Raw genomic sequence first — 72,089 nt, 5'->3', positions numbered from 1 at the left:
CCCTTTGTTTAAAAATTTCAGTAGGTTAGGATTTCTCTTCCTTCATTGCTCAAGGCAGTAATGTAGCTGGAAGGTTGTGGGATAACTCAAAACAAGCTGCTCTCCTTTTAAATCATTAGACAAAGGGCATCTTTTTTAAGTGTCTTCACCCTTGGTTGAGCAGCAGCATGTGCAAACAATAATTTGGAGAATATCTCTTTCTATCAGAAGGCTCAACTCAGCTGAACTTTTCTGAGGGACTAGAAAAAGTTAGAGCCAGAATGGACTTTTCAAAACATCACCCTTCGAGTACAGAAACATTCTAAACCAGCAAAGCAGAGGACACAGTGAGTTAGTTCATGATGATATTTGTTGAGCTTTAGTTGAGCTTTACCAGCTTAGGACAAAGTGAAAAGATGCTTAGCGGAGCAATGGGTCTTGTTTAAGAATCCTCCATTCTCCTCCATCAGGTCAGGACATTGGTCCCCTACCAGGAGCTAGGAGACCTTGAGTGATATAAAGTGACCAAGGGCATAGTGTTCAGAGGCAGCTTCCACTCTGGCAGGATTGTGAAGCCATATTCTTGGGCTCTGTGTGAAAGAACTTAAGAAAACCTTCAAAGATAACAGACATTTAACCACACAACCATAAGCCCACAGTGTGCTCTGGTCCTAGGTGAGTTGTGGATGATAATATTTAAAAGAACAGAGGGAAATCTAATTAAATGCTAATAAACTGTGCTGGGAAAAAATCATAAATCTACTTTTTCCATTTTCCAAAAGCTTTTTCTATGACGCCTCCATTTGCATACTTAGCAGATTGAGCAAAGCCGTGGTTATCCACAGTAGTTATGGAGAACAGTCCAAGAGTTCCATTTTTCCATAGTGTCTCAAAACCTCTAGGCTAAGTCATCCTGTCTTTGACGCATCTTTAAACATTACACCTAGTATCAGATTATTCCATCACACAGCCTTTTATTAAAAAGTATTGAAAATAAGTGTGCAATTGAAACTCCTGCAGAACAAATGCCTCGAAAAATAGCCCTGCTGGGGCAACTCACAGTCCCAATCTGCTTGGAGGATGTTTGGACGAAGTTTGCATGCTGGATCTTGCCATCCTTCCCTCTAGTCAGCACTTTGCAGGGTCTAATTAATAGTTACATTTAACCAGACTTTCCTTAAATGCTAAGCAAAGTGGGATGGGAATTAGAGAAACTGTTGAGTCAGCAGCACCGCTGGCCATTCTGCCTGGGATTGACCTGGGATTTTGGTGAAGACACAATTGAGTGTGATAGAAACCATTCTTTGGGCCTTTGCCTTCCTTCGCTAAGCTGAAAGGGCGGTCTGGTTAACACAGGCCTCAAGAATGCGTGTAGGCTCTAAAACCGCAGATTCTGAAGCTCTGCACCCTCACCATGACCTCCCAACCTTCCAATTCTCAGGGAATCAACTTTCTTCTGGCCTTTCAGTGCAGAGGCATGCTTGATCGCTCCCCATCCTTGGGCAGTGCACAGGTCACTGCAGAAGCCTCTTGACCCGCCCTGACCTCTGGAATTATCTGTCTCCCACCAGAGCCTCTATTGACTCCTGTCCCACCCTCCTACCCTGCTCATTCTGGATGTTGCCTGACCTCTGCATGAAAGAAAAAGTGATGCACTTTTGTCTCTACTACCCCAGGACAAAGCCCTGCTATTGTATTGACATACACGACCTTGAGAAAGTGGAACCCAAACCTAGGAGTACTCACTTTGCAAAGCCACTCATCTTCCCAATGTTGCTTTTATGTGTGAGCGGTAAGAGCTTCCTTCCTGCCATGGAGGCACTCTCTGCATCGGAACGCTAACTTCCCTTACAGTAAATTTGCAGCCCAAACCCAGCCTGTGCCATCTACACCCTCTTCAACCCCACCCTCTGCTTGGATTATATTTAAGGCACTTAGATTGTTGTGAGATACTTTTTCGATTCTGAACTTTTCACCACCCAAAAGGTTCCCATGAAGGCACGTTTAACCTCCCTTTTTCTAAACGTGATGCTCACTGCCCTTCTCCTGCCATGCACCATCTCTCGAATGCCTCAAGTGTCCACATCTGCACTTCCTTTTCCTGTCAAGACAAGTAAGCTCAGAGGCCTTAATTTGAAATGCATTCTTCAAGAGCTATCTTTAAATCCCTGCAATTCAAGTTATTGAGGATCTCCCTGTGGAGCTGGGTTGGACGCAAGCTTGTTCGTCCCCTGCCAAGCCTTGCCAGGGCTGGAGTTAAAAGCGCACACCACTGCTGAGCATCACCTACTGCTTACAACAGAGGAGACTCTATGCTCAACATTCTTTATGTAGAATCTCAGTCTAATGGCAGCAGGGCTAGTTTTTAAGACAGTAAACATCTGTAAGGCTATTTCTTTCTGAGAGAATCTGTTTTTGAAATACAACACTAATTTGCAACACTTTCGTCCCCACACAGGGCCTGAGTTTGCTGTCCTAAGAAATTATCTTGATTTGGGTCCTGGACAATGTATATAAGCTGTATGTGGTAGAAGCTGCTTAGCATCCTCAAGGCCATACACACATCTATAAAACAGGTGCTCCTGCGCCTCTCTGCAACAGTTATATGATGTAGTTGCATAAGATTCATGATAATACCTCAAAAAAAAAAAAAAAACATTTCCTCTCTTTATGCAAGAAATAGGTTTTTCCTTTGTATATACCTCATATTCGTTTCTTACAGGAATGCACATTAATTTACAAGCAATGGCCACTCTAGTTTAATTAGGGATACAGATTTGGTGACTTGGTGTATATAAGAGTTGCTGAGGCTGGGGAGAAACTCAGACTTTTGGACCAGAAACTCAAGATATCCAATGAGTATCCATACCAGGACCAATGTGTGAATTCTAGGGAGGGGCTGCAAACGCGCTTCACATTGTTTATAAGCTGAGCTGCGCCAGTGTTTGCAAACTCCCCTCATTATGAAGCCCCTTTGCGGATTTTTCAAAAGTTGGTAGGTGCTCAGAAGCCCTCTCCTGCAGGGATGGGCCCATGAGCCAGGGCAGGAGTCTGAACTTCTCCCGTTGCCACGGGTGGTTCTCGGGACCAGGCGAGTATAGGAAAGAGGGCATCAGATGAACTGTCTGTTTTGCTGACTTGGGGAAAGTGTATATATGCAAGCAAACCACAAAAATTACATTTGCTCTAAGTTATAACATGACCAAATTCAATCACTGCTTTCTCAGAGTTAGCAGTGGGAAGAGCTCTGCGGGGCTAGAAAGTTAATTACAACGAAGGTCGTTTGGCCACACAGCCTTCTGCGGCTGGCTTGTGTTTCTTGCTTAATCTGTGTAGCAATTCTTTCCCTCACTGTTTCTCACTGGTACATCAGGAATCTCTCCATTCCTCCCACCCATCCCCCAACTAACACTGAAACAGAGACCAAGAGCAAAGAGCTTTTGTCAGAAGATCAGCTTGTCTTACAAGGAAGAAAGATTTGTGCCCACTATCACTCTCCTTTCGAGATGCTGTCTGGTTTGAACTTGTAGAAGTCTTGAGTACGCTGGCATAGCCTCTGTGGTTCATATCTACGTCAGCCCCTTGTGTGTAGATGAACACAGCAACAAAACCATCCCTAGTGACATTGCTACACTGCCAGTTCTATGCATCGTGGAACCCTCAAGAGAAGCTTCTTTTTGACGTGACTAGTAATTAAGGCAGAGACCCACAGAGTGAGAGACTTTGGAGTACTCATCCCTGAGTGGGATCCTGGTATGGCACCCCTCCCCTGACGGCTCGGGGGACTATGAGGAAGCTGAGGTGGAAGGACTATAAGAGGCAGAGTGGTGACAACTCCAGGCATCCACATTTTCTGGAAAGGAGTGTTTTTTAAAGTGTAAGCTTGAAGCTGGAAACAATGGTTTACTAACCAACCAGTGATTGAGAACTACCCCCACTCCCCCTCCTAGTGTGTGGGTGCCTTCTAGAAGCAGTAGTGCACCTTGTGTGGTATTTTAAAAGTGACTTCACACATGAAAAGTATAACAAACTCATGGTGAAAAGAGATGACACTTTAAACCTTGAAACAGTTTTTCTCTTTCAATATAGAAAGTACTTTGACAGAGACAAGGTTTTATTTGGTCTGGACCAAGACTCTAAAACTAAGCATTTTTATAAAATAAACAGGATAGATTTTTAATTTTCAAACACGAATAAGCTTCCCCGACAACAACATTTGGCCTGTTGCCCAAGCCCAACCCTTCCCTCACATTCTACTTTGTTTTCTATGAGGAAATTATGTCTCTCCTTGATTCAGTGACATATTCTATGCAATAATCCTGTCTTACTGCCCTGTGTCAATTATATCAGTGAATAAATGTTATATGTCTTTTGCCAAAATACTAGTCTGCTGGGCATGGCAGCTGCTCAGCAGTGGACTGGACAGGAGGATCGGTGGTGTTTTTGCTGACTTGAAAGGCACACACAGAGTGATCCCCACTACTAAATGTGATGTCAAGACACCCTGACTGGCTGAGTCTATCTGGTTCCCTGTTGCTGCAGTCTTCTCTCTCCAGTCCACCACAGTGATGCAGTGGAGAAAGCTGCCCTTCTACAGCAGTTTCTTATTGCTGTTGTTAAGAGTGCACTTTGGCAGTAAGTAATCACTGCCATTGGTTTCAACTTTTGCCTTTGTTCTGATAGCTAGACCACACCCACCTGTGTGTGTAAGGGTGTGTGGGGGGGGGAGGGAGGGAAGGAGAGAGGGGGGGGAGGGAGAGGGAGAGAGAGTTAGTTCTAGAACATTTATGTAGCCTGTTGCTACACTGGTATAAATGCCTAGTATAATTGGATAACCATAGACAACCACTCACAACCACAACGAGCACCAAAAACAAAAACCCCAAACAACAATAAACCACTTACCTTTAATACTCTGTTCAAAAGCAATTCTAAATGCATTACAGACTTAAATGTAAATAGAAAACTTTAAGACTTTTGGTGGGAAAAAGTCACAGGAGAAGATCTTTAGGATGTTCTTAGATTTGGCCAAAACATAAAGGACACACTCAAAAGGAGGGCACTTCAACTGAGAAACTGCCTGCATGGCACTGGTTCATGGACATTTAAAAAAAACTTTTACAAAAATATTTAGTTCTTTTATATTGTGCGTATGGATTTTTTGCCAGGATATGAGTATGCATGTATGACTGTGCACCAGGCCTGGTGCCCTCAGAGCTCAGAAGAAGGCACAGCGTATCTTGGAGCTGGGGTAACAGATAGTCTTGAATTCCTATGTGGGGAATTGGAACTGAACCCAGGTCCTCTGAAAGAGCAGAAAGTGCTCTTAACCAGTGAGCCATTTCTTTAGCCTCTGTGGGCATTTTTTTTCAATTGCTAGTAGATATAGGAGGGTCCTGCCCACTGTGGGTAGTATTATATAGGCCTGGGCTATATAAGAATGAGAGCTGGGAGAAGCAAGGGAGAATGGGGAAATAGAAGGATCCAGAGGGTCCTAGACATTATGATGGGTGGATCTGGGCCCAGGGGTTCTGTTCAAACTACGGCACCAGCCAAGGGCAGTAAACTTTGAACCCCTACCCAGATCTAGCCAATGGATAGGACATTCTCCACAGTTGAGTGGAGAGTGGGGACTGACTTTCACACGAACTCTGGTGCCCCATATTTGACCACGTTCTCTGGATGGGGAGGCCTGGTGGCACTCAGAGGAAGGACAGCAGGCTACCAAGAAGAGACTTGATACCCTATGAGCATATACAGGGGGAGGAGTCACAGTCATAGGGGAGGGAAGTAGGGGGAAAATGGGAGGGAGGGAGGAATGGGAGGATACAAGGGATGGGATAACAATTGAGATGTAACATGAATAAATTAATAACATATATTATTTTTTAAAAGAATGAGAGCTGATGGGGCTAGAGAGATAGCCCAGAGGTTAAGAGCACTGACTGCTCTTCCAAAGGTTATGAGTTCAATTCCCAGCAGCCACATGGAGGCTCACAACCATCTAAAATGAGATCTGATGCCCTCTTCTGGCTTGCAGGCAGAATACTGTATGCATAATAAATAAATCTTTTAAAAAATAAAATAAAGTGAGAGCTGAAGCTGGATGGGGTGGCACAAGTCTTTAATCCCAGAAGTTGGGAAACAGAGGCATGTGAATCTCTGTGTGTCTGAAGCCAGCTTGGTCTATATAACAAGTTCCAAGCCAGGGCTACACAATGAAAATATATATATTTCAATCAAGCTAGAGGAGTGTCCTGTATGGCTTCTGTTTTACTTCCTGTCTCTATGTGCCTGCCTTGGCAATCTAACTTGGCAATCTGCCTTGACTATCTAGGACAGACTGTAACCTTTAACCTGAAATGAACCTTTCTTCTTCAGGTTTATTTTAGTTATGGCATTTAACACAGTAACCAAACCAGGATAGGAAACACTGTGAAACTAGACTTCATTATCATTAAATGGTGGATTCTAGTCATGTGAAGGAGGCAAAACTACAGCTACAAACTAGAAAAGAATCTTTTAAACTGAAGATATTACAAATGACTAGAATTTTAGAACAATATAAAGTTCTTGCAATAGAATAAAATAAATAGTTCAATCACAAAACCAGAAGATGACACATTGCAAAAAAAGAATATAAAGTGGCAAATAACTACATGAAAAATAAAAGATGTTCATGCCATTATTCATTGGGAAGAGAAGTTAAAGCAGAGTGAAGTATCCCTACAAGCTTGTTAGAATGTATACAACAAAAACCATGGCATCGAACACACAGTGAGCCTGGGTCACTCACATCCTGGTGAGGATGTTGAGAAACTGGATTACTCATCCTTTGTTGGTGAGAATGAAAATGTAGTCTGTTCAGACAACAGTTTGTTTAAAAATTAACCATGCAGCTACCCTTTAACCAAGCAACTGGATTTCAGAGCATTCATCCCAGAGAAAGGAAGGCTTAAGTGCACAGAAAATCTTTATGCCATTCCTTAGAGTAGTTTTATCGGTAACAGCACTTGGATCCAAACCAGATACCCATCCATGGAAAATAGTGAAATAAATCAGAAGACAATCCTATAATGTCAAACGGTTAAAGAATATACAGAAATAAGCTATAGTGCAATGACTTGGATGAACCCCAAGAACAGGAGAGTCAATTATGACAATAGTCTTATTAAACTATATATTCTAGGACAATTCTAAGCACAGACCAAGTGAGCTTTCCTTTAGAGAAACTGATTATGTGTGCATATGGAATTAAGGAAATGCCAAGAGAACAGAAAAAAAATGCTAAAAAAGGAAGGCATATTTAGAATACGCTATTCCAACTATAGTGTCTGACTTCAAAGTTATTATATAAAGCCACAGTTATTTATAAAAACTTATGTATAACTGTGTAATTTATACATAACTTTATATAGAAAATTTATATATACATATATACATATAACTATATATATAATTATTATAACTATATGTATGTATGTATATATAGTTATACATGTATAAATACATAGTTATATATATAATTTTATAGATACCTTATATAGTTATATATAACTATATATTATATAATATACATAATATATATAATGTGTTATATATAAACTGTGTAACTTATAAAAAGTTCCACAGTTATTTATTTTAAAAAAGTGACACATGATGAAAGGAGTAGAGGACATATTCCCAGACTAGACCACACAGAGGATAGCCAATTGATTTTTAATGAAGATAGCTTCACAATTAAATATGGGGAAAAAGTTTTTCAATAAACAATGGCTGACATTTAAATTTGTAAATAAAAAATACCTTAATCTATAAGATTTCCTGGGAAAATAAGAGTAAATATTCATGACCTAAGGTTAGGTAAAGATTTCTTAATAGGAACACAAAATATATAAACAGTAACAGAAATAGATAATATAGATTATTTGCAAAGTCTGAACTTAGAGCAGAATTTCTGCTGAGAGTATGCACAGAATGGTTGTAACTCAGTGGTGAGAGCACACTTCTTACTGTGGAACAAGCAGCTTAATGCCATAACTATGTTCATTCTGACACAATGACCTACAAGTCCACCATAAGTCTATACAAAACCAAAGGGCTTGCTGTAGAATGCAGCTTGGTGCGCTGACTGAGACTGCTATGGAAAGGCAGGTGGACAGCAAACACATCGCTCATGAAGAAGGAAGCCAGAGACTTTTCCAGGTCATGAGAAAAGTTGTCATTTCAAGACAGTAAGCATCGGAAAGACCAATAGAACAGCTTAGACAGTATAAAGCAGACACGCATATCTGAGGAAACTCCTTGATGGCAAAGATGCCATTGCTCGTCAGGAGAGCAAAGCTGACTGGTCTACAGGAAAATAAGTCTCTGTCTTGTGCCTTAATTCTGAGTTGGTCCAAACCTGAGTTTAACTAAAACAAATGTAAAAGACCTATAAAACCTTTGAGGAACAGAAGAAAAAGGAGTAAGGAAGAATTTTATTCAACAACAAACAAAAGTATAGACATAACAGAAAGAATGAATGTATTTACTACATTGAAATGAATCACAGTTAAAAAGTGACCACCGTAAGACAATTAAAGAGGACCAACAAATTTGAAGAAAGTCACAAACAACAACGGCAGAAGTTTGCCCAATGACAGGTATATCATCCACAAATGAACAAAGATAAGTACAGTGCAGAAAATCCTGTTCAATAGAAAAAGTTGTCAAGAAATATGAATACATATTTCATAAAAGAGGAAGAGAAATAGGTGCTCATTAATTATCAGTGGGATGCAAACCTAAAAATAAGAAACTACTGTTGGGTCTGCGGACATGGCTCTGAGAGTGGTGGTGTCTGCTACTCTTCAGAGAGCCTGAGTTCCAAGCACTCGCATTGGGGGGCTCACAACCTCCTGGAAGTCTAGCCACACTTTAGCTGCTACAGGGAATGTGATGCCCTCTCAACCTCCTCAGGCACCCCCACACAGGCAAACACGCACGCACACACACACACGCACACACATACACGAGAAACAAAAGAAACAAAACTGCTGTCATCCACAGGAGGGCAAAATATGTAAAATTTCTCCACAAAATGTGAGGGAAACTGAGTCCTTATCCATAAAATGGTTATTGCAATATATTGGTGTGTATTATAATAATCATTAGGGAAAGTAAGCTTGCCTAAATATGTCCCTTTAATCTGTCATTTTATGCTTTTTTGGAAGCTTCTACGCATTTTCACTATGCCTAAATATATAAAAGACATTCTTCAGTCTTTCTAGGACCTATACTTATAATAATAATGAATCCTGATTGTTCACTGAAAATGTAAAGTTGTGTAGTTCAGCCATACAGTGGAAAACTATGCAAGACTGAAAAAAATCAATGGAGCAAGGCTCACTTTCCTCAGGAAAAATGAATGTTAAACACTGTGTTCAGTAAAAGAAGCAAATCATGGGGGGGGGCGCGAAATTTAGATTACACTACACTCAAAACCATGTAACACTAAAACTGTGTTAATGGATACCAATGAAAGCAAAAATCAAACAGCAGGGAAAGAAAGAGTGAGACTAAAGTACTGTACACTGACCACCTTACAGAGGTGGAGGAGGGCATACCTGGAGGGAGGAGGCTTCCAGTGGATTCAGGGATGCAGTAATACTGTTTGCCTTGGTCTTGGTGTTGGTAAAGATTTTGGAGACCTTATAATTTTATTCTAAAAACAGAATACTTTCTCATAACCCACCCCCCTGCACACATGCTATATTTCTTCATATCTAAAGAACTAGAGACAGCAACAAAAACTATGGACAGAAAGTCAATAGGTTTGAAGTTAGGACAGGGAGGAAAATATAATTTTATCAGTCCCATGCAGAAGTGATTTAGCTTGGTAACAGGACAATCGCTTTCTGAAACAGAGATTGGAAGAAATGCAAAGAGGTCCAAGGGCCTAAACCCGCAGGCCTGGTGGCCCTGGACCAGAATCCAGATTCAAGTCACTGAGATCAAAAGACCGGAAAACACAAGGTATCTCACACTCAGGCTCAGGACTTCATGCCAGGAAATTGCACTGACCACAAAGAAGCCAATAAGTGTGTATGGGGATGGTGTGAAGGGAAATGCTCAACTAACTGTGACTGACCAAAGCGGCGAGTGGCTAGAGTGTCGAGGCAGCTGAGGGCAGAAGGAAATGGGGTGCTACACAGACACCCCCACAAGCAGGAATGGAAAGCAGCTGCTGACTGTATCAGCTTTGGGTATTACATAAATCTAGTCTACATTGAAATGCCATGAGGTCCCAAAGAAGGCAACCTGACATCTGAGACTGGGAGATGAGAGAATGAGTGGTTGATAGAGAGACAGGCAGACAGACAGACAGAAAGACAGACAGACAGACAGACAAACAGACGAGCCTAAAAAGTTAAGTTCCAAAACATATGAGTAACTAACAACAGCCAACAAAATGAATAGCTGGGAAGTTTTTGACATAAGTTCTTGAATTTTAAAAGCACATGGAAAACTTATCATCTTTAGAATCGAAGAAAAATCATAAAACATGAAGAATCCTGTGAAACTGTAAAACTGATAAGTTTTAAAAACCAAAATAAAAGCCAGGCATGGTGGCGCACGCCTTTAATCCCAGCACTCTGGAGGCAGAGGCAAGTGGATTGCTGTGCGTTTGAGGCCAGCCTGGTCTACAAAGTGAGTCTAGGACAGCCAAGGCTACACAGAGAAACCCTGTCTCAAAAAAACAAAATAAAAAAATCAAACTAAAAATTCCAGAAATGCAAAATAATGTCAATAATGAAGGTAATGGGGATAGTGTAATTAAACAAAATGGAAAACAGCCCTAAGGAATTCCCACAAGGCAGAGCAGGAATAGTTAATAAAGTCAAATGTAATGGAAGTGTGAACAGAGACAGGAACACCAAAGTGATTAGGACATAGAGACAGGCGTAACAAAAGGTTGAAGCAGTGACAGTCGCTGTACCAGGAGAAAACTACAGTCGTAAAGAGACAACATCTGACAGCAGAAGCAGATGAAGGGTGATGTTTTCCTGCTCCCGCCTCTGTCAGGTGGCTAGTCTGCCAAGGGCTGGTATTCCATATATCTGCCCTACGTGGTAAAACTTTTTATGCAAAATTTTTATTTCAGTTACCTGGTAAGCCCTTTTTAAAGACCCTGGTAAATTCCTGCAACTAGAGCATCCCAGCAGCTGACCCTTCCTGCTTTCCTTCCATGCTTTTGTACTGCTTTTCCAGTTAGCCAATGAGCACTCGAGGAACTGCCAAGATCCTGCCTTGAGTTAAGAGCAGAAGACAGAGACCGCCTTGGCCCTGTGTGTTACTTGCTAGTCCAGTCTGGGCCTTGGTGCATCCTTTTTACAAGAAGGAATGTTCTTGCTCGTTACTTTTATTTTGTTCAAGGGTTTATTTGTGCAACAGAAGAATATTGTTTTTCTTACAAGTAAGTAACAGCACAGTTCTAGCAGGGAGTTCAATAATCTGCTTCTAGCAATGACTAGGACAGTGAGATAGCAACAGGCAACGATACCTTGAGCAACACTTACATATCAACTGCACGTAGACATACACAGGAAGTACAACCCAACTCTATGGCATATTGAATAGCCTCCAGCCTAAGCCCTATCCCAGGCCATAAAACAGGCTCAAGCAAATTAAAAGATTTGAGTCATATTATCAATTCCAACTCTGTGCTGGCTAGTTTTATGTCAACTTGACATAAGCTAGTCATTTGGCAAGAAGGAAGGAACATCAATGGAGAAAAATGACCATACCAATTTGGCCTGTGGGCAAGCCTTGCTTCATTTTTATTAATTAGTGATTGATGTGGGATGGGCAGCCCAGTGTGGGTGGTGTCACTCCTGTGCAGGCAGTGGGATGGGCAGCCCATTGTGGGTGGTGTCACTCCTGAGCAGGCAGTGGGATGTGCAGCCCAGTGTGGGTGGTGTCACTCCTGTCTAGGCAGTGGGATGGGCAGCCCAGTGTGGGTGGTGTCACTCCTGTGCAGGCAGTGGGATGGGCAGCCCAGTGTGGGTGGTATCACCCCTGAGCAGGCAATGGGATGAGCAGCCCATTGTGAGTGGTGTCACCCCTGAGCAGGCAGTGGGATGGGCAGCTCAGTGTGGGTGCTGTCACCCCTGAGCAGGCAGTGCTAGGGTATATTAGGAAGCAGGCTGAGCAAGCCAGTGACCATCATTCCTCGGTGGCCTCCGCTTCACTTCCTATACTCAGGTTCCTGCCTCAGGTTCTTGCCCTGACTTTCACTGAGGATGAATCATAATCTACAAACTGAAAGAAATCCTTTTCTCCCAGGATGCTTTTGGTCACGGTGTTTTAGTACAGCAACGGACAAACCTTAAGACAAACCACAATGGTATGAGGTTATAAAACAGTAACAGGAGACCTGGGTGCTTCACAAAAACGTAGAATTTAAACGAGTCTTACCAAAGCCAGGTCAAAGAAGGAATGCAAGGGATCTTAGAAAATCACTACAGAAAATGAAAATACAATGCACCAAAATGTACTGGGTGCAATAAAAGCAGTACTAAGGGAGGTGTAAAGGCGTAAATACTGTCATTAAAAAGCACATCTCAAGCCAAGAAATTTTAAATCTTAGTAAACCAGAAAACAAAAATAACTGAAGCCAAACTTTGCAGAGGAAGAAGGCAATAAACATTAGAGAATAAATTCATTAACTTTTGTAATAGAAAATCGTATAGAAGCCAACAAAAGTAAGATTTTTTAAAAGATTAACTAGCTATAGCAGCTTTTGGCTAAGATGGGATGAAAGACGAGGTCTTATATGTGATGTAAGATAAATGGCTCAGCAGTTCAAAGTATTGTTTGTTGTTTGATTTGTTTTGTTTTCTTGCAGTGGGCCAGGTTCTGCTGCCAGCATCCGCATGGTGGTTCATAACCATCTGTAACTCAAGATGCTGATGACCCATACCCTCTTCTGGCTTTTATTCCTCAGGCACAGAAAACATGTGATGCACAAAAATAAATGAATGCAACCCTCCATACACATTAAATTAAAAACATTCTAAGAGAACAAATAACTATACAACAAATTGCATAATCTAGAATTTGGATAAATTTCTAAAACCTTACAACCTAAAAAGACTAAAAAGCTCTTAAGACTGAAAGCTCTTAAACTATATAACCAAAGCCTGGCACTCCCAGCACTCAGGAAGCAGAGGCAAACGGATCGCTGTGAGTTGGAGGCCAGCCTGGTCTACAAAGCAAGTCCAGGCCAGCCAAGGCTACACAGAGAAACCCTGTCTCACAACATTAAACAAACAAATAAACAATCTGTAACTGGAAATCAAAAATATCTCCCCACAAGTCTATAACAGATGGATTTCCCACAGAATCTTATAGTGCTTTTGAAACAGAGTTAGCACTAATACTCCTAAAGACTTCCAACAGACAGACATGCCGACGGAGAGGACTTCCAAAGTCAGGCCAGGAGAGCAGAAATGACCCCGATGCCAAAGCCAAATATGAAGTCAGCACACAAAATCCGTTGCCTTTTTGTGTACTCGCAAGGGAAATTTTCTTTTTAAAATGTTAAAATAATCACTATATAATGCATTTAACTATAGCTTACTGAAGATAGCTTAAGAAGTAAAGGCCCTGAATTCTAAGGCTCAGAATCTGACTTTAGTTCCTGAGATCCGCATGATGGAATGAGAAAATCAACTCCAGTAAATCATCCCCTGATCTCCACACTCAGACACACACACACACACACACACACACGTTTAACTAAAATTAAAAATTAGGAATACAATTAATGAAATAAAAGAAAGCCTTGTAAACGTCAAACTACAAGATACTACTAGAAATTTTAAGGACAAGTAAATGAAAGAACATGTCAGAAACATGAGTCGAAGAAAACTGTTATTTCAGGGCCAACACTAATTAATGAAATCCTCAGATGCAACACAATCCTTATACAATGCAAATGACATTAAAAAAAAAAAAAAAGAACTAGCTAAAGGATTCTTAAAATTCACATGAAGTATCAAGAGACCACAAACAACTAAGACAAAGTTAGAAGAAGAGGAGGAGGAGGAGGAGGAGGAGGAGGAGGAGGAGGAGGAAAATTAAAGGACCTGCCTGAAACATCACAAAGCTAGAGTAGTCAAACCTGATACTGCAGAAAGAGAGGTATTTGGACCAAAAGAACAGTAAAGATCTGAGAAAAAAACTATTAGGTTTGTGTTCCAATGATCATGGACAAAAGCAACAAACTACACTGGGAAATGGTTACGTGGATTAAGGCATAGTGGGAAAATCAGATGCCAGCATGCAAAACAGTAGGTGTTCAGATTACAGTGCATATTAAAACTATAGTTTTGTTTTGGTTTGGTTTGGGGTTTTGGGGGGATTTGTTTTGTTTTGTTTTGGTAACCTGAAAATCTACTGCTTTGCATGTTGGCATCTGATTTTCCCACTATGCCTTAATCCATGTCGGGAGTGGTGGCACACACCTTCAATCCCAGCACTCCATTCAGGAGGCAGAGGCAGGTGAATCGCTGTGAGTTTGAGGCCAACCTCGTTTACAAAGCAAGTCCAGGACAGCCAAGGCTAACACAGAGAGACCCTGTCTTGAAACAAACAATAACAACAAAAAACAAAAAAGTCAAAAGAAACAAACAAAACAAAAATAACAACAACAACAAAACCTAACAATAGATTAAAAACATGGAAATATTAGGCCGAATCTGACAGAGGTACAACTTTTACGATACTGGATTTTGTAATTTTTATTTTATTCAATAACAAAACCATAGGAAACAAAAGCAAAAAAGGAGGGGACTATTTAAAAATTACTCATAAAGCACTCAGAGGAGGGATAGCAGGCTACCAAGAAGAGACTTGATACCCTATAAGCATATACAGGAGGAGGAGGCCCCCTTAGTCACAGTCATAGGGGAGGAGAGTAGGGGGAAAGCGGGAGGGAGGGAAGAATGGGAGGATACAGGGAATGGAATAACAATTTAGACATAATATGAATAAATTAATGAAAATATTTTTTAAAAATTGCTCATAAAGGAAAAGATAAGCAGGGTGAATAGATATTCTACAAAGGAGAAAATATTATCAGGATCTAGTGCCAAAATGCTCACACACATACACAAAATCAAAAACAAAAAAAACAAAAACACTTAGCAATGAACAAAAGCACCTCACTGTGGTTGAAACTATTGGACTCCAACACTGACAATAGCTGTGATCCAGATATAATAGAAACTGTGCTTTCTCCGTTACCTTTTTTTTTTTTCTTCTATGACAAGTGGGGAGGAGGCAGAGGAAGAGAGGGAGGCATATAACTCTAATCTCCTGTCCCCTAAGCTTCTTTTACTCTTTTGTTAATTAGCCTTCTTCTTGTTTTTATTTTGTTTTGTCTTAATTGCAGGGGTTTCCATGAGTGACCAAGACGAAGGCAAAGAGGAAGGCAACCAGGTGTCATGGGTTCGGGGGTGGGGCGGTCATTTACACACAGAACTAAATGGACAAGCACAGAGTCACTATTGTGGTTAGAAGTTGGCAGCCTGTGATAGAGAGGGATGAGGAGTAAGGGTATTGTTTGAAAAAAAAAACAAAAACAAAAACAAAAAAGATCACAGGCTCTCCCCAAACCCATGCTTCCACCCAAGAGGAATCAGAAGATTGATAGCAGTCTGGGAAGGCCAGAACTGGCAGGAAAGGGGTGGCCTGGAACCCACAGGAAGGTCTGGGACCGCTAGTGGCTGCAGGCGGAAGGCAGGCGGCAGTTCACAAATGCTTGCCCTCCAGGGAGAGAGCACTGCCATCTAGTTTTCCACCCAGGCTGCAGCAGTCCTTGACCTCCTGGTAGCAGTTGCAGTTTGTTTGTAATTAGTGCGTGATTACTGTAACTTTTCCTTGATGGCATCCTTGAGGCTGGATAGTTCATTTTGCTCTTATGGGGTGTACTCTCAGGGCCCCAGCAGATAAACACCAGGTTGTCCTTCTTGCTCTCTTTGATGCTCATAGGTTGCATCTCAGATGGCACAGTGGCAGTCCTAGTCTGGCAGCATCGTGACAAAAGGGCAGTCCACAGTCTGCCCCACATCGCCTACCAGGATCTGCCTGCTCACCTCCAGGATGATGTTCTTCTCGTTCTCACTCACACAGAAGAACACTCACCGCCTTCTTGAATTTCTTCACTTCTGGTGTTGAGGACGTGCGCACTTTCACATCACTGAACACCTTGACGACACCATCAAAGACAGCCACACAGAGGCCATGTTTTCAAAAGTGAAAGGGAGACAGGAGAGCTACAGAAGAACTGAGCTGCTGCAGCTTCTGCCAGGATCCAACTCTTGCTGAACCTTCCAAGCAGATCACACACACACACACACACACACACACACACACACACAGTAATTCTGTCAGCTCCTGCTTATGAAAAAACAGGTTCAGCAATAAGTCTTGCATATTCACCATTGCCTGTGTGTACACGATTTATCTGCTTTCCAAGGACCATTACGGGAAGCATAATTTTATAAAGAAAGCTTTGCACCATCATAGGACTGTCAAAAGGTAAACTTTACTAGCAATTAATTTACTCAAATTCTGTCACCACAGCAAGCACAATAGACTACAGATGCTTACAATAAAACTTCTCAATAAGAGAAAAAAGCAACGAGGAGAATTTCTTTGAAAACAGTTCATGACAACGGTAAGCATCACTTTCCTGGATATGCTGCGATTAGTTTGGCCCTTCCCAACACATTACCACGAGATTCTTTAGGAGACTCTTCCTGCCAACATAAACACTGTGTGAAAACTTTGTAAGTACAGCTGGGAAGAGTAGACCCATGACCTCTGTGTGACTCCTTGGTACTTTGCAAGGCAAAGGCCTAATTTGACGTGTGGGATTGGTGGTCTAACCGACCTTGGCTAACAGTGGGTCCACATGTAAGGGAGATGCAGCGGCTCCCTTCCCAGGTCACCAGCTCAGTCTCATGCATGGTGAGTCATGGTGGCAGAAGGGGGCCTCCTTCCTGGCTGTCTTGACTCACTCAGTTGAGCAGGAGAGTTTTCTCGCTGGAGTTGTGGTGCCGAGTTACATGAGAGACCACATTGAGCTAAATAGTTTTCACCAAAATGCAACCAGATCCCTCATGTTTGGAGGGAACAGGATGGAAATGATCAAATTTACTGATTATTTGGATTGGCAAGATTCTACCAAGTTCTAACATTAGCTATGGGCTCATAAATTATATTTTCTTTGTCTTTTCAACTTTTTAGAGATAATCTGCTGCATCTGAACCCGACTTTTCAATAACCTCTATAGCAAATTCATTCCATGCACTATTAAGAATAAATTAGCATCCGCAGTCCAGCCGTAGTAGTTCCAAATGTCTCAGTTCAATTTAGACTCAACCGTCTGGATAGTATGGACTCGCCACTTCCCAATATCCTGTTATGGTCATGTTTTTTTGTTTGTTTGGTTGGTTGGTTTTTGTTTTTTTTCAGAATTGGTGTGTTTTTTTCTTTTTTAAGTTAAGACTACCAATCCTCATGTTTAAATGCTATTTATGTAACATTAATTTGTGGAAACTAAATTGTAATAGGCATTTGTACTTTGTCTATTCCTAAATGATTAGAGGGTGGTTCTTCGAGACAAACTCATAAAATTATTTTAATTGCAAGTTAATAGAAGCCAGGTGTGATGGTGCACACCTTTAATCCTAGCCCTTGGGAGGCTGAGGCAGGTGGATCACTGTGAGTTTGAAGCCAGCCTGGTCTACAGAGTGAGTCTGGGACAGCCAAGGCTACACAGAGAGACTGTGTCTCAGAACCCCACCGTGCCCTCCCCACACAAAAAACCCCAATCAAGTTAATAGAAAAAGACAGGCATGGAGAAAGTCGGAACAAAACAGTTTGGTCTTCCTCCCTTGATCAGAGGATCCATTGAAGCCCTCTCAGAATTGGTCTGATTTCTCTGACACATAAGGTTCTGGTCACCAGTCAGTCAAGGCTGCCCTCCAGGCTTCTCAGGCTTTTCTGATAATTCTTGTCTTTCTCCATTTTCTACTTGTTTTCTTAAGCACCAAGTCAAGTACTAAGGTCATCACCACTAGCTTCACTATTGGTCTCTTTAAGTAAATATTCCTCAACTACGTCTCTGTCCCAACCCGGTATTCTCTTCCACTCTGCTCTAATCTAACCTGTTCTGCGTTAAAGCATGCATGGGCCTCTCCATCTCTCAGGGCACTGCTTCCTCCTGGCTAGTCTACACAACCTTCTCTGAGCTAAATTTATGTTTTCTAAGCTTCTAGTTGATGCCTCACGCTTCTGTCTAGTGCTCAACTGAGGATGGTTTGCTAAGATTCTGCCCAGGTTTTCCCTCCCTGACCTACATGATCTCCCTGGAGGAAAATGCTGTGTGAATGAGACATAGTGTCACCACTCTAGGTGATCTTACCCGGGGGAGCTACGGTGCTGGACAGTCACTGTCACCAACACCACCTTGAGCTGTGACTTTCAAGTTCACTTTCACTGCTTCCTGGTCAAGAAGAATAAGGAAACATCGACAAGAATAATCAAGTAAGTAAATAGTCATTTATAATAAATAAAGATAATGGTACATAAGCTTATTTCTATGATTGCTTCTATAAGTTTTGTGGCTTTAGTGCTTCTACTTAGTTCATTTTCCCATTTTCAGTTCATTGCTGTATGTGAAAAATATACAAGTCCAATTCTATTATGCACAAGCATGCCTAAGTCTCTTAGCACAAAATGTGGAAGGGACTTTTCCTTCAGTTGCCACTGTGTTGTTTGGCTTTAAACAAGTGTGAGAAGATCTTCAGATCATGAAGTTATAAGAAGTAAGGGCCGGGCTGGAGAGATGGCTCAGAGGTTAAGAGCACCATCTGTTCTTCCGAAGGTCCTGAGTTCAATTCTCAGCACCACATGGTGGCTCACAACCACCTGTAATGAGATCTGGTGCCTTCTTGTGGTGGGCAGGCACATGTGTGGGCAGAATACTGTATAAATAATAAATAAATCTTTAAAAAAAAAAAAAAAAAAGAAGTAAGGGCCATCTTAGCTTACTGACTCAGCACTTTTGGTCAAGAGCCAGTAGACCTACTGCGCTGAGCATGCGGTGCACGCCTTGGTAAGAGCACATGGCAGAGCAAACTGCTGCCTTTGTAACACACATGAAGAATCTGTTAACTCTGCCTAAGCTCAGTAATCCTGTCTTTGGTCCTTTAATGAATGTACCTTTCATACGCAATCCAGAATTCTAGAGACGCTTCACGTGAATTGATTTGCAGAATTCAATGTCTGTTTGAAAAAAAATATGCAGGTACTAGTAGCAGGAAGCCAAGATTGCCGATCCTTTTTTACTCTGGAAGGGGGAAAGACTGCATTCTGCTGAAAAAAACTTCCAGTCAGCAGGGGAATTTCCCACAGGTTGTCTCACTGAAGTTTATGTCCAATAAAAGTCCACATTCTGAACCCACCCCTCTTCTTGAGGTGGACAGTTGAGACAAAAATGTCCCTTCTATTTCCCTCAGGGCCATTCTTAAACAAATTTACTTCCTTCCACTAAGGTCTAATAGGTTTAAAACATAAATGTATTTATTTGTTAGTACTGTGTGCATTGGCATGTGTATGACTGTGTCGAAATGTGGGAGATCGGAAAACAGTCTAGAGACGTGGTCATTTCCTTCCACTGTGGGTTCTGGGATTGGGTCAGGCCCTCAGGCTTGCAAGGCAAGTGCTTTTACCTGCCGCACCATCACACTAACCAGGCTCCCAGCTTCTCAGTGAAGCGCTGAACAAACCCTAGACATGGTAAAGGTTTTTATCATTGCCTGACAGAGAAGAAGTCCAGCCCCTTCAGGCCAGCAATACTCTCTCATTTTCCATGGGTGGGCCCAGGACTGCTAAGGAAGAGAAGACTCAACTGCATATGACTAGCTAAGTGGACATTTGGAGTTCCGGGGACATTCCGTTAGCTGCCCGGAGACCCTGTGCACCAGAATTTCCCCTTCTATTCTGATCATCACACTGGCTGACTACAAACACTTTCTGGCCTAAAGTTTCCTGAAAGGAGATATGGCCCTATATTAACTTCCTAAAGGCTGTTGCCTATTCAGAGCTTCAATTATTGTGGAGAGGTCCAGAGCTAAATTACAAATGATCTTAGACTACTGTGTCTCCTTGAATAGGCCACCTAGTTTATTGTGCACCTCTGTGTGTGACCTAAGACACAGATTACAGATATGGCCTTGGTATGTATGTATGAACAGACTCCTAGCTTCCACCCATCCCAGAGCTAACAATGTCATCAGACAGTATCTGAGGTTTGCAGCAGTTTCCCCCTCTTGCTCTAACCTGCTTACCTGATACCCGTCAATGCATCTGAAAATTGTGTTGACTTTTGATTTTTCTTTGTTCTGTTACTGTAAAACAAACTCCATAAAACTGTTATTACATCTGAAGATGAAATTTGGGGTAATCTAAATTTGTCTTCCCACACCCTGGCCAGTCATATTTAGATCCAGAATAGGCTATTTCATTATTATTATTATTATTATTATTATTATTATTATTATTATTATTATTATTATATGTTTATATTATTACACATATATACAATAAGCTACCTATAGCAAGAAGAATCATGACACAATCAGAAATTATATAAATGTTACATTCTTAGTGTTTTGGCTATTTGTATTTGGCAGCCTTGAAGAAAATATCTCTCCTATCTTGGTATGTCTAAAATTCCGAATGTAAATTAATTATCTTTCATATTTAGTTGACCAGTTTAGTTTTACAATTAAGCTTAATTGTTTAGGTGTTAATATGGTTTTGAGTTTAGATAGATGTTTCAAGTTGTCTTTTCTTTTTCCTTTTTTCGTGTGTGTGTGTGTGTGTGTGTGTGTGTGTGTGTGTGTGTGTGTGTGCGCGCGCGCGCGCGCGTGCCCCACAAACTTTTATTGGGGGAGAAGGCATCGGTCCTTCTTGGCCGCTGCCTTCCTCATGGCTACCAGCACGTTGCTAAGCTCCTCCCGCTTCCTCTTGGCCGGAATGTGTGTGCCCACCCTCTTCTTGATGAACTTGAGTGCCCGCTTGTCCTTGGACAGCTTGAGCAGCTCCATGGTGCTCTGCTCTGTGAAGCCGCACACCTCCCTGACCATGGTGTGCTTGGTGAGGCTGTGCCTTGGCGTGCTGACGTTCTTCATCACCGTGCGGCCCTTGCCATGGGGTCTTGTGGGGCCATGGCTGCTGCTCTCCGATGGCAGCCACGACAGCTAATAGGCTATTTCTTATCTTACGTCTTTTGATGGAAGAGCTGTATTTTCACTTCATTAGTGGAGGGGAATGGTTTTAACTTTTGAGGAGAGCTGTTTCTTCTTCTGTTTCTGTTGTGGTATTTGGTTTGGTATGGTGTGCACCCCTCTTCTTTGTGTGTGTGTGTGTGTGTGTGTGTGTGTGTGTGTGTGTGTGCGCGCGCGCATGAGCATGCACGAGTATGTACTTGTTTTGGATTTGGAAAAGCTGCTGGACTCCAATATGGATTGCAGTAGATCACAGAGACCTTCTGTCTCAGAATCTTAGCTAACCGGCCTTCTGAACCTTGCTTAAGTTGCTTTGCAGCATCAACTGGTGCAAGATAAACCGTCTCAAATGGTTTGGAGCTCAGACCTGTGCAGGTGGTGAGTACTGGTCTATCCTGAGTAAAATTCAGAGGACCATAATTTTCAGGAGGTTTGCTGAAACGCTGTTGGTTGGGTTTGACTTTTTGCCTTTCTTTTCTTTTCTGTCTAGGATGGGGTGGAGGGGGGGGGGTCTCAGTTTCAAGTCCAGCTAGGAGTTCTCTGGAATGCGTGTGAGGTGACTAGTCAGGTTGTTGATGTACTTCTAGAACTAAGAAGAAGTTAATGCACTATTGTAGCACAGCGTAGTCCATAGGTCCAGAAGACCCTGCTGACTCGTGGTTCCCTGATGCTGTTTAAGTCATCAAAGTAACATATGATGGGAATTTTGGTACTTTTTGTAAGAGTTAAATAAATATAAGGAAATTCCTTAGATATAGCTCCTATGCCAGTGTGTAATGAGGACTCCAAGAAAGGAGTGCTGGCTTTTATTTTGTTCCAGGACAGCTAAATTCAAGAAGAAAAAGAAAGTGAAAATAAAAACGGGCTCAAGTTCTCAGGGTTAGTGTGGAACCCACAGTACTGCTGAGAAAGTGTCAAGAATGGCCTCCTCACTGGAGACCCGAGTCATCCCGGCAGGGGAATGTCCTGGTTTGGTAAAGGACAATGTACTCTTATCATGTACCAATCTCTTCTGAGGCGAAACCTTCTATCTTGTAGGAATACCCCCTAAGACACAGAATATTCTACAGGGAGATGAAACTCCAACTGTTCACCTGTGATTACACTCACGGCTAACCATATTGCTGGAATGGATGAGAAGAGGAAACAGCTGTATCTAAGAGTATCCAAACCAGCTCGGAGTAATAGTAACACTATTATCTCATCTTCGGTAAACAGTAGCGATTCCCCAGAAGACTCACTCTAATGTTTAATGAAGCATTGCCCTCAGAGTTGTAAAAGAATGATTAAATGTATGTGTAAATATAAACGGTTTATGTAAATTAAAACTATATTCTGCCTGATATAAAAGGCAATTTAATTGTACAGCACATTTACAAAATACTAAGAAAATTAAAATATGTACAGGCAAGAACTAGGAAGAAGGTTGATTCATAGTATATTTTTGTAATGAAAAGATGAACCACAGATAAGCAAGTATATTCACAATATTGTTGCCACTCTATTTGGCAGCATGAACCTGGGAGACTGAAACCTAAAAATAAGGCAGACTAAAGTTTCATGCAGTAGAACACCTTATTCAAGGCATCAGATAATTTATATTCTCGGGGCATTTTGAGGGTTAAGGGAGGACAGGTAAGCAAAGTTCACTTGAGTTCAGGGTGTATACAATCGCAGGGCAAGGTCAAACGCGTTTAGCCTGTATACAGTCGTGAGGACAACCTGTGTTAGAAGCATCACAAAAGTGAATAATAGTGTCTAAAGTGATGGGAAATCTAAATAAACCCATTTGTATTTACTACACTGGGAGGGACATGAAAGCATATTCCAATTACAAATCTACGTTACGGAGGCGCAGAGGTTACAATACTTTTGTCTTATTTACCTGGAGTTCTCTCACAAGCTCTCAGAAATTTCACACAGCTTTATCCTGATAATCCCACCAGGTGACAATAAGACCACTACTGCAATTTTGAGCCAAACTTGGAGCCAGTTTTATTAGATACTGGCCAGGACAATGGACACTGGCCAGGCCCATACCTAGGCTTCCCATAGGATGGCCACAAATTATGTTAGGTGCTTATAAAGGTGAAACTCATAGGGCTGCATGCTTCCCACCTTCATCCAATCAGGGGCAAGCATAGATCATGATGCACTTCCTGCCTTTATACCTCTCACCTACATGTGATTAAAAAAACCATTCCATGCAGTTGGGACAATCAACCTTGCTTACAGAGGTGAAAACACATGACTTATTTTGTTATCTTACATGAATAACAGCCTCCAGCATTCCAGGAAGTTGTCTGTCCTTTGGCAAGTGGGGCTTACAAGTGAGAGGCATTTTTATTTTACAAATCTCTTAAGCACAGTAATTAAAACTTAAAATATAATTTTATCCCGCCAATTTCCCCTTTGAGTTGCATTCTAAGTCAAATCTTTGACTCTGTGGTGGGTCCCTGTTCATACTGGGAACTAATAACCATCAGCTCAACAGCACCTGGGTAGGAATCTGTGCACATAGTTAAAGCATTAGTGATACAAGGGTCAAAGACCCTGTGATGGCTCACTTCAGACTTACTACTAGGAGGCACTGGACAATGAGCTTGGGAGCAGTCATAGCTCACCTCAGCTACTTCCCTTTTTTGGCAATTTTTAAAAAAAAGGACAGCCAGGTTATCTCTAATGATTCCCAAGTAGTTTTCATAAAAACAGCAATTTCCCTTAATGCCACACAATACCTCTTTATTCTATATAGAGAAGGTTGAGTGCTCTATCACACTGTAGAACTATTTCAGGCAATGGATCCACCTGTTGATAGAATTGTGGCTATTTGGTTTAAATAGGCACCATTCCTGGTATGTCAATGGGCAATACTTTGTCCTGTATGCCAAGGAGTTTTCTTTTGACCTAAAATGCCAGCCTTTAGTTAAGGATACAAGGCATTGTACTCTCTTCTGGAACTACTTCCGCTGAAACTAGGACCCAGGGGCGCCAAAGGCTGGAAGGGGATCCAGGCAATGCATTCCTCAGAAGCATCCCCTTAGCTGACTCAGATGGAAAGGCAGGGAGAAGTTACAGGGACTGGATTGGTTCACAGGAGTTCTCAGCAGTTCCAAAGCTTGAAGCCATTTGGAAGAAGTTAAAGGTTAGCAGCTTAAGGGAAAATGTAAAGTTGCAACTTTCAGGCACATGCTTCTGGTAGTAGGGGGAGGGCAAGAGTCCTAAGACCAGGAGTAAGGAGGAGGAGGGAGGGAGGGAGGGAGGGAGGGAGGGAGGGAGGGAGAGAGAGAGAGAGAGAGAGAGAGAGAGAGAGAGAGAGAGAGAGAGAGAGAGAGAGAGAGAACAGAAATAGGCTTATGTAGCGTCCATTTGAGAAGTGACTCCAAATCTTATGGCTCCCTGAAACTTACACGCACATTTTAATTAATTAACTTATTTATTTGTTTTTGGTTTTTCGAGACAGGGCTTCTCTGTGTAGCCTTGGCTGTCCTGGACTCAGTTTGTAGACCAGGCTGGCCTTGAACTCACAGCAATCCGCCTGCCTCTGCCTCCCAACTGCTGGAATTAAAGGCGTGCGCCACCATGTCCAGTTCTACACACATTTTTTAGTTTACAAAGAGATAAAAGTTTTATCTACGTTAGCTTTACCGCTGTTGTTGTCACTATCCACGTTGTAGACAGTAACAGCTGAAGTACATTTAAGTCATAGCAAAAGCCATGGCTTTGTTTTAGAAAGCATAGACATTCTTTTCTCTGTCCAGATAGTTTGATAAATAGAAATCATACAGACATATTTTTAACCCCATGAGAAGCACTTTTAAGTCCACACTTGAAAGACAAACATGGGAAGTTTGCAATCTCGAGCTTCTGACTGATAATAGACAGTGCTTTAGCAGCTATTAGAACTCCATTGGTCAATGTTAAAAACTCACAAACTTTTCAAATCTTAGTATAAAAGAAATCCGAAACTTTTTATTACCTTAAATCCCTTTCTTAAACGTTTACAACGTGCATTTACATATCTTAGAATACTTTCTTAGCCCCCCCCCCCACTTATATAGATTTAAGACTTTTTTTTTAAATCCAGTCCATTTACCATGAGACACAAGTGGCTGATTAGTAAGAGCAATCACTGCAAAGCAAGTTCACAAAAAGTTACATCTGAAGCTTGTTTAACCTTGAACATGAAGCTTTTTAGCAAGTCAAATCTGTTTCCCTTTCTCAGCCGGGGACCTGGGAGCTCCAGAAAAAGCAAGGCCTGAGTTTTACATGTAAAATGAACTAACAAAGTAGCTGAAGCCTTGGGGAAGGGGCTGCTTGCCTGCAGCTGTTTAACTGACAAAGCTACGTTTAACCTATCCGGACACCATCAAAGATCTGAGGAGGATAATTTTAGCAGGAAGTGTAATCCAAATGACCAACGTAGCAACTACAATGACAAAGACTCAGCCACTGCCAAGACAGCTACTCTAGGCTCCTGTGGTCTCGATGGCTTCGCTGGGGGTAGGTGTCCAAGGGCAGCACCATCAGTGTTTGGCCACCAGGCCCAGTAGATCTAAGACACTTTCCTGTGGCAGAGGAACTTGGAGGGACTGGCCTACCTTGTTAAAGCAAAGTGAGGCCAACAACTGTCCAGTGCCCTGCATGTCCACAGTTTGGTCAAGGGTCCCGATGGCAGGCAGGGCACAAGGCACTGTTGCCTAGTGGTTTGTGTTACCACAATCCAGGTGGCATTGCATTGTCTGTGCTCCATGATCTTAAGATTGCCACTAGTACCTGGCATTTCTGTCTACCAAGAAAACCCTTTTCCATTAAACATTTGAAATGCCACATTCAGGTCTCTGCAGAGTTTGAGGACCATAATCTGTTAAGTATATTTGAGCTAAACAAACCTTTGTTTTTCAGTTACTAGTTTCAGGCTTAACCTTTAAAAACATATACAAGAGGCTAAATAAAGCTTGTCACTGTAAATGAATTATATAACACTTTACAAGACTAGAATTTTCAGCTTTATCTCTTAAGTCAGAACTTAAAAACAAAAACAAAAACAAACAAACAAAAAAAAACCAACCCTCAATCGAAGCTTTTTAAGTATCAAAGTAAAACTTTAAACCATAAACACTGTCCATGGGAAACCAGCAACTTTACTTTCTTGGTCCTTTTATAGTGGCACATTACAGAATATCCCAGTTTCTTATATGGCTCAGTGTATCAAAACAGCTAAATCTTTACAAAGTTAGCAAAGACAAAGAGATTAGACATACATTCTTGAATCAGTTTCTGTCAGCCTGAATACACCATAGGTCTGGAGACATTCCAGGGCCCTTGTCAGACTGCTTAGGTCATTGTCTCGCTGCGTCAGAAGACAGGAATATCCAAGTTTCTGGTGTTTAGTGCTTGGTGCCTATAGTTGTGGCCCTGAGTCTTTAGCCTTTTATTTATTTTTTAAAAATATTCCATATTAATGAATACAACATAATATAAAACATTTTATGAACTTAAGTTGTCCCATAGCCTTATAAATGTAAATAGTTAATAAAAAGATCCAGCTTTTTAATTTAAATTTTTTGTAAACTCCAAAATTTCCTTTAAAATTTTTTAAAAAAATCTCTCAATTGTGGTTCCGGCAATATCAAAAATAAAGTACCTCCTTTTTACTTCAAGAGGGAAGAAACAGAAAACAACCACAATTTGGACAAAGTAAAATCAAACTACAACAGTGCAAACAACTCAATGCTGGGATTCACTTACAATCCTTTGTGTTTTCCCAAGGAGCTCAGGAAAGCCTCTCCAGCCGCACCACTGGCAGCACACACAGCCTGTTTTCTAGACCCCATCTAATTTCATTTTACTGTGGCTGTTATTTTTGGTGACCATCACATGCCACTGGCATTTCCAAAACTTCTGGGGTCCCTCTCCTGGGCTCTCTTTAGAAACCAACCCTGGCACACAGTGCCAAGGCTCAGTTATTCTCCAGGATCCCTTCACGCTTTAAAAACCAGTACCACCTGGGTGACTCTTTCATTACCAAGTTTGGCTGTTGGCATGAGGTACATTCTTAAATATAAATACCTGGAGAATCAGCTTTAATGCATTATTAAGCAAGCATTGTTTTTAAATCTTATTTTCCATAAACCTTGTTTTTATGATTTTATTATCAGGACAAGAGTTAGCACACAATAATCCACCCTAATCCAGAATATCTTGAGACCTGTTGTTGCCTCTTTGATTGGTTTATACCGTGTGATGACCTTTAATCAAGAAAGATGGGAGTGAAGTCACATGACAGCCATCCTCTCCAACCGTAGCAAAGATGGCTGCCAGCCACATGGTGGCCTCCATTTCTGGTGAGGAACAACAGCTAAGAGATCAGCAAGCCTTATGTTGCTTATTTCCCAGACGGCATCACACCACATGGTTTCTTTAAAATTTTCCACGTATAGATTTTTAACTATGACTCCTGTGCTTTCTTTCAAGTCTTGAGGTACAGAAAGTTTCCATAGTAGTCTTACAAGTCTTGAGGTAAGGCTTATGTCTTATCAAAAGTTTTAGGCAGTTAAATGAAACCAATAGGGTTTGTTGTTGTTGTTTGTTTGTTTGTTATTTAAAGCTGTTCTGTTTTGCTTTCTTTTTTCTGTCATAAAATTAGGTGGCTTTCCTGACAAAGGACACAGAAAACTTTTAAATAAGCATGTTTGGGTCTAGAGAAGAGAGAACCATAACCCAACTTTTCAGTAAGATTGAAACAACTTTAATAGTACCCACATCCAGAATCCCCGCTAAACTGAATCCTGTGATCAGAAATCTCGAAGATAAACTCTGAACCCTTGGCCATCAAATCAGCCATGGCAAATGGAGTTTGCGGCCGTGGCTGGTGGCTGGTGGCTGGCAACAGCAGCAGAGAAAGCAAAAACAAAGTCAATAAACGCAGAACTGCAGGGGTTGGTCTGGTGCTATGTATTTTGATGCTGATTACTGGCTTCCAACATCTAGCTGCTGCTGCTGAGACGAGCACATTCTCAGTTACACCTGTCCTTGTTCTGTAAACCTTGCCTGAGAAATTATTTCTGTTTGATCAATAAAAAGCAGATACCAGCAGGGCTGGAAGAAGGTAGGCTTGGGGATGGTTCATGGGCTTTTGGGAAGAGAAGCATCTTGGGAGGAAGCAGAGGATCATCATGGGACAGAAAAGAGCCACGTGGGCCCAGAGGAGGAACTCCGAAGTTCACCGTGGAAAGAAATGGCCCAGATGAACAACCTTAGCAAGTATTTTGGGATTATTATGGATGGGAGGAAGCCCAAAGAGAAATTACTAGAAGCAGATGCCTTGGGATGGAGGGTGGGAGATAATGAAAGGTAGCTTAGGAGTTAATATCTGTCATGCAGCAGGTGATAAGGCTACTTTAAAATATACCAGGTGTCTGTGTCTTTATTGATTGCGAAAGCGGGTTAAATAATAACACTATAAGAATTATAAGCCTTGTCATAAACATTTATTAGGCCACACTTTTAAGGTAACAGCATCACAGAACAGAGAACATTCACACACACAACGGAGACCAGACAGAAACAAAACATGTAGTGGCCACCATCATTCATACATCCAACTGACCCTGACCCATACTCTTCTCGGTTCCTGTGTTGCAACAAAACTTACGGGCACACCAGAAAACACAGACACAACCACAGACATAGACACAGACAGACAGACAGACAGACAGACAGACACACACACACACACACACACACACACACACAACAAAGCTTGCCAAACAATCAGAACCAGGTGGGCTGGTGGGCACACCAGAAAACACAGACCCAAACACACACACACACACACACACACACACACACACACACACACACACACACACGGCAAAGCTTGCCAGTCAGAACCAGGTGGGCAGGAAAGAATATTTGGGTCCTGCCAAACGCCTCCGTGTTCCAGATCAGGATCAGGCAGAACACAGCCCAACTGTGCTTTACCATGAGACGCTTCAGTAGATGCTTGCTGCTTTTCTCAGCATGGCATTTTGCTCTTCTGGTATGCAAAGCTAAAAGCATGCATTGGAGCCTTGGACCATTTCAAGGAGTATACCTCTAGAAGGAGGCCTTCAGGCCTGGAGCCCCAGACTGAAGGGGCAGCTTTAGAATTTGGGTAGGTAGTCTGATCTTGCTGGGGCCTCCAGAAAATGCTAATTCCACTGGGTGACAATAAGACCACTACCACAAGTTTTGAGGTAAATTTGAAGCAAGCTTTATTAAATACTGGCCTGGATGATGGATACTGGTCAGGTCCATACCCAGGATTCCCAAAGAATGGCCGCAAATTATGTTAGTTAGTTGCTTATAAAGGCAAAATCCACATGGCTCTGTACTTCCTTTGTCCAATCAGGGGCACACATACACCCTGATGTACTTCCTGTTTATGTACCTCTTACCTACATGTGAGAGAATGAAAAACAATTTGAAGTTGTAAACAACACTGAGAGCTGATAAAGTACTACAACATTCTTTTCATGTATATCAGTATTACAAATACGGCGCTATATTACTTATGTTTCTTATTGCCTAGATAAAACACAAGAAACAAGGCAAGTTAAAGAGGAAAGGTTTAATTTGGCTTAGACTTACAATCCAACATGGCAGCAAAGGCATGGTGGGTGGTAGGCGTGTGAGGCACATGATCAGATACATCCACAGTCCAGAAACACATGAAGATGGATGCAGCTCCTGGCTCATTTTTTTTCCCCAGAGCCTGAGTGAGTTTCCCCATCAGTTAACACAATCCATAAACATTCACACACACACCCAGATGTCTGCCTCCTAGGTGATCTAGGCCCTGTGAGGGAGATAACCAATATAACCTATGAGAGAATCAAGGAGAAGGAGCCCTGGAGAATGCACTGTGTGTGCACACAAAAGCCCGAAAGCAGCAGGGAGAACGTGCCATGGTGGTAGTTATCAGAAGAGTGCACAGTGCTTTAATTACCAAGAGGAAGGCTTCTGCGTTACAGCAGCTACGCAGCTGCTTCATCTTGTTGCCCAGACAGATCCCTGCACTTAGTTTGTATGCACGCACACACTCAATCCTTTTTTTTTCCTGCTCATCAATTTGAAACAAACAAACAAACAACCCAAAACCTTGCATATTATTTCTCTTCAAAGGGATGGTGGGCAGGATTATTTACATTTGATGGGTGGAAACGAACATTGTGCAACACTAGGGGCCCTTACCAGAAGTATCTCTGACTAGGATTGAAGATGTATGTACCCTGAGAGCTAGGCTGTTTTGTTGGCATCTGCATCATAAACAGTACTTGGACAGAAGTAGGGAAATGCACACACACACACGCTTAAGGTAGCGCTTCTCCTATTAGCAATTAGAGAAACAAAAAACAATGTCTGAGGGCACAGAAATGGCAAATTATTTCTACTGGTGCTGAGGACTCTCATACAGCATTTAAAAAGCAATGAGGCACATTTAAGGATAGATGAACACCTGAACTTAAGTGTTAACAAGTATTTTCAAATATGTCAATGCGCAGGAAGGACCCATCACACAAAGATTCAGCTTTTAATTGATGAATAAAAATAGGTTTCATCCAACTTGTAATGTCCAAAATTTTGCACGTATATAAATTTAATTTTGTGATTTAAACATTATAAAAGCAATCAAGTGACTTTATAAGAGTATCTTAATTATCAATACTATTTTCCTCCAAAAGACCGAGCATCTTTGGAACTGATAGTATTTTACCTTCCTTTGTAACGTTACATTCTTGAAGGATGTAACCGTAGCATCTATCGGAAAAAACATAAACATAATTTAGTGCCTACCTTCGTGTATAACAATCATACACATATAGTTAGCCTTAAGGCAAAGGTATTACTGAGTGGGAGAACAGAAAAAAAAGGCTTCCTATGTAGGTCTGGGCGGGTTGACATTTATGGTGGAGTCCTAGCATAAACAAGTTCTTAGCAGACAGCTCAGACCAAGGTGCCAGGACCTGAAATCCACCCTGAGGTCTACCGTTCGCCTGCTGCAGCCTGAATTAAAGGAAGAGACTAAAGGACGCCTTCTGCAAAATCCCAGAGAAAGCTAAAACCCAGTACAACCTTGCAGCTGGACACTGGACAGGTACCCTAACTAGCTCTGGATGGTTCCACCCTAGGCCCGCCCATTGCTTCCTTCCTGAGCCGCCTACTGGTCGTCACAAGACTGACAGATCCTCAAACCAACCCGCCTCCTCTGCCATTGTTCATGGTCCGGACAAGCGGCAGCGTCTTTGCGTGAGCAGCGTGTTGACGTCACTGGCGGGCCCGCCCTGCATCCCCGCCCTAGCCCAGCCGGCGGGGGACCGCGGAGCCGGGTCTGCAGGTCAGCGGGCGGCCCGCACCGCGGAGGAGGTAGGTTGTTTTCCTGCGTCCTGCGGGGCAGGTTGCGAAGCCAAGTGTCAGAGGTTCTGGGGCTCGCGGGGCTCTGGCCAGGGCCGCGCGGCCTGTGGGTGCAGCCGCGGTGCGCGGTGGAGCGCGGGAGGGATGCGGGTCCCCGGCCCACTCCCATCCTCACCAGGAGGGTCCAGCCCGGTGCCGCTCACCCTCCTCAAGACCTGGGTGACGTGCTGGTGTGGTCACGCAGGTACTGTGGGCTACTGGCCTTGTGCTTTCATCAGGAAAGCCCCGATATAACAAAACAAAACGAAAATTAAAGCATGAGTCACGAATGTCTTAGCCATGGTTTCAGCACTTTGCTGTGCCCACTCATTCTGCCTTTAGGTTTTTGTTTTTTGTTAAATCTCAGTAGCGTTCTTTTTCTTCCTCTTCTGGTTGGAACATGGATGGACATTGTGGAACTTTTCTTAAGTGTTCTCTTAGTAGGGCAGTTGTGTGTTCACAGATGGAATCACTGACTCAGTCTCTTGACCCTGTACTGGTTTGGGTAAGGTTAGCAAGGCTGAACACAGTAACAAGTCTGACTTCTCAGTGCACTAGAGCTACTCCAGCATGTCCTGGCTGATGTCTTTGTTTAAAGGTCCGAATGTAATTCCCACCTATGCTTCATCGCTCACCATCCACTCCTAGAGCAGGAGTTGATGAAAGACAACAATTTACAGTATTCTGGCTGTGTTTATGAATAAGTAAAATGCTGTATCTGCTACATAATATACATATGCAATATTTTGTATTGTTAGGAAGAATAAAATTTTCTTTGAAACCTTTATGTCTAAGCGTGGACCTTTAAAGATTGTGCTATCAAATGCATTAAAGGAATGAAATTAAGATTTCTCTGAGGACTTACCTTCTCAGGATAGTGATTATTATTTGGACTTAATCATTAGACAGTTTGCACAATGAATGTCTGTCTATGCCACAGGCTGTTTTAGGTGTTGAAAACTGAATATTAAACACTGGATAAGGGTCCTGCCCTTCAATTCCTTAGATTTTTTCTTTTTCTTTTTTTTTTTTTGGTGAAGATAGAATATATGTGCAAATAACATAATTTTAGATAGGAGTGAATGCTAGAAAATCGAGCAGTAAGACACATTGGTATGGTCCTTTATGTGGGATCTAGGAAAATGTCCCTGAAGAGATGATGTTTTGGGTGAGCACTGAATGTTTAGCGAGAGTCATGGGAGGATCAGGAAGTTTCCAGTTACATTGCAAAGGCTGGAAAGGAAGTGTAGGCTTAGTGGAGGGGAGTCTGGCATGGCCTTAAAGGTGGGAGAGAGAGGTTGGTGAGTGCCTGTTGATTGGAGGGGCAGGCATCCTGTGCGGAGTCCACACTTCAGAGGCTCTCTTCTTTTCACTCAGAGGAACCCATACAATCTCAGCAGCTTTCAGTGTAGTCTGATTATGAAATCATTACATTACTTCATTTTTTTTTGTTTTTGCTTTTGCTTTTTTGTTTTTTCATTACTTCATTTTATGTCTTTCTCAGCTCTCTGTTCTCTAGCTCTGCATCCCAGTTAGTTTCCCCTTGTCTTTGTTGCTGTATGCAAGACTCAAACCATCTGCTCATCTCCACCTCTAGCTTTTACCTCCTTACTCCTAGCCTTAAATGATTTCCAATACAGTCTTTACCTGCTTTGCATTTGGAAAGCACTGCCAGGCAGTTCTGCTCTGTCCAAACAAGTGCTAAGAACATCGGCTGTAATTAGATTAGCCTTTCCCATTAGACCTTGCATTACTGACTCAGGATTACTCTGTCTTTATTTAGTTCCTGTAGTTTCTGGGCACGTCACATGCATCCTTTTCTTTCAGACATATTGCAAATACTAAACTTCTCATCAGTTAAGAAAATGTAGCACTAAGTCATCTCAGCTAGACTGATGGGGTCGTTAGCTTTACTTCAGGTCGCTGCGCCATGCTGTACCCCTTCTCCCTGAAGTGTGTAGCAGAATCCACAGGTTAATGATTTTTTCAAAACTTGGCTCCTGATGTTGCATTTTCTAATTCAAGAGCTGGACCCTTTCGGAGGAGACGGGGCCCTGGAGCCATAGATGCGCAGCAGCTTCCAACATTCAGTACATAAAGTGGCCAGAAGTGCCAAATGCTCACCTCCAAGTTTTCATGCTAGGATTTTATTTTGTTCTGTGGCCTTCTTGAAAATCCCATAGCAGAGAGTGTTTGCGTATATCAAAGTACAGCAAGTTAGTATTGAGAAACTAAACTCACTGATCCTAAACTCATAGAAGACAGTTTCAAAGATGAGGCAGTAGTTTTCCTTGAACTAAAATAATCCTTATATTTCCCTGCTTTCTGAAGAAGTATATGTCAGCACTTTCTATGCACCCTTCCTTTTTGTTAGAAGGCTGTCACTTGTAAGTGACTCCCAGTCCATTGGCATATATGGCTTGTAAGTGACTCCTAGTCCAGTGGTACCAACTATATGCAAAACTTTGGGAGGGGAGATTCCAAGGTGTAGGCCAGCCTGGGCAACTTCGCAAGACCCTGCCTCCTGATTAAAAACAAAACAAAACAAAACAAAAAAAGTAGGATTGTAGCTCATGGAACAAACACCTGAGCAGCCATGGGTTCAATCCCCAGTACCTTAGAAAAGTTTCACTCAAGTTTTAATTTCAGAAAGAGTTTAAAGAAACTTAAACATTGTTAATGTTTTCGCAACCTGTTCCTGTTATTCTTAGACGTGAGGTAATGCAGCATGCAGCTTGCTGGTTCTTTGGTTCTGGTAGCAAGTGGAGTTTTCCCATGATTGAGGAAGTGCTTGGGTTGCTCCGTGATGTAATTTTTCTCATGCTACTTAAAAAAAGTAGAAACCAGTTTATAAACTTTATTTGGTTGAGAAACCAGTTTGTTATATGGTTGAGAAATGTGTAGGTAGTCCTAAATTTTAAAAAGGACCACTGGGGGGTGGGGATAAGAAGGACAGCTGGTTGTAAGGTTCTCTTATTTGAAAACTGTATTAGATTACTAATAGTAAAGTTATAAAAATTAAAATCAGTAGGTTAATTTGCTTTCTGGCTGCCCTTTGACCTGCTGTCATAACAGAAATGGAATCTAATGGCTTTAGGCTAATGTTAATAGAATTCTTGAATGTCAGATGATCTTTACATATATACAAAAGAGCATCTTTCACTTTAACCCAAAATATCAGAACTGTATGTTCAGACCAAGTCTCCCTGTCTGTAAGGATACTTGTGGGGCTTATGCCCACATTTGTAGAGACCCAGGCTGTCAGCATCAGATCCCACATGGTTGTCATGGTGACTCCTGTGCCGTAACCATGGACCCTAGCCGTTTCAGTGCTACTGCATGAACTCTGCTTGGCGACTGCCCAAAGTTCTGACTGTACCTCAGAGTCCATTCCAGCCCTGGGCTCTCTCAATAAAGCATTTCTCTTCTCTCATTGATGGAAGCCTTCTCTTTTCACAGCACTTTTTGGGACACCTTCTCTGCAACATGCTTTTCCTTTGTCCCTTTGGTTGTGCCTTACCAAGGGTGCGTCCTCAAATCCTGTTGGCTAAAGTTTAAAAGACTTCATCTGCGTAATACATGGAGTGGGTTTTTTCAGAGTGAAGAGCCCTCTAGCTTTATTTGTGCTTTCATTACTATCTTTTTAAGAAGTGCTGGAAAGCTTTTCTTGGCTTTGATTCCACTGAAGTGTCTTCCTGTTTCAGCTTGGGTCTGACTCCTGTAGTCTCCAGCGGGCCTTGCTTGGGAAACTTAAATCTTTAGATGTAAAAATGTTGAGCACACCTTGCTTCTGAAAAGGTCGTGGTAAAATAGTTCTAGGCATTAATATTGTTACTATTACAGATGGAAAGGCAGAGGTCCAGAGAGACTGACCTGGGGCTCTTGGTTGCTTACTTGGGTCTGGTTACTACTTACAGCTTTGGATGCACTTCAGAACTTTACCAGGAGGCAAGCTTAGACTGTGACAAAATACGATTTTTAAGAGTGTGGATACCTGCCTACTACTTTGGGCGCCACTTCTTGTTTTTAAAATTACATGTAATATCTGTAGGCCCGGCTAGCAATCAATCAAGACACAGACACTTGTCATATTTTAAGATAGCCTTAGTTAACCTGGGGCAGGGCAGATATCAATCCTCTAAATTGCCTCCCATAGTGGGGCAGGCATGGGATCCCTATCTCAATCCCATGCCATCTGCTTCGGATAACTTCTATCAAGCTACCTCCTATCCGTAATCCCAAATACTTGCTCATGTTCTTCAGATGGTGACAGCTGAGGCCTCTCTGATTGCTTCCTTTCTTTGTCAACAGGCTTAGATATGGAAGATACTTTCTGTCTTGCAGTGAATGGAGATCAAAGCCTCAGTTCTCACTCAGGGTCTTTGACTCCAGCTGTTTAAGTGTGGAGGGTCCTTCTGGTCAGGAGCTGGGCTGGGCTGGTTGTGTACTCTTTCAGTTTGAAACATGCCTCTGCTGTTTTCTCCAGTTTCTCATACCCCCTGCCCCCCAATGTTTTGTGACTAGTTATTCTTCACTTTATTAAATGCATGATTTGGCTTAGAACATTTTAAATTGAAAATGCAGTTAATAGATTTCTTATATTTTGTATCTCTCAGGACAATAGACTTTTCAAATAGTGTATATTATTGCTTTTTATAGTATACTATTTTTTATCTTAGAAAAATACATTTCATAATTCCTTGAATTAAGTGGTTCCTGTTTGTTGATTTAATGATGCAGAATCAAGTAATTTCAGTAACCTTTTTTAACGTTTATTTTAGACATTTATTTTTATTTTTTAATTATGTGTGCCTGTGTGTATGTCGGGCTGTGGTTGTATGCACCTGTATGTGCAGGCACCTGTAGAGTCCAAAAGGGAGCATCAGTTTCCCAAGAGCTGGCATTAAAGTGCTTGTCAGCCACGCCCAACAGAACTGAGTCTGTCTTCTGTATAGGAGTTCTGTGCTCTTGATGCCTTGCTGTTCCTCAGCTTCCCCTGCCCTTCTCCTGTCCCTGTGGTGTCGTAAATTCATCAAAGATGACAGCGGCTCTTGAGGTGTTAGAAGTCTCTCCAGCTAGGACTTGCTTTGACATGGTTGCTAGTAATTAGCACAGAAAAGTTTTCTGTGTCCAGAGCTGTTGTGATGGGCTGTGTTAGGGTGTCTCATCCTTAGCGCCACTGACAGATGGGATGTGAAAAGTCTCATTGTACGATGTCCAAGACGATCTGTGACCTCTACCCCTAGGTAGACAACTACGTGGCAAATGCCCCAGGGCTGTGAGCTGATTCATCTCCCTCTTGCCCTGTCCCATTGGGAATTTCTGATGTCTTTATTCCCCAAACCTCTAAGTTAGGTTGTAGTATTATTATGCCTATCTTGAAAAGCACATAAAAACATATAAAAAGGATAATACTGGTATGTAAAAGCAAGCAGTGTTCTTCTTAATTAACTTTTATCCAATGCAGCCCCTCTGACTTAATCAATATCAGAAATCTAAAGATAATTTAAATTATAATAAGCAATAAGAAAAATAAATGCCAGCAGGAGCCAGCTGGTCTAAAAGTAAGCCCAGTGAGGAGGCGGCAATCTGGTGAGTTGGAGAATATTGCCAGTTGCCTATTTTTTTTCAAGAGAAACTAGTAACCTGGGGATTTCATTAGTGGAAATGTTCATCTCTGCACACTGACAGTTAACTGCCTGTTTAGGAAGCTTGTAAGCCAGCAGGTAAACACAGCCCCACTTCTTAGTCCAAGGGCCGGGTTGGAGGTGTATGGAAATGCTGAGCTGACCTAAGGAGATGCGCAGCAGGTGGAAGATGAGAGTCAGGTCCATGCTCAGTGGAGGGCAGGGATGGCCGTGAGGATTCAGGTAAGGCCTCTGCATCACAGGCTTAGTCTTGTGTTCTCAGCCACAGGACTGTGGAAGGAAAGCTGGCCAGCTAACATGCTCTGCACTGAGTCTGCTGCTGACCGTGAGGCCTGCCAGCTTTCAGTGTGACAGGCATTGTTGGTAATTTTTTCTTTCATAGCTTCCCAGTGCTTACATAAAACCTCACAGGGCTTTGAGAACACATGGACTCTGGAATCTGGAATTGAGTGTCTCTGTTCTGGAGAAACAACCACAGCCAGTACCTCACATTGTTTGTTGAGAGCCACTTACCCTGCAGGTCTTGTTTACCTTTCTCTGAAGAAGGAAGTTCTCTGCCAACTTGTAGAAGCACTGAACTCCTGCTGGCCTTTGGTGTTTGCCCTGCCCTCAGGACCTGGTGGCCTCAGCCCAGCCTTATGGGACGGGTGTGCTCATTCCAATGCTGGCTTTTCACAGCTCCCTCTGACTTGTCCACACAATGTTCCAGCCTTCCAGATGTTTCCCTAGTTCCCTCACCTGGGTTCCCTAGACAGAGGCTGACTCACTGGTGGTGCGCATGCTTATGCTTAGTCCATTTTAAGTTGCCTTTCTCTTCCTCCTCATTGATAAGTAGCAGCTTTTCAGGTCATTCTAAGCCTATTTCTTCTAAGGCAAGCCTTTTCTTTTCTTTCTTTTTTTTTTTTTTAAACAAGATTTATTTATTTATTATTATGTATACAGTGCTCTGCCTGCATGTACCTGCAAACCAGAAGAGAGCATCAGATCACATTACAGATGTTTGTGAGCCACCGTGTAGTTGCTGGGAATTAAACTCAGGACCTTTGGAAGAGAGGATGGCGCTCTTAACCACTGAGCCATCTCTCCAGTGACAGCAAGCCTTTTCTTGATGGCATTTCTGGTCACAAACTGGTACTCAAGCTTCTTTTTCATATTTATTTTATACCTTGTTTTCAAACTGCTTGTATAATTTGTACATGAGTATAGGGACAATGCTTTTCTGTCTTACTTTTCCAAGAATAGAAACTGAAATGAATATTCTTTACTTTAGGCTAAGCATACTTGTGTATGTAGGAAATTCAGGGCACAGCCATCTCCCACTATACAGGGAGTTCATGAGACCCTAGCTCAGAAAAAACAAAATATTCTTGGTGCATTAATATAGCATGTTGAAATTCTAAACATGTAATTTTTAAAAAATTCTATATAGGAAGTACCCAGGTTCTATACTCTTTTTTTCTTTCCTTCATTTTTTGAGACAGTCTTTATGCAGTCCTGGTTGTCCTACAGTGGGACATGTGGAATTAGATGGTCTTGAGCTCACAGAGATCCTCTTGCTTCTGCCTTCTGAGTGCTGGGACTAAGGGCGTGCGCTGCCACCCCAGCCCGCTTTCTGTTTATATAGCGCGATTTGTAGTTTATAAATCTAACAAGCAAATAGAATGTCTGGCATGTGTACCATTTTTCTAGGATACAGAGTTGTCTTCTAGAAGGTTTTCTGTTGGTGTTCTTGTTTTCTTACTTTTCCGTTGTATTTTGTTTTTTGGCAGGGCCTCATATAACTCAAGGTGGCTTTGAGGACCTTGCGTAGAGAGGATAACTTTCCGCTTGTGCACCTCCTGGCCCCACCCCTAGAGTGTGTGCCCTACACCTGGATTTCCAAGGGCTTCTGATGTGTAGGAAAAAGTTCCATAGGAGCTTTTGATACTGTGCTTCCTAAAAGACCTCTGAACAACTTGTGAAAATACATGAAAAAATCTTTGGCTTTCATCTTTAAAATTAATGTTTAATCTTTTGAGCTTGTAATTACATCATTTCCCCTCCCTTTCCGCCCCCAAGTCCTCCCATATACCACTCTTTGCTCTCTGTCACATTCATGGCCTCTGTTCTCATTGTTGTTATAAACATATGTTTGCGTGTGTGTGTGTATGTGTGTGTGTGTGTGCGCGCGCGTGTGCGTGTGTACAGCCTGTTCAGTTTGTATAATGTTACCTGTATGTATAGGTTTTCAGGACTGACCAGTTAATATAATAGAGGTTATCTTGAAGGTACCTGTACATATTATACCTATTACACACAAAATGACTGATATAGGATAATTTTACAAATAGGTCTCCTGGCTAGCTTCAGCTGTCTCCTTGACACAGTCTGGAGTTAACCTGAGGGAGGCTCAGTTGGGCGTGTCTCTGGGGGGCACTTTGCAGTATGAGGGCCCAGCCCACTGTGGGAGAGGCATCCCTGGAAGGTGGGCCTGGCCTTCTTTAAGGAAGGCAGCTGAATGCAAGCCTGGGAGTAAGCCAGTGAGCGTCACTCTCCATTGCTTTCTGCCACTGCTGCTGGAGTTCCTGCGCTGATTTCCCTCAGTGGTACATCCTGGCCTGAAGTGTAAACCCAGTAAACCCTTCCCTCTCCAAGTTGCTTCTGGTACTTACCACAGCAACAGAAAGCATGAGAACAGCATTAGCCACCTTTGCTAATGCATGCTGTAGAATAGGTGCATCTTGAGCACATTGTGGTGAGCAAAAGAAGCTCCTCACAAAATACAGCACGTTCATTCATATGAAATATTCCAAGCAAGTCAGTGTTGTCAGGGCAGGGCAATGAGAGGAAGTAAGGACTTACTGTGTAATTGCTATGAAATTTCCATTGGCAGTGATGAAAATATTTTAGAACTAGATAGAGGTGAAAATTATACAATATTGAGAATATGTTCAAAGCTATAGATTGTGCACTTAAATTTTATAATTTTATATTATGTAAAATCCACCTCAGTGTTAAAAAGAGAGAGACTATTTAGCTCATTGTTTTGGAGGATAAAAATCTATGGTCAGATCGCTCCATAGCTCAGCCTCTGGCAAGGGTCCCTGACTGTCTCAGCGAACGGAAGAGTGGACAGGAAAAAGTTCTGTGCAGAGGAGACTACATGGTCAAAAGAGAAGACTGAGAGCCCATGATTGCTCTTTTGCAATCTTGTGCCCTTTTCAGAACCAATCAGTCCTAGAGAACTGCAGTAGTGTCTTTCTCCAGTGAGCCAGGTACAACACCAGGCTCTGCCTCTTAATGCTTTCCCTGTCTGTTACATGACTCTCCACATTGAGACCCAAGATGCTAGCACCTGAGCCTTTAATGGAGGCACCCAGAGTCCTCAGGATCTGTAGAGCGTTTTTGAACGTCTCTGAGCAGTGGATAGGCTGCTGACAGTTAGGTAGCAGGCAGAATGGGCATTCTAGGTGCCCCTGAAGCGTAGCAAAGGTGCCAATGCCACAACCCGTCCAAGGAACTCAGATGCCCAAGCACAGCCGGAGCTCTGCGGGAGGAAAGCTTTGCTTCTGAGCAGAGGGAGGAGGGGGACTTGGAACTAGAAAGACTGGATTGGTGGACAAGAGGTGACTGAGAAAACAGTGAGGGTGCTGGCGAGAGCCTATAGGGGCTATGCTTGTCTGCAGTGAGGATGGTGCCAGCAGCAGTGCTAGCACCTTTTCCTGTTAGAGCTGTAAATAAGGCCTCACTGGTGATTAGTGACTATTCTTAGATATTTGGAAGTGTTTGTAGGTGATGTGTGTATGTCCCGATCTTTGTTGAGTCACTGTAACTTTGATATTGTAATCACTTAACTTTTTCTAAAAATTATAAAATTAAACTTTTTGAGCATGTTTCTTCTTTAAAGTCTTTACAGATACCGAGTAAGATCCTGTTACAGCCAGATATGGTGGAGTGTGCCTGTCATTCCTACCCTTGAACTCTTGGGGTGGAGGCAGAAGGCTCAAGGCTATCCTCTGATGGGTGGCAGTCCCAAGACCAACCTGAGCTAGCTACAAATGAAAGAGGGAGGAAAAAAAAGGAAGAGGAGAGAATGGAGGGAGGGAGAGAAAAAGAGGGAGGAAAGGCGGAGGAGGTTTTTATTGGATATATGTTGCTTTCTTGGAAACATAGTTGCATTGCATCTCTTAGTGCTCTCTGTTCTTTCATGTGATTCCACTTTCTGAGGCACAAATTAGCCTGATAAAGATGATCCTGGAAGTTGCTCCTGATTCTTGTCCTTTGAAGGTCTAGTTTGTTGTATAAGTGTGAAAAACATGTCATGAAAAAAAGGAAAGAAAAGTAGCAGTGCCTTTTTTTTCTTTTTTAAATCCAGGCATTAGTATTTTAAGACTGACATCTCTTGCTCTCGCTCACTAAGATTTCATCTGCAGACGTTTATCTGTGGTAGAGATTAGAAAATTATTTTTAAAGCTGTGGCCTCCATCCTGTATGCATATCCATTATAGGAAATGACCTATTCAAATTTTGCTTGTAAATTCTCCTGCTCATAGATGAAAATGGCGCATCCTTCTACTGACGTGCTCTAGTTCCTGAAAGAGGAAGCTGGTCTCAGGTGACTTCAGTGGAATTTATTCTTATGTATTCCCAAGTATTCCTCCTACAGCCCTTCTTACACTAGAGACCCTAAGGAGCCCATGGGTTGATTTGCCAGCAGCCAGAGTGACATGTTCTGGAGTTCTTAGCCACCTTCCAAACAAAGTCATGTGACGGTAAATGAGTAGGAAGCCGGCTATCTGGAGAGGCTGGTGGAGTTGGCTGCTCACGAGGCTGCCTATGAGAAACGTGACGAATATGTGGTAAACCCCGCCTCAATCCTGGTTTGGGGGATAGAAGATAATGTTTATGAGAGGTCTAACTTTAAAACGAATGCCTTTATTAATTATTTGAGAATTTCATACAGTGTATTTTGATCACACTCATCCCCTCCCCCAACTCTTCTTGGGTCCTCCCACCTCCATAACCAGCTTTTCTTCCCCCCCACCCCCCCAACTTCATGCTTCTGCCCCACAACTGGTCCAGTTTTTGTACACCAATAACTCATGGGTGTGAGACCTGCTCTGGAGTGTGTTTCCTATACCAAGCACCATACCATTAAAGAAAAGGAATTTTCAATCAGATGCGAAAGATCATCAAGTAGGGGTGGGTCCTCATGCTCGCTTTCCTCCTTTAAGCTGGGATTTTATCTGCATTAAACCTGTGCAGAGCTTGGATATGCCATCACAACCACTGTGAGTTTATAATTTCTTTTGCCTCCTCTTTTGGTCTGGAAGCACTATCCTTGAAGTCACAGCTTGTGGCTCTTCAAATCTTTCTGTTCTTTCTTCCACAATGATCCCCTGGCCTTGAGGGAGGGTGTGGGATGGAGACAGCACAGGTAGGGCTTGTGTGGGTAGTTTTGTACATTGACCCAAGATAGAGTCATCTGGGAGGAAGGAACCTTATTTGAGAGAAAGGCTATATCAGATTGCTCGGTAGGCAAGTCTGTGGAACGTTTTCTTGGGAAAGGATTGATAGGGGAAGGCCTAGCATTCTGTGTGCGGTGCCAACCTTAGGCAGTAGCTCGGGAGGTATCAGAGAGGAAGCTGCGCGTGCATGGGGAGGAGAAGTTGGTAGTAGCTTCAGATCCTATCTTCAAGTTCGTACTTGAGCCCCTGTCCTGCCCTTCCTCAGTGCTCAGTTGTGACCTGGGAGTTAGAAGAGGAAACAAACCCTTTCTTTCCCTGAGTTGCTTTTGGTCATGGTGTTAATAACTATAGAAAGCAAGTTAAGGGGCTGGAGAGATGGCTCTGTGGTTAGGAATTCATGCTGCTCTTCCAAAGAACCCAAGTTCAGTTTCAAGCACAGTTTTATGGGGTATGTTATAAACCCACCTATAACTCCAGCTCCAGGAGGGCATCAGATGTGTCGGGCCTCAGTGTTCACCTGCACGCATGTGCATCTACTCATATATAGAACCACACACATACTTACAAAAGTAAACCTAAGAAAGCAAACTAAGATTGGGCTGAACATTCAGTTCTCTTCTTCTCTGCACACTGATCATTTCTGAGCCTTCTCTGCATTAATTGTCGTCTTGCAATAAGAAGCCTCTGCTGAGGAAGCTTCTGATGATGGATCAATCTGAGGGCATAGCCGTGAGTCATCAGGAGGCTTTAGTACAATGTCCTTTTAGCAACATAATAATAGGTTCTCTGCTAGGGCCCATGACCTAATGAGCCAAGGGTTCTCGATCTTGTTGACATTGCCTGTCTAGCCACAGACATTTGGCCTCTTTCACAGTTCACTTAAAAAAAAAAAAAAAACAACTTGGTTACTCCCATAACATACATATCACGATTGCACCAATGAGCATATTTTGCTAGGGCACTATTGCAGCTTGCACGGTTCACAGCTGGGTGAGACAGATGATTACATTTCTCCCCCAGTGTCACGCACATCATTGTCCAGCATTATGAAGGCTAGTCAGTAGGAATGAAGCTTCTGGTTCGGTGCCCACTAATGTTTTCCATGTTGTATGACTCAAGTATGTTTGTGCCATCAATGATAGGGTCTTATTGTCAAATGCTGGAGAGTAACCAACAGCATTGCATTGGCAGTAGCCTACAATTGGGATTCTGTGAGTCTCCACCGGACAACAACCCCAACAGGCAACTAATCCTCTGAGAGTTTGAGACAACAGCGTTTTAGATGCTCTGTGGAGATGAAGTATTTTGAATGTCATATTAAAGCCGAAGATGCAGACTCCATTTGAGCACTAAAGGGTGCCTTTCTAGGAGAGAGACGGGAGAAATGGAGGGTGGTTACTACAGAGACCCTGTTCCAGTTAGCCTGGACTGATAGTAGCTTCTGAAAAACATGAGGAAGAAATCAAAGAACAGTCTTTGCTCCCAGAGCCCATCTCGGAAGAGGCTTTCACTAAAGCAATGATGTTAACATTCCACCCACATGAGGGCATTTCAAGTAACAAGTTCACCAAGCTGATCAATTCTTCAATTGCCTTTTGTACCTCTCTCTATCTCTCTCTCTCTCTCTCTATCTCTATCTCTCTCTGTTGTTCTTAAAAAAAAAAAAAACATTTTCTTTAAAACTTAAAAAACAAATCTGTGTGGGCACGCTGGGTGCATGTCTGCCTGTGTGTGTGCGTTGGCTCACCATGTGGTGGCATCATGTGGAAGTCAGAAGACAATTTGGTGGATTTTGTTTTCTTTTTCTACCTTTATATGGGCTCCAGTGACCAAACTTGGGCAGCATGCTTAGGTTTCATGTTGTTTGATCCACTGACCCGTCTCAGTGACCCTTTCTTTTTAAATTTAAGCCTTTTCATGTTTGTGCTTTGTGTCATTTTCGTTTTTAAGTGTATTCGCACCACTGCACTTACTGTTTTGTTGACTGTTCACGGCCTTTTCTGTAGGGTCCAGGAAAGTTGTCTGAGTGTGATTACTTCCTTATAACCACATTCAGATTACACATGTGTAGTGGGGCATATGCTGCAGTTGTTACATGTTCACTGCAACACGATACCGATATCATGTGAGCTTGTGCCAGCATTGGTCCAGCTGACTGCCAAGTCTCTTCCATGAAAATATATTGTCCCCCAACAGAACTTACCTTACTCAAGAGGTAATACTTTGAGACTATTCTGCTTACATTTAAAACACTTGTTAGCATCAACTAATGCTTCTTGCATAAATAATCCCTGCACTGAGAACTGTAAGCCAACTTTCCTGATTTTCCTCCTCCCACATGGTCCTCCTGCATGCTCCACCTGCTGTTACAATGTAGCCACAATTAAGGTTTGTTTTCCAGCATGAATTCCAACCATCAGCATTCACACTGTTTCACATTGGACAGTAGGTTTAAGACAACTGGCACAGTTATAATACTCGTAACATTTTGTTTCTTGTGTTTTCTAAGAAACCTGTATCTATAAAAAGATTATAAAAGTGTTCTCCACATGCTCTAACAGACACAGAGATAGAAATCCTTTGATATTTCAATTAGCATGCACAATATTGGGCTTTAGTTTGACATTTGAGTGCGTTGCTGGCTGTCCTCTCCCGCCCCGTCTTCCAGCTTGTGATGCCTCTCATGCGTCATATTCTAATGTTTATGTTAGGTCCATGAACCACCTTCAGTTGGTTTTTCTGCTGTTGCATTCTTTGTTTGTTTGTTTTTGTGTTGTTGTTTGTCTTTTTTGTTTCTTCAAGACAGTGTATCTCTGTGTAGCCTTGGCTGTCCTGGACTCGCTTTATAGACCAGGCTGACCTCGAACTCATGGCGATCCACCTGCCTCTGCCTCCCAATTGCTGGGATTACAGATGTTTGGCTTTGTATTAGTTTTTTACAGGATGTAATTACAGGTTTTTTCAATTTTTATATGGCTTTCCTAGTATACTGTACTGAAAACAAGCTTTATTTCTTCATTCCATTGTTTGATATCTTCATCAAATGTCAGATGCCCATATACATATGGGTCTGTTTGGGACCCAACTATATCCCATGATCTGTTCACTTATCCCTCACCTAGTGCTATACTGTTTTGATTACTGACGCTTTATGGAGAGCCTTTAAGATCCTTAGCCTTCTTGCTTTCTTCTTTTTCAAGATTGGCAGATATTCTCCTCTTTGCATTTCTTTTTTTTTTTTTTTAATTTAAAAAGTATATATTTCATTATTTTTTGAGGTTATCAGAACTACATCATTTACCCCTTATCTTTCTTCCCTACAAACCCTCCCATATATTCATTCCTTCTTGCTCTTCTTCAAATTCATGGTCTTTTTTTATTACTTGTTATATATGTGTATACATAGACACATACATATACATTTCTAAATACATGAACACACACAAGCACACACACATATATATTTACATACACAAAGGCAAACTGCTGCTCAGTCTATCTAATGTTACTTGTATCTTTGTTTCCAGGGGTGACCATTTAGTACTGGATAACTGATTAATTTACTGTTCCCTGGGGGATATGATTTCTCCTGCTCTCAGTATTCCTTAGTTTCTTGTAGTTCTTTGTGTAGGGTTGAGGCCTCCTGCACTTTGCCATACATGTTCTCTGTTAGCATGTTCATTGTTATGGTCCATGTTCACCTCAAGGCAGTCACGTTGGTGAGACTTCCTGGCTGTCGCTCTGACATTCATAGGCGACACAGTCTTGCAGCAAGCCATCTGGTCCTCTGGCTCTGACGGTCTTTCTGCCCTGTCTTTAGCATCGGTCCCTGAGCTTTAGGTGTGAGAGGATTTTGTAGATGTCCCTGGGGACTGGGCTCCACAACTCTGCATTTTGATTGGTTGTGATTTTTGGTAATGGTCTCCATCTGTTGTGAAGAGACTGTTCCTTGATGAAGGGTGAGGACTGCACATACCTGTGGGTATAACATAAGGACAAATGTTTAGGATGTAGGTAGGGATTATGCTGGTTTACTGAACTGGCTGCCACTAATAAGCAGGACAACCTCCATGTCTGTCCTCATAGGAAGGCACACTCTGCATTTGCATAAAATAATACACAGATGGGAGTCCGTTGTTTTCCAATGATCATACAAAATAATGGATTTTCTTATTGCATCTCTATACACTGTTGATCCTCATGGCGGCTGTTTACTGTCTGGGTGTTGCCACTTTTGTGTGGAAGCAGATGGGGTTGAAATTTGTTTCCACTTTGTACCCAGCACAGTGACAGACGCAGTGAAATGACCTGGAAGATGCAAACAAGTCCCTGGAAGCAGAAAGCATCTTTTTGTTCTCTTTCTCCTGAGGAAGCCACATGATATGTAGGATAGTTTTGCTAGAGGCCCAGTTATGTGGGTAAAGAAAGCACTGCGCAGTGTGGCGTGCTCTGTCTGCAAGCACTGCTTGAGTGGCCCCTCCCTCAGATAGGATCACCTGCGCTTAACACACGCATCAGCAAAGTAACCTGGGGAAAACACACATGCTCATGTGCTTTTGTTGTCCCCTAAGTCAGAATATCCTGTAGAAACTTGTCACTTAGCCTACTCATGGTTTGCAGACATTGACACCGTCACTTCATGTCAGCCAGCTCTTCCGTGAGAAGAGACCATCAACACTTCCTGGGACAAAGAGGGTAGTGTTTTCAACGTTGTGGACCATAGGTTTTCTTTTTTGCAGATGTTCATTCTTGCTGTTACAGTGCAGAAGCACCCAAGACAGTACAGATGACATGGCAGGGCTCTAGTGAACCATCCAGAAGCATGCTTGGCTGACGTGGACAAAAATAATTGATGTAGAGGCTTTAACTGAGTTTATCTGCTTCAGCTTGTTTCTTGTGCTCTGCTCATCTTTCCTGACAAGAAAATGCTGGAGAATTCGACAGACAGGGCAGCCCTGGTCCTAACACAGTTTGAAAGCAAGGTGCACAAGGCAAGAGTTGCTTAGCTCTGAATTTGAAGGCCTGTGAGCTTCAGAACAAATAAAGGTTGTGTTAAGTTCTCCATACTTTGTCTGCTCAACCTAATTGTAACAAGAGCTAGGATGCTCTTGACCTAATTGACAACGAAATCTTATGCAAATATTTTCAAAATTTAAAGCATCATTTTTTTCACAGCACGCTGAAGTTGATTCCTACAGAATGTCTTGCTGGTTTGCTGCTTGTGAAGAGACAAGTAACCCAAACACTGTGGGCTGATGCCACCCAGTTTGGAGGGATGTAAAAGAGAGCTGGATACATTCTTGGTCAGTTCTGTACAGAGTCCTAGCAGCATGGCATGTGCACTCATCCTTCCTGTTTTAAGCTTACTGTGTACCCAAGTACACTTGTAAATGGAAGAAAAAGGAGAAAAAAACCTCTATCACTCATAGATAGCCTTCGCTAGCATCTTATATATTTCATGAGTGTGACCTAAGGAATAAACTTAATAGTCATATATACACACGAATGTGCTCCACTTAGCATAAGAATTTTAATGCAGTTCTTATAACCTAAGCGTTAGCTTTACTCATTATAAAGACTCATGAGGGTCCATTTAAATCAGCCTTACATGGCTATTCCATATAACAATATGTCTAATTGTTCCTTTCATTAAGTAGCAGGTTACTTATAGAAATTTTATGATAAAATTTTTCTAATGTTAATTTTACTAAAAGACTACACATATGTGTGCATGTAAATGCATGTAAAACATTTAACATTTTTTAACAGTCAACACTCCACTGGAACTACCAAGTGAACATAGCTTGTCACCCAATGAACACAGCTGTGTTATTACTACTTGGGTCAAAAGATAGAGCTTTACCAAGTTCCCTAAACACACTCCTGCATTGAGCCTAGTCACTGTGCCCTTCTCTTCCTCCAAGGCAACCACCTCCTGACCCCCAGTGCTGTAGACTAGCAGTTGCATTAAATGTCTGTGGCTTGGTTTATTTCCCTTAAATAACTAAAAGTAGAGTCACTATAGCAAGAGGTATATTTTAAAATAACAGTTCATGTTGTTAAATTTCTTTGGAAATAATAAAATACCCCCACCACATTGTAATAAATGTGTGGATGGACTTTTTTGCCTGAGTGTGGGAAAGCGGAGAGTAGAGCCAAGTGTCAGGAAAGAGAATGGGACATGAGTAAGACCCAATGAGCCTCCCAGCCTTGGCGGGAATCTTAGCAGTCTGCTCCTAATCTGTTTTATTCATCCTAAAAATGATGCTGGTCTGGACACTGCCAGTCATGTGACAATTAAAAAGGCAAGTGTACAAATTTGGACACAAGTACCACCAACTTTTTGTTCACATTCATCGCCAAAGCAAAACATGAATGTCAGTGGAGTCGGAAGCACAAACGATCCTCCCCAGGGAGAGGCACCACTGGATGGGAAGCTGGAACGCCCCGCAGTGAGCACCCCCAGTTCTGCTCAGTAACCTCACCTCATCCGTGAGGAGTCCTCTCAGTTAGATTATTCATCTTCAGTCTTATTTTTGATGAGACATTCCAGGTCTTGGGGAGCCCCTCCAGGTCTTGGGGAACCCCTCCAGGTCTTGGGGAACCCCTATATGGGACCATAACTTCTGTAATTATCAGTGTGGTATTTGCATAGTGCTGAACTTTTGGGGAGTATACACGCTGCCATCCTAAGAAGATGCCCAGAAAGCATGCTTGTTCATGAAGAGCAGGTGGGGCAGTGCTAGTTCAGGATGTCCTTCTGCTGGGAAGCAGTCCTCACTAGGGCCTGTGCTATAGCTAGGCTATGTGTTCTGTTCCGATCTCTCACTCTGCTTCCTACTGTAACTTCGTTCTCTTCTTTATTGGCATTCTAATCCAAGCAGTAATATTGAGTGCAAGTGATGTTTCTTATTTTATTTCCTCTTTGCTTCTGTCAAAACATGAATGTCTATGTCAAAGCACTGTGGCTCAGTGAGACCAAGTTTCCCAGTCGTGAGGGTGCCGGGTCGTGTGACCGCACACAACGTCTCATGTGGATGCTCTCTTCTCTTCTCTGCAGGCTGCTTCTCACTAGGGATGGTGGAGTTGGTGGAGACTCCTTCCATCCTCCTCCAGGGTGAACCGCCTGCCAGAGGCCATGGAGAGCACTCTCACCGGGAGCCAGAGCTCACACGCTTCCCTGCGAGACATCCAGTCCATCAACCCCGCGCAGCTCATGGCCAGGATTGAGTCCTATGAAGGAAGGGAAAAGAAAGGCATATCTGATGTCAGGAGGACTTTCTGTCTCTTTGTCACCTTTGACCTCTTATTTGTAACTTTACTGTGGATAATAGAGTTAAATGTAAGTTGATATTACTCATAACTTCTCCTTTCCCAGAAGTTTAAAAAAAAAAAGTTTAAATGTCTTTTCTCATTTTGTCTTATTGAGTGAATTACATATTTTTCCAAAAGATGCTTTACCTGTCTCTGGCAGATTTAAGCTTTTCCTACTTTCTATTGTTAGTGTGTGAAACACATCTGGGAAACTTAAGATTCACTTCGTCTGTGATTTTTGAGATTTGATTTCCTGGTTCTTAGCTTAATAACACAGAACTGGAAGTACACAGCCTGTTGAACAAATTAGCTTTCTGTCTTTATAAAGCTTCTCTAGGACGCAGCTCCGGTGACTGCGCACAGACTTATTCGTCTGTGTCTCTCCTTTGATTTGAGTAATTGAGGAAAACCTGACTTAAAAAGCAAAAATAATTATTTCTTGGGTCTTTTTAGATAAAGGTTTACCAGCTCTTTCTCTTAAAAACAAACAAACAAACAAAAAACGTTGTGGCTGGAGAGATGGCTCAGTGGTTAGGAATACTGGCTGTTCTTGTAGGGACTCAGGTTCTATTCTAAGCAAGGACATGATACCCCACAGCCATCTGTACCTCCAGGTCTAGGAGATCTGATCCCTCTTTGGCCTCTGAGAGCACCAGGCACACCCATGATCATAGACATACATGTAGGCAGAATGCTCATATATGTAAAATAATTTTTAATATTCAAATATATGTGTAATATGCTTCTGAAATATGCTTGCTATATTATATCTGCTATTTAAACCCCTTGGTTAAGATTTTGAAAAAGAGATTATTCTTCATATTCTCTTGAGCAAATTCTAGAATAATTTGGAGAACTTTGCAATTATGTTTCCCAATAATTATCTGTATAAGTACTATCAAAATAAAAATCCAATATAAACTTTAACATATTACTTTAAATTCTCTAGTTGTATATTAATAAATTTAAAATAAAAAGGTGAAATTTATTGTAATAATGCATTCCGTTAACCCAGATATCTCAAAGCGTTGGGTCTGGTTGCTTGTATTCGCCACCCCCAAGCCAGGCCCTTCTGGAAGGCTGCTCTATGCTGCCACCGGCTTCCTTGGCTGTCAGTGCTTCACGTCATGTGTCAGCCACGCAGGCCTCCTGCTTCCAGACTGGGGCAGGCTCCTGTCTGCCTTAAGACTTCTATAGAGGGCTCCTTTCGCATAAAATACTAATTTCCTGTAGCCTCTTGTAGGTTGTGGGGTCCTGTCATGCTGATGTCAGTCCACATGTCACCATTCTTCTGTCACTCGGTCTTGTGATTCTTTGTTGTTGTCTTTTTATTCAGTGGTAAGTACCTGAAGACAGACATTGTTTTACTGCTCAGGTGTTTCCTGTGTTTGGAGCGGTGCCCAGCACCGAGTAGGTTCTCAGCGTGACAGTGGGGAGCAGCTGGGTTAAGCTGGAGGCAGGTTGGCAGACACACACAGAGTCAGAAAGAAGCTGGTGAAGGAATGCCACTCAAGTGCCTGACTAGGAAGAAAGGACTCACCCGGGGGCACGCTCAGGAGGCGGTGGCAGACTTGCTAAAAGCCAGCTTGTATCTGCCCCAGTCTTTAAGACTGCTCTGACTATGGCGCGCAGAACAGCAAGCACACCGTCTCTTACCTGAGGTGCCAGGCTTAGAAGTGCCTCAGACTTTGAGGGTATTAGATTACTTACATAGCAAGATATTTTGAGAACGAAACCCAACTTACTGACACATTTATTTATTTATACTTTATTCACATGGTATGATGGCCAGTTTACATTCTTTGTTGAATGAGTCTCTTCATGTGAGGTCAAGCGTGGAAGTTCCCACTTGCAGCGATGTGTATCTAGAGAAAATCTCAGAGTTTTGAAGCAGTTCAGATTTCAGATATGTAGATACGGGATGCTCAGTTTGATCTGGAAAGATGATTGGAAAGAGATTTTGTTTGAACTATAGTTAGTCTTTTTGGGGACCCCTGAACCTAGGATTGTGAAATAAGGATTTAAGTTCAGGTTTGAGTTTCAGACACAAACTGTAAGAACTCTGCTTATAAACAATGCAGAGTCAAGATACAGTGCATACAGATAGCAAAGAAAAGCATTTCCTGTGGCCAGTGTGTACCCAGGAAGTAGAGCCAGAAGGAGATGTCTGAGGTGGAGAACCTTCTTTGCCTCAACCACTGGAAGTAACCATTCCTTTAGTATTCTTGGTGGCAGCTTTCTGTAGTTTGCAGGGAGACAGCTGTTTCAGGATATCTGATGACACTGTGAGGCCTGCGATTGTGTACTGGAAAAATCTGTTTCTAATTATGGTGTGGTGCAGTCTTAGATCCTAGAGCTTTCTGTTTACTGTAAACAAGTACTTGTGGTGTAGCTCAGCCCTAGCACACACCTTTAATCCAAGAGCTAAGTAATGTTGCTTGAAAAACAAAATCCCGGTGCTCAATTTTACCCTCAACTCAGCGTCCCTCCTTTCTGTTTACTTAGGTTCACTTCCTGTCCCTGGGGGCTGGGTTCGTCCTCAGTCTTGACCTATTTTATTTAGCTCTTGGACTAAAGGTGTGTGCTATGGCTGGACCACACCACAGGTACTTGTTTACAGTAAACAGCTCTAGGATCAAAGATGAGCCATACTACAATTAGAAACATTTTTTTCTAGTATACAACCTCGGGGTTCACACTGTGATCAAATAACCTGCAACCCACAGCATCAGGCTAAGTGGCTGTTTTCATATGACTTCTCTTTGGTTTCACTTGTATGTAGATCAACAGCCATGTAGGTCTATAGCGAATGCACACTCACCGCCCAGAGCCCTGACCTCTCAAGAGCTGTGAGGCACAGACTAGTGTCCGTGCTTTGCCTCCATTCCTGTAGCAAATGCTAAGACCTCCCTTTCTATGTGATCATTTCCATTCTAAGCGGAAAGCCGTGCGGCGTTGGGAAACCATTCTTCACTTCCCCTCCTTCCCCGTTGCCTGGTCAACTGTTCTGTCCCTTTCCAGACTGTCCGTTAGGACTGCATTTGTAATCAGAAACTTGAGTTGACTAGGCTGAGCCACAGCCCCAGGCTATAGAGCATAGAGCACCCTCCTGGGTGGCATAAATGGCCTAAAACATGGCCCCTACTTGAATGAATATATATATATGTTCCCTGGCTAGTTTAATCAGTGGGATTCTGAACTAGATCGTTTAAAATTCATTTTGGTAGTATGGAAGAATAAAAAGTTTATCCTATTGGATTCTGCTGTCCTCATTGGCTGTACCTGTGTTACACAGGATTGTAGGTCAAACCCGTTCTTTTTTACAAAATAATACATTTGAATCTCTAAGAGTGTCAAACTTTTAAATGTCAAGAGCAAATTGAAACAAAGCCAGCCACAGGAAACGTTGGCACACGTGTCCTATGTCACGGTAACTAGCCCTGGGGACAACTACTGTAAGATCGGGGTCCCTGGCCCTCCTGAAATCTGTGAGATTAAATCAGACTGACTGAGCACTTGTGGGTTCCAAGGCGGAGTGCAGGAAGTCTAGAGAAAGCTTACTGTCCTGTTCTCTCTCTCTCTCTCATTTTCCTTCTGCTTCTCCTAGGTGAACGGGGGCATCGAGAACACCCTGAAGAAGGAAGTGGTTCACTACGACTACTACTCCTCTTACTTTGATATATTCGTAAGCGCTTTTGCATCTTCATTCAGACGTAGTGAGATGGAAGCCGAGGGCCGGAAATGCGGCGCCGTTTTGCCTTCGTTTGAGCAGTGACCGACCGCGTTGTTGAATCCCCTGCCCACTAAGTGTTCTTTGTCTCATAAGAAACTGGTGGTGCAAGGAAAGAAAAGGCAAATGAGAGACCAGGGGCTCTCTCTCCTCACGCTCATCGCCTCCCTGGCTGAACTAGGCCACACTGACAGGCCCTGGTTCCCGGGACCGAGAGCTGGCCCCGCTCTCTGCTGGTTTTGTTTTGTTTTTTTTTTCCTATTTATATTGATAATAGGGACTTGATTTGAAGCACTTGCTGGAAGGATCTAGGGCTGCAGTTCTGCACAGTCTGGCAGGCTGGGATCTGAGCCTCTCTGGGCTGTCCACAACTGAGTCAGGAAAATGATAATAAACCAAAGCTGCTTTATTTATTTATTTATTTATTTTATGTATTTCACATAACTTTTCTTACCATTTCTCCTCAGCTTTTGGCAGTTTTTCGATTCAAAGTGCTGATACTTGGATATGCTGTGTGCAGATTGCGTCATTGGTGGGCAATAGCGGTGAGTGCAACAGTGGGTCACCACCCACCGGGCTGCGGCCAGGTGCTCACACAGGCTGTGCTGAGAGGAGACAGGATTTTAATGATCTCTAGTTTCACCATTTTTTTCTAAGTCCCCTTCTTCCCACACTTTAAGGGTTTACTTTATCAGGGTCTTACTGCAATGAAACCAGTTGCCGCAGTAGCTGGCATGGTCTGTAGAGGAGTCTAGAGGCCCAGGAGGAAGCACTGGCCACGCCTCTCCTTGTCCTCCTGGTCATCTTTCTGATAGCAGTGGAGCGCGGTGCCTCCAACTGAGATATCTAGAACCTGCTTCGCTCATGCAGTGATAGGAGCTCTTTATCTTGTTGATAAACTCCCCCGCCCTCAGTCCCCACCCAACGACAGTCTACATTAGTTACTTTTCTCATCGAAGTGACATTAGCAGCTTGGGAAGGGAAGAGTTTGCTGCCTCACAGTTTGAGGTGTAGTTCATTACAGAGAGGAAGGCGAACATGGAGTGCGAGGCAGCTGGTCACATGACATCCACAGTCTGGAAGCAAAGATGAAAGCTGCAGCTCAGCCCACCTTCTCCTCTCTGCTACCCTGGACCCCGGCCCAGCTGTTGCCAACACTTGGGGTCGGGTGGGTCCTTCCTCGGCCATTAAGCTCTCTGGAGATGTCCTCAGATGCGCTCAGAGGTCCATCTGCGAAATGATTGTAAACGCCAACATGTCCAAGTGATGCTGGCCAGCTGTCAAGGAGGGAAAAGCCATTGCCATGCTCTTCCCTTTGTTCCTCTGGCTTCTCCACGTGAGCGGATCCCCTCCCCCAGTCTCTCTCCTTGTGTCTAGCATCAAGGCCGGGCTCATTTTGTTCATTTTTGGTAAATATTAAGAAACTGAATGTTAGAGTCCGTTGGCTGCCTGCATGGTCTCGGCCACGTCCATGGGTGTCCTGGGTGTTGTTCATCCCTTCCCACAACCCTCGTGAGGCGGACACGGGGCGGGGCAGAGCTGCTGAGCTCCTTGCACTAGGAGGTACTCAGGAGCAAGCTAAAATCCAGCACTAGCTCTCTCGGGCTGGGCTCATGAAAGTTAGAGCCCAAGACCGTCATCCAGGGCTGCCTGTGCCTGTGTCGCCCTCCACAAGGCGCAGGTCAGACCCTCTGTCATTCGGAGTCTCATTTCAAAGGTGAGCTGACAGCGCAGCAAGCCTGGTTCGCACCTCTGTTGCTGATGTGGTAGTTTTGGATCATCATACCTTCCTGGTTTTCCCTCACGTTCTGCGTTTGGAACATTCTGTCTAGAGTCCCCATGTAGACTCATTTTGCCAGACTGTCCATCTTGGTATTTGGTATGAAAGAGGTGTGCAGTGGGTCACAATAAAGCACCTGCTTTCATTTTCAGATAGAGTTCAGCTTAGTTTCATTGGTCCTGTGTTTAGACATCTCAGTCTAAGTAAGGAAAGGCCTCATGTATCAAATCCAGTTTTTGTTTCTGATTATTTAAATTATTTGCAGGGAGGGGAAATCAGCTAAGTCACCTAAGAGCAATTGGTGTCAACCTCTACAGTAAATTATTGTCTGATAGTAAAATATTTTCTCTTAATAAATCACTTTGGCATGTGTACGTACCTGCTCAATACTCCGCGTGTCCTGGCCTCCACCTTGCCAGTCACCTCAGTCATTTCTGCCATTTATTCTCGTCAGGCTTCGCCATGCTGATGTCTCAGCTGGAGGAGGGCTAACAGTGCTCAGGGTGAAGGCCTTGCTCTGGGCTCCGTAACCCAGGAGAGAGCCCTGCCTGTGCGTGTCACGGGCCCTTTCATCTACAGTTCAGGAGGAGGAGTGTTGTGTAGAGCCACCCAGACTGCACGCCTCAGGAAACCCATGTTGTCCAGAATGGGTTTGCGGAGAGCACAGACAGTGTGGGAAGGCACAAGGCTGGCCACAGTGTGCCCCGGCACTGTCTGCTCTAGCTCAGCTTTCTAACTGGGGAAGGACGCTCACAGTGTGAAGTGTCCAGTTTGACGAGTGTTATATTATGTGTCTTGCAGTTGACGACAGCAGTGACCAGTGCCTTTTTATTAGCAAAAGTGATCCTTTCAAAGGTATGTGTGGCTCTCCTTCTCTGTGTCATTGTCTGCCGTGATGAAGCCCTCCCCGCTGTGTGAGCTGGTGGTGACTGCTTCCCTCAACACCTCTGTTCTCTAGCTGTTCTCTCAAGGGGCATTCGGCTATGTGTTGCCCATCATCTCATTCATACTCGCCTGGATTGAGACATGGTTCCTGGATTTCAAAGTCTTACCTCAAGAGGCAGAAGAAGAAAACAGTAAGTTTTTGTTACTATCAGCCTCCCAGGCGTGTACATTTCACACTGGGGAACCAAGGAGGCTTCTTACTGTGAGAGAAGCTGAGGGGCCCAAACTGAGGCAGCTGGGCACTTGTTCTTCGGTGGCTGTGTCAGAACTGAGGGGAGAGTGGGTGGGCTTGTGAGTGTATAGCGACTCGAAGGACTTCTCCCTGGCTGCTGGGCCAGGCGCCCCCTAGCAGGTTTGGCCATGGGTTGAACAGACGTTCATAAAGTAACAGAGAGGAGCCACTGTGTTGCTCGCCCTGGGTGGCTTGAGCTTGCTCACTGAAATGATCCTCAGGTCAATAAGCATGTATACAGAACAGAACTGTGTCTGCAGGGCCAGAGAGCATTGAACCAATCCTAAGTGTGTGCAAGAAGCAGTTTTAAAGCAGCCAGTGGCTCTGCAAAGTGCTGTATCGCTGTGTATGCAGCAGGCTAAGGATGGGTCACAAATAGAACAGTTAAGTGCCTGACACGGAGACCATGAGGGTTCATTTGGAGTTGAAAGGAAAACTCAAGCTTTCGCAGTGTTTGCTCACTCAGCCTTCCACTGTCTACCTTTGAGTGGCTGAGTGACATGTGCCACTATTTTTTCTCAGATCTGACAAAGCTACTACATGACCACATGGTATGGATACCATGTGCTAGGGTGTTAAGGAGGAAGAGGTCAGCGGGTCCATCAGGAGCCGTGTGGCTGCTTACTGGCCTGGGGCTCTAATCTATAAGCAACCTTTAATGGAGACACAGTGCTACCCGCCCCTCTGGGAGGGCAGTGGGTCATAACCAGGGTAGAACGGCATTCTGTCTCACACACACACCTCCTGGACCCTTTCAGCAGCTGGCTTTGTGTGTCCCAACAGGAGAAAAATCCTGTGTTCTGTAGAAAATTGAACATAACTGTAGGTCCAGAAGCGTCAGGATCAAGAGTTGCTTTACATAAAGTTTTATTTGAAAAACTTCCTTAACAGACAAAATTTTTAAAAATTCTAAGTCAAGAATGAATTTGCAGAGCACATTAAACAGTGATCCAAGATGCGTCTGCCATTCTGTGTCTTTTGTTCCAGCTGAGAAGGGGTGGGCCAAGTCAGTGTAGGGAGGCCACTCTCTATTGTATATAAACTCCAAACTGATCATTGCTGAAAACATCAAGTGCTCACATGACTGAGCTTTTAACCAATTTCACAATATTTAATAAAGCTGAATAAAAAGGCTGGAGAGATAGAAGCAGGGAACCAACTTTCACACATTGTCTTCTGATTATGCACTGTGGCACATGCACACCCCACATAGGCACACATACCCAACTACATCAGCATTTAAAAGCAAGCCACTTCAGAAGTGAACATTAAGCCAAGTCACCCAATGTGGGGAAAAACATTCTTCCTGCCTACATTCTGCCGTGTGTGTGTGTGTGTGTGTGTGTGTGTGTGTGTGTGTGTGTGTGTGTGTACACACACACATCTACCCATGGGTACAATATAACATGTAGCAAGAACAGGAAAGGCAAAGGTACTATTAGGTGCTGAGAAGGGACAATGCAGGTAAAGGTACATGACTCAGGGAAGAATACAGAGTTAACTGTCTCGTTAGTTTTGACTGTTTTTGGTGGATAAGCGCATAAACATAATTGATAGTGAACGTGTGAAACCCGAGCGAGTCTCCATGGCTGCGGAATGGCCTGACTCTGGAATTCAGGGGAGGAGTAGAGTTGAGGGCTGCGCCAGCGTCTGTGCGGCTGTGCTCACATAGCTGCGTGCTATCTGTGAGTTCATTGCAATAAACTCATTGTTATGTTAAAACATGAACACATTTTTTTTTTTAAAGCACCATTTGCCTTCCTTGTAGTGGCACGTAGGAAACATGCGTGGTACCTGCTGTGCTGCCAGGTACTTGCTACCACAGTTCCTAACACTGAGACGGATTTCAGTAAAAAAGTCTCAAGAACAGATGGCCTTCCTACTCGTGTAACGTTTGGTCACTTGGCTTTGCTATTTAATTAATAATAATAATAATAATAATAATAATAATAATAATAATAATAATAATAATAATTATTATTATTATTATTATTATTATTGTTATTGTCATTGGAAAAAGTAAATAAACACCAGGGTGAGAGAGAGAGAGAGAGAGAGAGAGAGAGAGAGAGAGAGAGAGAGAGAGAGAGAGAGAGAGAGAGAGAGAGAGAGAGAGAGAGAGAGAGAGAGAGAGAGAGCGAGCGCTGTTCAGAGTATGTCCTACTTTTAAGAGGACCTGAGTTTGGTTCCTAGCGTCAGAACAGGGTGACTCACACTAATAACTCCTGCTCCCAGGGACAAGATGCCCTCTTCTGGCCTCTGTGAGCATCTGCACCCACATGCACATACTCTTAACACATGCAGACACACAGCACATTGGAGCATGTGCATGCACACACACACACACACACACACACACACACACACTATTTTAAATATTTAAAAAGTAAATTAAAGAAAGAGCACTTTATTGTCTACAGCTTTCTCTGTATGTTGGTAAAAGGCCATGTGGGCATTACATTTGTCATCTGCCATTTCCCTAACCACGTCTAGTTGGTAGACCATTTGTTCATGCTAGCTCAGTTTTGATTTTAGTTCATGTTTGTTTTTGAAGTTTGTAGATGTTTATAGAGAAGTGAGAATCCTCCAGGGATTGACTCTCTGAATACTGAGCCCAGGAGTAATTGGAAATGATTACTAAAACTGTTTGTTTTTTGTTTTTCTTTAATCTTCACAGGGCTAGTGTGTAGTTTTATTAATGAAATTTTTATTTGGTGGGTGAAAGATTTTTAAAGTACTTTGTTTTTCTAATAGTTTATTTGATGTATTGAAATACTGTTTTATAACAGTTAATCTTGCCAGGAATGTGATGTGAGTCTTAGCATCTGTGTTTTTTTCCCTCCCAGGACTCCTGCTAGTTCAGGATGCATCGGAGAGGGCGGCTCTCATTCCTGCAGGACTTTCTGATGGTCAGTTTTACTCCCCTCCTGAGTCTGAAGCAGGTAAGCACTCACTGAAGTTTGTGGTTTGGGCCATTTTGAACCCCTCATTTGTTCCCTCTCCTGCCCTATTTCCCAGTCTGTTGAGTATCAGACCCGAGCATGCCGTGGTGTAGGACTCAGAACGCAGTCTCCCTGGAGGCCAGTGGCAAGGCAGAGGTCATGGAATGTCATGGATGCTGGAGCTTGCGATACATGGCCTAGAAAAAAGGCAGAAGGGAGGACACTTCACTTTGCCCTCCTCCCACCCCTCACCCAGCCTTCATCTGTCCCCCTCCCACCCTCACCCAGCCTTCATCTGTCCCCCTCCCACCCTCACCCAGCCTTCGTCTAGGATTGCCTGCAGCTGAGAGAGGCAGCTCCACCCAGCTGCTCTGATCAGGAAGTGTCTCAGGACCGCCTCCCTGTCTCACAGCTGCATCTTGTCATCCACAGGCTGTCGGTTAGCCTGTCCTCTCCGCCTGCACCATCTGCTTCAAGTCACACCAGTTCCAAACATGGGTCCTTCCTCCTGGTTTACTGTCTCCCAGGACCTCATGCACGGCTGCTGGGTTTGCTTCTCAGTCACAGTGGCCAGGGGGCTCTTAAAAATACCAGTACATGACACCATAGCAGTAGCAACAAGCCTGACCAGAAGTGCACAAAGATCTAGAATAAACAATTTTTTTTAAAGACATGCAGAAAGCCACTTCTCTGTGAAAGCATGTCAACACCAGCAGTCTTTGGGAAAAATACAAAGACCATGCTAAGGTACCACTGTACCTTGTTAAAGTATTGCTTTTCAAATCCCCTCCTCATGGTGAGGACATGGGACAGGTCAAACCCATATGTCCAAGAGGTCAGAGGGTAAAGTGGTACAGCCGCTGTAGAAAACAGCTGGTGTTCCCAACAAAATTGAACATAGAGTTACAATGTCAGTCAACAGTTGCTTCTCTGGCTATCTGTCCAAGAGAAAGGAAAACAAACTCTAGAGACACAACGAGCCCCTGTAATCATAGCATTGTGTACAGTAGCTACCAACAGGTAAACCCATAAAATGTGACACATCCACCCAGGAGAATATGCTATAGCCTTGGAAAGGAATTAAAGTCTGACCCATTAGACAACAGCTGGGATGCTTGAATGGAACTCAGATGCAGAAGGCTAATACTTGCATGATTCTGCTTATTAAGGTACAGTGAGTTCAAATCCTAAGAGTCAAAGTAGTGGTTGTGCAGGATGGAGCCGTGTGCAGGTGAATAGTCTAGTGGCTCACAGTCAGCAGGACCTTAATGCCAGGGCATGGAACACTTCAACACGGCTAAAGAGCCGTCGTGGGGAAGGTAAAAAGATTGTCCCAAATGCTTGATTTTATTTACGTTTGTTTTGATACTATGTCAAAAATGTTTTAAGTTGCTAGGACTTTACAGGTACCAGGGAAATACAGGGCAGCAGGGCTCAGTCCCGTCTTACAACCACTCTGTGAGCTGAGCTTACTGTACTGGTGTAGAGAGGACCAAGGCAGGCATGGAACAGGAGGACACCTGCGTCACAGTGGGTGCTGTGCTGGGCACAGTGCTGGGAGTCCATGCTCATAGCTGCTATGCACTCCCCATGTTGGTGAAAGTGCTAGAGTGGCCGGGGCAGCTCTCTGCCCAAAGCTTTCAGTGACCTGGCCCAAACCACCTCTGTTGGCCTCCCTCTGTCCATGTCCACCTCTCACCTACCTTTTCTGTCCTTAGCTCCGAGGCCCGCCAGCCATTTGCATCGTACTGCTGTTCTGAATGCTATACCTCTAGCTAGAGCTCCAAGACCCCCAGCCTGCCTCCCCCGCCCGCTGGCCCTCCTGCTGTCTTGGCTTGGGCACCCGTGGGCCTGTAGGTCCTAGTCTACAGCCGGGTCATTCTGTGCCATCTCTACTGTGTCCAGCAGTCATTTGGCCCATTTCTGCCCCTGGGATGTAACTTGAATTATAGGATGCATTGTTGTAGTGTCAACATTAGACCAAAGGAACATTTTACACTCTATTAACAGACAGGAGGAGCTAATGGAAGGCACAGTGGAGAGTGATGGAAGGCACAGCCCTGTGCAGTGTCACTTCAGGTTACTCACGCTGTGTATTGTTGCTGTGGGATCAAACACAGTGTGAAGTGGGAAAGTCATAGGCATATGTTAATATTAGTCTGAAAGCCATAAAAGCAGAGTTAAAAGCGAAACTTTTTACTGCTTCATTGAGTATTGGAGTCAGATATTTTGTCATAGGACTTATTTTGAAAAATGAAATTTATAACCTAATTCAAATGTAAGTGTTTTAGCTTAGTTTCCCCAGGCTAGTGCAATTTCTCAGTACCAATTTGTTTTCTGAACAAGGAGGCCCTAGCAGGCTAGTAATACCATGTAGTGGCTCTTCCCCAGCCTGCCTTCTGTCTGTGACGTCTGCCGCCGTCTAGTGGTCATTTGGGGGAATTACCACTGAGTTATGCCGCCAGAGAGAACAGAAACAACCCCATAATTTTCCTTTAGGTAGCTGCTTTATGACACCAGATGTGTATCAGTAGTGGCGAACAGAGATGGATGCTCAGACAGCTTGCTTTCTTGTGTTACGTTCATATTATCTGGATGTTCAGTTTGGAGAAAAGTGAAATTGTTACAGATGGTAATGTGCTTAAAACTGGCGAGCCATTCTGTACACAGGTTCTCCTAACGCTGAGTGAGCAGCGCCGCCTGCCTGCAGAGGGTGGAGGTGCTGAAGACTGGGGCTGCCTGGCTTGCCTTGTTTCTCAGCGCTAAGCTGTACCTGGCACATGTTAGATTTCTGTCTGTGGGAGGGGTGGAGTAAAGTGGAGAAGGACACTAAAGGAAATTGTTACCTTTTCTTTGGAAAGAACAGCTTGAAATTTAGAGTGGGAATTCAGAAATCAGCACGTCTTAGCGGCGGTGTTGCTGAGCCCATCACCCTGCTGTGTCCACAAAGCTTACTGATTGGTCCAACAGTAGCCTGTATGTCTGTGTTCCCTGCTCAGAAAAAAGAAAGAGCAGACCTCTTGGGTGACCGGGTGGATGTGCGGAAGGAGCAGGAAAGGGCCGAGTGGGATGCTCGGGTCGGCGCAGGTCTCTTCCCCTACGAAGCGTCTAGTCTGAAATGCAGACTAGTTTGGGCGTGAAGATGGGGTAGTTGAGAAGAGAAGCACGTTTCTGGCGTGTGTAACACCTTTGACCCCAGTGCAGTGGACAGCTGCGTGGGTGAATGAAACCCCAAACCATGCAGTACTTCCTCTGTGCCAGTCAAAATAAAGGCACTAAAGTTCCGAGAGCCCTGTCCCCCTGCTTTGCCGTGGCAGTCTTGCCTCATTCCTTTGTCCCTCCGAAGGGTCTTCAATTAGATGCTCACCCTTTGTATAGAGATGTATTTAATGCATTAAAAACTCATTCCCAGGGGTATTAATCAGTGGGTGTTTTGAGCTCTATAGAAGTACATACAATTTTCAGTTCTACAACTAAATTCATCTTACTTGAAGAGCAGCAGCTCTTCCCCACCAAGCTGTCCAGGATGGAAGCAGGGCCTCCGTCTGTGGTGTCTGCCACCCAGCGGTCATTCGGGGAATTACCACTGGGTTATGGCTAGTGATAATTTTAGGCCATTTTATTATATCAACAAACTGTGCCTGGTTGCACTTAGCACCTGTGTGTACATATTGTCCTAATTAAGGCCACGGTGTCTCTGCTTTGCATCTTGCTACTCTGTCTCCTGGACATGTGCTGGTAACAGACACGCAGTGTGCTTTCTGCGTTCAGCTGCCTCAGGTTCCTGTGTGACAGACACTACACCACCGTTTGTCAGTCACTGGCACTTCAGGTTCCGAAGTTTGCGCTATTATAAGTAACCAAGCTGTGTGCAGCTACATATGTGTTTGGACATTAGTCTTTTTCTTGGATGGATTTTTAAAAGATTGTTTGTGCTGGGTGGTAGATGCCTCTTGAACTGTTCATAAGCGGCTCGTCGCAGTCCTCTGCTTACACCCTTAAAGCAGTGAACATTGGCTTTATTGTATGGAGCTCTGCCAACACTAGGTACCCTTTGCACACTTTTGCTCTTGGTAGTTAACAACACTGAAGAGCTGCTCGCTGTGCTTTACCTAATTCGTCCCTAAGTGCTGACAGCTCTGCCACATTCCTGCTCCACCTTACTCAGGCCTTTTCACTGTTTTCATATTTTAATTAAATTCTATAATAATTCTGTACATTTACATAACACTATGTGATCACACTCAACCCTCTTCCCCTTCCACACGTGTGAATGCCTCTCCTCCCTACAAATGCCCCTCCCATTCTTTTGTCTTCTTGTTTGGTTTTGTTACCTTCTGGGTTGAACCAGAGTCCTTGTGAGCACAAGTGTGACGCTGTCCACTGGAGCCCTGGGAACTCAGCTGTGGCCACACTACTGAGGACAGTGGTTTCTCCTTCCCAGCGGCTGGCAGCACTCAGGAGCTCCGCAGGGAGAAGCAGGCTCTGTGGCCCCATCCCCCACTCGCTGCTGACCGGTGTCCTCCCAGTCTTGTGTAGGACCTGCAGGTGCTGGGAGTTCATTACTGTGATGTCCACATCCCATCCATGAGCGAGTGACTCACACTCCTGCCCTGTCATGGGTCCTCCCATCTGTCTGTCCTTTCCCCGTGATAGCCCTGAGCCTTGGAGGTGACGTAGGACTGAGCACTCAACACTCACTTATTCTCAGCACCCTGATCAGCCATGAGATTCTGCATTTACCTCTGTTGGAGGCAAAAGAAGCTTCTCTGACCAAGGCTGAGGCGTTTGTCCTTGGGCCAACAGTCGTGAAGCGCACTGTCACGTGGTTCCTGTCCTGAGGGCTTCTCGTGTGTTGTGTCTTAGTGCCAGTTAAGCCTGGTTTGTGGGTTTGCTCTTCTCATGGTAGTGCACTTGTGAACATGTCTAAGCTCTGTACCTTCAGTCTGAGTCAGAAAGGGATTTACCTGTGACTTTTATCTAGAAGTTTCAATTAAGATTACAGTATTTTTGTTTGGTTGGTTTTCTATTTCTCAGGATTATAGTATGTTTTGGTTACTTTTAATATACAGAAGAAATACAAGACTGCATACACATTCTCTTGATGTTGGGTGTTTCCATTTGTCTGTGAAACAATGAACAGAGCAGTGACCCCACTGAACCCACTCGACATACTTGTTAAAAGCCGTTTGCTGTGAGTGTGCCGAGCCAGTTGACAATCTCTGGTTGTTTTTTCCTCATGCTTGTCTTTGCTTTCTTCAATTGATTATACATATCCTTTGAATGTATTTATTATTGATGTTTTTATGTTTTCCTGGATTGGATAATATTGTATTTGGAGGCGCACAGGTGGTTTGCTTTGTCTTTTTTTTTTTTTTTCTTTCTCAGAATGATCATTAGCCTGTTGTGTTTTTTTAAACTAATACATTTTGTTAAATGTATAATGACACAGTTCTGAAGTTGGATTTTTTTCCCCCTAAAAGAACATGTTCACTTTAGCAAATTAACCACAAAATTACACTTCTCTATGGAACAATGCTACTTCTTTTTTGTATATTTTCCCCTTTATTCAAAAACTTGGTTTTTAAACTTTACTAAGTGTTAAGAAAATGTTTATTTATGCTTTGAAGACTCCATGTGTGTGCCAGCTGGAACTGCACTCTCCCTCGAGGTCCCTGTGAGCACACCCAGCACTTCTGCCTCTGGCTTCGTGTCCTCTTACCTTTAACTCCCTGCGTGCAGTTAGTGCTGCCCACATGTGCACGAGTGTGTGGGGTTGGGGTAACCTACCAGGGCATGGACAGCCCCCTAAAAACTGGCTCTCTCTCCCAGCAGCTAGCAAAAGCTCCTTGACTAGGGCAGGCCCTTCCATGCCCCTCTGCCTTCCATTGTTAACTCACCTGATCTGTTCAGGTAACAGTAGCTGCTGTGAGTTTATGTGTGTGAAATGTCCTGCCCAGGGGACAGAATTTCACAGCACTCCCCCGTCCTCTGCCTCTTTCATTCTTGCTTTGCTTTGTAAGCCTCACTTCCCAGAAGTCTCTGGACTCTCTCCTGCTCAGTGGTATCCAGTGTCTAGACAGAAGTCAGGTTTAAGCTCCTGCCCAAGGCCTCTCTCCCTGCCACATGGCAGAATGGAGCTTGTTGTAGAAGACCCAAGACATAAATACTTACTAATGCCATTGGCCAGGTGGGTGTAATTGAACCTGGCAGCAGAAATGCTCAGTCTGGACATACTTCTGAGGCTGCTTTGCATTGAAGGGAAGTAGCTGGCCCACACAGAGTCTCTGTCGGGTACAGCGAGCAGTTTGGGCTGGACATGAAGCCTGGCCACTCTACCTATACCTGCCCATCCCACAGGCGCCTGAATGGTTAACGTTTGTGAGGTTAAAACATGAGGCACAGCCTTAGGATGCTCCACCATCCCTTCCCCTGTACCATGCTTGTTCTCTGCTTTCTCGGGTAGAATTCTCTAAAGACAGATGTGCACCTGTGAGCGCGTCGTCTCCCAGTGTCTGCAGGCCACGAGGTGGCTGCCTCCTTGTCTGCACCTTGGTCTTCTCACTTTCCTTCCAGAGGCCTTCCCTGATTATTATGAGAATGCTGCACACTCGCATACAAACAGGTGACACTGACCTGTCCGTCAAACTATGGAGCAATAGCAGCAGTCACACACACCTCATGGTGTTTCCTTCTAATTGTGTGTGTGTGGTTTCACACCACTGTGCCTACACTTCCTACGTAAACGCAGAAAAGTTAATAGTTAAAAGCTAGTTACTGCCACTTTCCTGTGCACATTCTGAAATATTCAAAGATATGTAAGTGCTATATGGTTATTTTATATTATTTATCATTTATGTATATTTAATTTTGCCATATGCAAGCTTATAATGTACAAACTATTTGTTATGAGTTTGGTTTTGCAATAATTTCCATGTTGTTATATATAAATTAGTTCTAACTGGGTGTGAGTTATGTCACAGAAATATAACTCAGACCAGTAGCTCTGACTTCATTTCTGATCTCTAGAGAAAAAGTCTTGATGATAAATAGTATTTTCATTTAAGATAGATCCAAAGGAAGGAATTTCAGAGTTAGACAGCTTTCTCAGTCATGGAGAAACCTGAGGCTGAAGACTGTCCAGAAGAACTAGTCAGTGGTCCATGGAGGGTATGACCATCTGGCAGTGCCTTCCTCAGCATGAGGAGCCATCGCTGTCCCCAGTTCAGCCTGCATTGTGGTCTCTAAAAACGCTTAGATGAAATATTATTTACTTAAGAATACACACACACACACACGGAGGGGTAGAGATGTGCACCAGTGGCTAAGAGCACCGGCTGCTATTCCGGAGTACATGGAGTTAATTCCCAGCACCCATCCGTATAGCCGCTCACAACTGTCTTAACTCTAGGTCTGGGAAATCCAATACCCTTTCAGACATGCTTGGGATGCACAGACACATATGCAGACAAAACACCCGTTCCTACAAAGTTAGGTTTAAAAACTACACACACATGGTTTAGCAAACAGGGAAATGAAGACTAGCAAGCAACAATAATTCTTGGTCCGTGAGTACCTCTGACTGTTAGATAAGTGAGTCCATTGTCACACCCTAGTCCAAGGTGCAGGGACTGTTTGAAGTTTCTCCCTACAGAACCTAAGGTCACACTTTAGAATGGCCGTTTATTAATCTCAGTCTCTTGGGGATTAAACATGTTTCTTTTATATAGAATTTTATGACTACATTGTATGGAGAAGTTTGTAATGGTAACACAATAAGACCCTGTTTCTCCTTTTCTTTCCTACCTCATAGGATCTGAAGAAGAAGCTGAGGAAAAACAGGAGAGTGAGAAACCACTTTTAGAACTATGAGTCCTACTCTATGAAGTAAGCGTTTGTAAGTGAAATTGTACCAACTAAGTGTTTAAGTGTAGACGTACCCTCTGGGTAGATTCAAAAGAAGTGTCTCAGAGCATGCAGCCAGATCCAGATTTGTCCTGCTTGTCTGTGTGTAACAAAGAGTTCAGGTTGAGGTCTTCACATTGTGTGAAGGGTGGTAAATGTGTACCTTAAAAGATCCCTCAGGGACCTGAGTTCCTAAGAGCCTCACCGTAGCTGGAGTGTCAGTGCTGGCTTAATTTGAAACAACCTCCTAACCCTGAGGTCAGAGATGCTGTGAGATGTGGGATTGCTGTCACCTCTCTGTCGCACTTCTGAATGGAGGGGCTGGGTGAGGGACTTGTTGAGGTAGCACAGCATGAAGTGGGGAGCTGAGCTCAGATCCACCCAGTTATCCCCAGGGCCCACTGAGATGCATCTCAAGGGTGTTAGCACTTCTGATAGGAAAGCTATGAGCACCAGTGGGGAGGACATTGGCAAGTGTTTTCAAATGACAAGTCATTTCACATCCTCCATACAAGGACAGTAAGCAGCAAGTGAAGGGCAGCAGTGCTCTGGCCATAGCCACCAGGGAAGAGGTGGCAGACTGGCTCACAGTGCAAGGGCAGGAAGATGGGCCACTGGCCCAACCAGTGCCACAGCAGATGAGCCCTGTGTTTCTTACAGTCACCACACAGCACACAGCACACAACAGCTGGACCCATAAGAGGCAAAACTGTCAGCATGAACTAGTCTTCGTGTGAAACCCTTTAAAATGAACCCCCATGTCATCATGCTGTTGTGTGTCTGTCACAGCCCACCTTCAGTACAGAGTTAGGAACTGGCAGGCAGACAGCACTTGGCCTCCAACCCCTGCTCTGTTTGTCTTCGCTCTCTAAGTGTGAAGAACGCTCACTGCAAGTCATGCAAGGAGACAGGTGGAGATGGGGCTTCCCTGCACAGCCGAGATGGGATCTGCTCACTGCTGATTGCTGATGAGCTAACGAACTTATTTATGGTGATACCTCATGGGCATTGCCCCGCCTCTCCTCCCGTCACCCCTGCTGTGGCCGGTGGGTCCTGCTGTGGCCGGTGGGTCCTGCTGTGGCCAGTGGCTCCTTCCTCTAGTCCGTGAGTCTTGGTCTCACCTGATAATGAGTAACTCGGTCTTGTGCTGCATCTGAATCAAAAGACTGCTTAATATATTGAAATAACAACTTCATAGTAAGTGACATAACATTTTATTTCAATTCCCAGAATGTGTTGTTTTTTGTTTCATGTCTCAGATTTCTTTTGTATTTCTTTTGTAACTCCTTACATTTCACTTGTAAACTCATGCACATGTGCTCTTTATACAATTTTAAAATAATAAATCCAACATATCAAAACGACTATTTTATTTTGTCTGTATTATATATTTGTCCAGGAGTGGTGGGGTCACAAAAGGAAGAGGTGTGGCGGGGGGGGCGGAGGGGCATGGAAACTACTGTCCTGTGCTTTGTAGGATCTTCCGGAATATCTTGTTCTGAAATAACGGTCTGATGTTCTACATACAAGCTAACCTGCAAGGCGTGTGGATGCCTTGCTGCCACTTTCCCTGAATGTTTCCTTCATTCAGATTAATATGAACTGATTTACATCACCATCTGCTTTTCCAATCACTTTTCCCAATTCGCTGTCGATGTCCCAGAAGGGCAGACCCTGAGTCTCCGACATTGGCTGTGTTGTGCCAGCAAGGTTAAGTGCACACAGCAGTGATGTTGCAGGCTTGGGCGCTGTTCTGAGAGTATGCCCACCTCAGCAGTGACACAAGGACCCTGGCAGGTAGGCTGCGCTGCGCCAAGGTGGGCTACTCATGGCAAAGGAGAGTAGAGAGGACTCCCCAGGTCTGTGCTCGGGGCAGGACCTCAGGAACTTGATGGAACAACTCCAGGGACAATTTCCTGACAGGGTCAGCAGTGGAGCACTAGGCACACTATGTACCCCAAGCCTACCCATGTCAGTGGTTGAGAAAGAACACTGCTACAGTGCTGGCCTGAGCCAGCACACGTGGCTAGTCCACTCTTGGGAAGACTGCAGCCACGGGGAGAAGTTGACTGATTGCAGACACTAGTGGACAGGGTATGTATGCGATTGTGAAAGAAATCACACTGCCAGCCTAGAGAGATTAGCTCCGTCATGCTTCCTCTGGGACAGGACAAGCGAGCCCTGGGGCTTGTGTGTCTGCTCTGCACCCAGCCTGTTCTCTCACCTATCCTACGGTTAGCCTTGCTGCAAAGCCTCTGATATCAACCAGCCACCCCCACCCCCTACCCCCCAGGAAAGGGGACGGTTTCAGTGGCTTCTAGTTGACTTCCATTTCTTTGCTCATAAAGCACGCTACTGTGGCCCACATCTTCGTCAACAGGAATCAGTGGACATCTTGCACCCTTTGCGTTCTGAGAACAAAAGTTGAAAGTGTCAGCATCTGTGGGTGAAGGGCTTCAGACCCTGCAGCAGGAGGCTAAGGGGATGGAGCTACAGAGAACTTTCTATACTCCTTAGAGCACACAAGGTGGAGTGCGTGCGTGCGTGCGTGCGTGCGTGCGTGCGTGCGTGTGTGTGTGTGTGTGTATGTGTGTCAGGAGCAGGGGTGTGACCAGAGACGCATTGTGTAGTATCGGGCTTCAGATTCTAACCGAAGCAACTGAGCACAGAGGACACCAAGGAGTCCTGTTGCTCTCAGCTTGGCTCTTCAGTTTGACAGACACCTCCCACACACAAAGCTAGTTTTTTTTTTTTTTTTTTCCCCACTAGCCATGGCCTTTTGAAACCGAGCAGAGCTGGCTGCGGTTTAACTGCCCTTATTTTCTTTTCTAACACCCTAACTACCCTTTGTGTTGCCCAATCAGTAGGGGTGGGTTTGGCTTTGAACATTTTCCAGGAAGTAACCACATTGACCAAGCAGGTAAACAGAAGATGTCTGAGAAAATAAAGCCACGAGCCATAGCAGCCTCAGCCTGCACAGTCACCCTCCAGTGTCCCCTCCTCCCTCAGCTGCAGCTGGGGCTCTCTACACTGCTGGGACTGGGGAGCCCAGGTAGACTCTGGGAGGAGGGGGCTGAGAGGTTTCAGACTGCAGAGACATGGCCTGTGTCCGGGCTAGTCACAGCCTCACGAAGCAGCTGCTGATTGTCAGTTTCCTGCCTGTAAAGTGGGGCCAGGAACTTGGACTGCAGAGGTCTGATCAGCTCGGGACCATCAAGGAGTTAACCAAAATGAAATCGTTCATGTTCCAAATGTGCAGCTCTGCTAGCTTTCCAAAGAACCTGCTTTTCAGACTCAGGCTGACTGTAAGCAACCTTTCCAGTACTAAAGTTGGATATCATTTTAACTCAAAAGTAGTTCTAACTTTGTCAAGTATCCATTAGAAAAGGTGTGAAACACACTCTCAACTCTCACCCAACCACTACGTGTAGCACATTTTGTTTAATGTCACTGCACACAGAAGTGCAAGCGTGCCTAACAAGGGCCATGCCTGCTGCTGTTAGTGCACAGTAGAAAATGGGGAAAGGACATGAATAGACACATGTAGGCAGACATACAAACAGGTCATATAAACAGACCGCAAACAGATGAGACATTTACCTTCAGAAGAAATAAAATGATGCCACAGTAAGATCTTGTTTTAGACTTAAAATGTTAGCATGGCATCGTTTGGTGGGGCTCTTTCGGGTGTTCACGTACACCCGGGTTGCAGAGCTAAGTTGGGCCATCTGTGGAGGGTCAGTTGGTCTACCTTCTCAGTCTCACTAGAGAACATGGATCATATACTTTGTCTGTGATTGCACATACGTGTAAGTGTGTGCATTTCCACATAGAGACAACCCCAAGTGTTGACTGTCAGGCACTGTTCACCTTGTTTAAGACTGGGACTCTTACTGGTCTTGGACCCAACAAGCAGACTAGGCTGACCAGCCAGTGAGCATCAGGAATATGCTTATGCCAGCCTCCTCAGGGATGCGATGACAAGCACGCATCACCATTGCTGGATTCTTCTGAGAGGTCTAGGGAGTGACCTGACCCTTCATCATTGCAGAATTTATTTATTTTTTTGCAAAATTTATTTAATTGCAACAAAACAAAATAAACAAACAAACAAAAAACAAATACAGATTGATGAACAAAGTCCTGGAGAAAGTTGTACGGTGTGTTGCCTAGAAGATTTCTCTTTGTTTTATAATTGAGACATAGAGTTTCTAAAATAGTTGTATTTATAGTTGAGAAGTGTGTAAAGTACCCTCTGCTTGCCCAATCACCACGTGTGTACAGGAAAACCTGAAAAACTAGTCAGCCAGATTCTGCCAGCTATGAGGGGGTTGGAGCACACTCTGCACTCTCTCAAAGGCCGGCCATGGGGCCAACGCACTG

At 43.5% G+C, this 72,089-nt stretch overlaps 1 protein-coding gene and 1 pseudogene across 2 annotated transcripts; one reads left to right on the top strand and one right to left on the bottom strand.

Annotated features, from left to right (window-relative positions):
- Positions 1 to 15,777: 15,777 nt before the first annotated feature.
- Positions 15,778 to 16,260, bottom strand: LOC127186904 (cofilin-1-like; annotated as a pseudogene).
- A 15,346-nt stretch (positions 16,261 to 31,606) lies between these two features.
- Stard3nl (STARD3 N-terminal like) lies at positions 31,607 to 67,746 on the top strand. 2 transcript variants are annotated; one of them, XM_051168218.1, is made up of 8 exons: positions 31,607 to 31,736; positions 49,919 to 50,200; positions 53,780 to 53,857; positions 54,370 to 54,447; positions 56,484 to 56,537; positions 56,641 to 56,758; positions 59,706 to 59,801; positions 67,615 to 67,746. In XM_051168218.1, the coding sequence occupies exons 2-8, from the start codon at positions 49,997 to 49,999 to the stop codon at positions 67,671 to 67,673; spliced, it is 687 nt and encodes a 228-aa protein (XP_051024175.1). In that variant the 5' UTR covers positions 31,607 to 31,736; positions 49,919 to 49,996; the 3' UTR covers positions 67,674 to 67,746. The 2 variants fall into 2 exon arrangements, with proteins under 2 accessions (XP_051024175.1, XP_051024183.1); XM_051168226.1 differs by lacking the exon at positions 31,607 to 31,736 and adding an exon at positions 48,085 to 48,161.
- The last annotated feature ends 4,343 nt before the right edge of the window (positions 67,747 to 72,089 follow it).

This window comes from Acomys russatus, chromosome 3 (assembly GCF_903995435.1).
Source record: "Acomys russatus chromosome 3, mAcoRus1.1, whole genome shotgun sequence".
Lineage (NCBI taxonomy): Eukaryota > Metazoa > Chordata > Mammalia > Rodentia > Muridae > Acomys > Acomys russatus.
Note: the sequence above shows the minus strand (reverse complement) of the source record. Positions and strands in the feature narration are given on the sequence as shown.

What these genes read in the sequence shown, in the direction of transcription:
- Stard3nl (XM_051168218.1), top strand. Translation starts at nt 49,997, where the DNA reads ATGGAGAGCACTCTCACCGGGAGCCAGAGCTCACACGCTTCCCTGCGA. An exon ending in CCTCTTACTTTGATATATTC is followed by an intron (nt 53,858 to 54,369) that starts GTAAGCGCTTTT and finishes ATTTCTCCTCAG; the next exon opens with CTTTTGGCAGTTTTTCGATT. An exon ending in GTCATTGGTGGGCAATAGCG is followed by an intron (nt 54,448 to 56,483) that starts GTGAGTGCAACA and finishes TGTGTCTTGCAG; the next exon opens with TTGACGACAGCAGTGACCAG.